Source organism: Malania oleifera, chromosome 7, assembly GCF_029873635.1.
Source record: "Malania oleifera isolate guangnan ecotype guangnan chromosome 7, ASM2987363v1, whole genome shotgun sequence".
In the NCBI taxonomy this organism is placed as follows: domain Eukaryota; kingdom Viridiplantae; phylum Streptophyta; class Magnoliopsida; order Santalales; family Ximeniaceae; genus Malania; species Malania oleifera.
The window spans coordinates 63,560,092-63,632,180 of record NC_080423.1 but is presented as its reverse complement, the minus strand read 5'-3'; the positions used below and the strand labels follow the sequence as shown (position 1 = coordinate 63,632,180).

General features: G+C 34.6%; 2 protein-coding genes across 9 annotated transcripts; one reads left to right on the top strand and one right to left on the bottom strand.

Annotated features, from left to right (window-relative positions):
• The first annotated feature begins 16,796 nt into the window (after window positions 1-16,796).
• LOC131160058 (zinc finger BED domain-containing protein DAYSLEEPER-like) lies at window positions 16,797-20,131 on the top strand. 7 transcript variants are annotated; one of them, XR_009137915.1, is made up of 5 exons: window positions 16,811-17,272; window positions 18,612-18,983; window positions 19,075-19,205; window positions 19,475-19,534; window positions 19,834-20,131. XR_009137915.1 is itself a non-coding variant. In XM_058115371.1 (4 exons), exons 2-4 carry the CDS (start codon window positions 18,642-18,644, stop codon window positions 19,476-19,478), a joined length of 477 nt encoding a protein of 158 aa, XP_057971354.1. In that variant the 5' UTR covers window positions 16,811-17,272; window positions 18,612-18,641; the 3' UTR covers window positions 19,479-19,794. The 7 variants fall into 7 exon arrangements, 3 of the variants coding, with proteins under 3 accessions (XP_057971354.1, XP_057971353.1, XP_057971352.1); XR_009137917.1 differs by lacking the exon at window positions 19,834-20,131 and having other exon boundaries at window positions 16,797-17,272; window positions 18,929-18,983; window positions 19,475-19,794; XR_009137916.1 differs by lacking the exon at window positions 19,834-20,131 and having other exon boundaries at window positions 18,919-18,983; window positions 19,475-19,794.
• A 1,822-nt stretch (window positions 20,132-21,953) lies between these two features.
• Window positions 21,954-59,644, bottom strand: LOC131160056 (protein ALTERED PHOSPHATE STARVATION RESPONSE 1). Of its 2 annotated transcripts, XM_058115368.1 has the most exons (6): window positions 59,162-59,523; window positions 57,551-58,289; window positions 55,501-55,685; window positions 46,185-46,408; window positions 44,900-45,230; window positions 21,954-22,722 (listed from the first exon to the last, which is right to left on the bottom strand). In XM_058115368.1, exons 2-6 carry the CDS (start codon window positions 58,263-58,265, stop codon window positions 22,267-22,269), a joined length of 1,911 nt encoding a protein of 636 aa, XP_057971351.1. In that variant the 5' UTR covers window positions 58,266-58,289; window positions 59,162-59,523; the 3' UTR covers window positions 21,954-22,266. The 2 variants fall into 2 exon arrangements, with proteins under 2 accessions (XP_057971351.1, XP_057971350.1); XM_058115367.1 differs by having other exon boundaries at window positions 57,551-59,644.
• Between the last annotated feature and the right edge of the window lie 12,445 nt (window positions 59,645-72,089).

Genomic DNA, 72,089 nt, shown 5'->3' with positions numbered 1-72,089 from the left:
CAAGCTTACGAAACACAACTCAGAATTCCTAATAGTATCTTAATCTACCTATCCCTATCTTTATCCTAACTCAATCCTATACTCTGGTATAAATCATCTCTAACCTAATATTCTAATATTTCCATATCCAAGCGATGTAAAATTAATCACACTTCCGACTGGACATTGCTCTGATACTATCTGTAACACCCTGACCCTCTACGTGGGCCCGGAGCGCTACTAATCTATTCATTTACCTGATAATCTACATACCAATATCATGTACGCAACGGAAAACATAACTATGATTCTCACAAATATATAATACCAGAGTTTACTATTCCTATCCATAATTCAAATTAACTATTCACCACCTGTACTCACATATATACATGTCTCCAAAATATTATCCACAAATACTAGCATTCACAACTATTCATCTATTTGAAGATTTCAATACATAAAACATAAAATATACATCTCAAAATTAACATTAAAATATACCTTTTTCTCTTTCTATTTCCCAAAAATGTTATAAAACCTTGAGCTCTCTAAGCTCGATCTCGAGAAAATCCTAAAAAAGATAAATTCATATTCGGGTGAGACACATCTTAGTAAGGGAAGAAACAATATATTAAAACAGTGTGTGACTAACATGAGTTTATATAACAACATAATATTTAACATTTTAAAATCGTTAACATAATTTCTAAAATCATTCTCTGAGCCTAACCAAACATATGCAAAAGATTTAACCCACGAGATTACCCAAGGATAGGGGTGATTACTAGCTCATATAAGTAGCACCCCTCTGCTCTGATACTTAGGCAACCATAGGGTCGTTGCTGAAGCATACCAGGGCACTCACCTTACTCAGTAAGCCCTCAAGTATTAGATTGATCTCGTACTCACACAGTTCAAACAAAGGTTTACCAACGAAGGCCCCTAGGATAGGGAAATCTACCCGTTCATACAAGTAGGTTCCCTTTGCCCTAATACGTTATGCAACTACTACCACATCTGAAGTTACTAGCTTGCCTTTCTCAGCAAGCCCTTGGGCAAAGAATTTGCCTCACCCAAACGTAACATGTTCTACTAGCATAAATACCGACAATACCATAATATATTATTTTGTTTGCTATTATTCTGCATTTCTCAGCTGTTCATGTTTCCATCTTTTACTTTTCATTTCATTTCACTTTACGTGGTTCTTTCCCATTTTACATTGTTCAAATTTCACATTTTATTTCCATTTTCATTTCATTTAATTTCATACCCAGCATTTTTCAGCTGTTTTACCCAGCATTTTTCAGCTATTTTACCCAACATCTTTCAGCTGTTTTACCCAACATTTTTAGACTATTTTACCCTGCATCTTTCAGTTGTTTTACCCAACATCTTTTAGCTATTTTACATGGTTGCATTAATACTCACATGCAGCATGATTAATATCATATTTCATTTTTAACGCTTTACTTACTTAGTCTGCCTCTCATACATTTAACATATATTTGCATTGAACTTACATTTATTCATGCCACACAATTTAACAATAAAATTCATATATTGCCTGTAAAATAAGCTAACCAACATTTAACATTTATATACTGAAAATATCTTTCATTTCTTACATAATTATCCTGAAAATATTTTCTACTTCCATCAGTTCATTTTCGCATATACGTATCTAATAAACAACCCTAAACTCGAAAAAACATAATTTAAATGGTTGGCATTTTGAACCCATATCGAGACATACACACGTATATGTAACACAATTCATTTTGCATTAAATTCATAAAATTTCTAGTTTAATATATATTTTTCTCCTTACCTGATTTCTTAAACTACGCCAACAGGGACCTCAAAAAAAATACCTGCGGCGCTCACCCAAGCCCTTAAATAAAAATCCTAAATCCATTAAATTAACCCTAAATAAAATATTATTTTAATATTTTTTTAGGGCCATAAATTCCAAATAAATGGTTATACCCTCAAATATAATTTGGAGTGGGGTTTAGAAAATCTCAATTGGAAATTTACTCACGTCAAAATGACGACGATTATGAGTAGGACCTCGTGGTGGTGCTTGATCATTGATTTAACGACAAATTTAAGGAGAAATTAGGGATTTAGAGGAAATATATCTTTCCCCAGGAGTTATGCCTACGCCGCTCTCATGATAAATCCGCTCCAGTAGAAATGTCGGTGGCGGAGTTAGGATCCTAACAGTACCTTCTGTTTCCCAATCGGCCGAACATCCGTCGAGAAATTGAGAAGAGAGAGAGACAGAGACGGAGGAATGGACGGAGGTAGATGAGAGAGCACAGAGAGACTGAAGAGAGCACAGATCTTCTTGAGGAAGATTTCTTCCTTAGGAAGTTTTTACTTCCTATATAAATAATATATATTATTATATTATTAAATCTTATATATATACTCTAACTTATGTAAACAGATTATAATAAACTTATATATATATATATATATATATATTCCAATTTTTTTTACTATTCTTTTATTTATTTATTTAATTCAATAATATTTAATTAACTAATTAATTAATTAATTAATAATTACTCTTAACTTTTTTTCTTTCATACTATTTTTTTTACTTGTTTACTTAATACATTAATTTAATCATGTTTAACTAATTAATTGATTAATAATTTTAATTATTTAATTTTAAAAAAAAATTCTGATTTATTACAAATAACTCATATTCTAACTAATTTATTGCTCTACTAGTGTTAGGATATAATTTCAAATTTGCATCGAAAGGTGTGCTAACAGATTTGCAGTTATAGTAATTAAACTTTTTCAATATCTTTTCAATATAATGTGATTGGGTGAGCATCAATTTATCATTGTTTCTAATTATTATAATATCCAGAATCACATTTGCATTACCCATATCTTTTATATCAAACTTAGATGACAATAGTTTCTTAAAACTTTCAACACTTTCAATATCAGTACCAAAATTAACATTTCATCAACATATAAGAAATAATTACACCTTTATTTCTATTGAACTTACTATATACACATTTATCAGATTCATGCATTCTAAAGCCATTAGAAAGTATAACTTGGTCAAATTTTTCACGCCACTATTTTGGGGCTTGTTCAAGTCCATAAAGAGATTTAACCTACTTACATACTTTAGATTCATTTCCAAGCATAATAAAGCCTTCACGTTGTTACATGTAAATTTCTTCAACCAATTCCCCATTCAAGAATGCAGTTTTTACATCCATTTGATGGATTTCAAAGTTGTAGATGGAAGCTAAGGCAATCAAGACTCTTATAGTTGCAATCCTAGCAACTGGAGCATAAGTATCAAAGTAGTCTATGCCTTCCTTTTATGTAAAGCCTTTAGCTACTAATCTTGCTTTGAATTTGTCAATTGCTCCATCTACCTTCATTTTCTTTTTGAAGATCCATTTACAACATATTGGTTTTGAATCAGGAGGTAAATCAGTCAATTTCCAGGTTTTATTACCCATGATAGAATCCATTTCATCATTTATAGCTTCTTTCCAAAATGCATAATCTTGATACTTCATTGACTCTCCATAAATAAGAGGATCTGAATCCACACTTGGTGAAATTATAGTTTGTCTAGAGTGTGATTCTCTAGTACCTTCTACTAGGTAGATTATGAAGTCTGGTCCAAAAGATTTTATTGTTCTCCTCCTCTTACTCCTCCTAGGTTCACTGGGTTCATAAGGTTCACCACTAGTACGAAGTGGTTTCAAAGTCTCCACTGATTTATTTTGATCACTAACCTTTTGTATGGAAGTGAAGTTATTTTCCTAGAATTCTGCATCTCTGGATTCTATCACTAAATTAACTCCTAAAGAATCATTTGCTTCATTACCAAGAATCTGTAAGTTTTTCTATGTTCAGCATAGCCAAGGAATACACATTCTATACCTCGCTCACTTAATTTCCTTATCATAGGTTCAGGAAGCCTTATTGCTCTACAGCCCCAAATTTTAAGATATTTTAAATTAGGCTTTCTTTTCTTCCATAACTCATATGGAGAAGTCTCAGTCCTCTTAAAAGGAACTCTGTTTAATATAAGACAAGTAGTTAGTAAGACTTCACCCCAATAACCACTACTCTAATCCTGAATTTGACATTTTGGCATTTACCATTTGAACCAATGTTCGGTTTTTCCTTTCTGCCACTCCATTTTGTTGTGGAGTATATGCTACAAAAATTTCATATATCACACCTATTGATTCACAATAGGCGGGGAAGTGATATTCACCTCCTCTATCAGATCTAAGACACTTTATCTTAGTGTGACATTGGTTTTCAACTTCTGCCTTATAAACTTTAAATTTATCAATTACTTCATCTTTAGTATGCATAAGATAAACATAACATAATCTAGAAAAATTATCTATAAATGTTACAAAATATTTTTTGCCTCCTATGGTAGGTGTATCATGCAAGTCACATACATTACTATGCACTAATTGAAGTAAAGAAGAAATTCTAGCAATTTTGTTAGGAAAAGGTTTTTTGGTTATTTTGGTTTTAATACATACACTACACTTATCATCCATGTCATTTACATATCTAGGAATTAATTCCATATTAGTCATATCATGCAATTATGTAGCATTAATATGTCATAAACGATTATGCCATAAAGAAAGTGAATCAACAATATAAATAAAAATATTCACTTTATTGATATTAAGTTTAAACATATCCTCATACATATAGTCTTTTCCCACAAAGATTAGACCCTTGGAGAGTACAAATTTGTCAGATTCAAACGCTAACTTAAAGCCAAACTTATTAAGTAGGCTTTCAGAAACTAAATTCTTCCTAAGTTCTGGTACATGGTATACATCAGTGAGAGTTAAACTTTTTCCAGATGTAAATTCTAAAGTAATATCTCCTTTGCCTTTGACTATAGTAGTGGACGAATTTCCTATGTAGACAACATTGCCATTTTCCACCGGTTCATACTTTGAGAATGTACTCTTGTCTTTGCTAACATGCCTTATTGTACCTGATTCAATCCACCATGCACAGTCATCTTCAATAGTATTGATTTCAGAAATCATAGTCACAAACTTATTAGAGTTTGTTCCATCTTACTTTTTCTTGAAAAGACGACACTCATTTTTGTAGTGTCCATGTTTTCCACAATGGAAGCATGAACCTTTTTTTTTCTTATTTTGATTCTTGAAAGAATTGAACTTCCTCTTCAAATTCCCTTTTTTGGGGATGTTGGGGCTATTAAGAACTGCCTCCTTCTTCCATCATATGCACTTTGGAAGTATACACTTCTGCACCTTTCTAGCTCTGCCTAAACACTTCCTCAATTTGGAAATGTTGGCCTAATTTTTCAAGAGACATATCATCCTTCCTATGTGTGAGGATTGGTGTAATCCCAAGAGGGGGGGGGGGTGAATTAGATTTTTTAAAAAACTTTTGTTAATTAGTTTGCTGATTCACCAATAATATCCCAAACAAAATTTAAAGCATGTATGTAAATCAATCACAACAGTAAATAAATAAACATACACGTGCGAAAATATAAGTAGTGTAGGGAGAGAGAAACCAAACACGGCAATTTTAACAAGGTTCGGCTATCTCCACCTACGTCCTTGCCTTGAGCAAACCACTCAAGGATTTCCACTATACCACTCCATTAACCGGGCGGAGCTACCACGTTACACGCTCCTTATAGGCGGAACCACCTCTCCGAGCAATATCCTCTCACTCGGTCCACTCCTTATAGGCAAAGCCACAGCTCCAAACAATAACCCCTCGCTTGGCTACTCCTTATAGGCGGAGCCACCTCTCCAAGTGATATCCCCTCACTTGGTACGGTTCACAACCTGAACCGCAAAAATACAAATGATAGAAAATAGTTTTTGCATACAAGAAAATGCTTCTTCACAAGCTAATTTGTTCAATGAAAAATATTCTAATGCACTATCAAGTGATTTGTAAAATGAAGCTCGATAGAGTATAGGGATTTCTCTCAAAAATATTTTGCAAGTAAGAGTAAGAGTATATGGAAATGATTTTTCTCAAATGACCTTTGAAATATAAAATGTAAGAAGGCTTCCAAGCAAAATATATAAGTGTTAATATTTGCTCTAGCCTTTCTCAAGAAGTTTGTCAAGCAAGTATATATAAATGAATATATGCTCAAAACTTTCTTGTATAACTCACCAGATTTTCTTCAAAAAGAATTTTCGAAAGAAGAGTAGGAGAAATATTTTCTTCAAGATTGACCTTTGTAAAATCAAAAGCAAGAAGGCTTTCAAGAAATATATATGAGTGTGAATATATGCTCAAGCCTTTCTTGAAAAACCCAAAAAGACTTCCCCCAACAAGATTTTCAAAAAGAAAGAGTAGGAGAAAATATGAACTTGATCTTTAAAATGGGTTTTAAATATGAGTAAGAATCAAAGAATATGCAAGTAGGCTTTCCAAATGATTTTCTTAACTTGTTCAAGTGTTTGGACAAGGTATTTATAGGAAAATTGGAGATATAGCCATTTTATGGCCGTTGGAGTGTTAAAATATAATTTATTTTGAAAACTAGCCATTTTCTGGCCATTTCTATGCCTTTCCCAAGAGGTTGCAAACACCCTTCAGTATTTCAGGCATAACTTTTCCTACAAAACTCCAAATTGGACGTTCTTAGTATCAAAAAAAGCTAAGCTAAAATCCCACAACTTTCATGTTAAACACGTTTTAAGATAAGAAGTGATTGATTAAGAAAATCACTCATTACTGAGGTGGCCGAAACATGAAGAGAATTTTCTACTACAGATACCTTTCAGTATTTTGGACATTAATTTTTCTAAAAAAACTTCAAATGGAATGTTCTTGGTATCAAAAGAAAGTTAAGAGGGTATACCACAACTTTTGTGTTGAACAATTTTTAAGATGAGAACGGATTGATCGAGAATGATGGAAGAAACATGAAGGGGTTTTTGAAAAACTTGTTTTGGAGTTTTTCATTCCAAAAATGATTTTTACACTTGAAATAATTTTTGCACATTTGTAAAATGATTTTCCATAAAATATAGAGTGCCTAAGGTTAGTCTAAAGTCATATGAGAGCTTCAATTCAAATGAGATGATATGCATGCTCAATTGAAACCTAAAAACATTACAACTGAAAAATATAAGGTCTTCAAGCTTTGCTCTTCGGATATCCATGGAATGCACCAAGATATGTGCTTGTTTAGGTACTTCATCACTTTCATTTTGTATTGGTCATTTGTGCCTTCTGAAACTTAAATCTGTTCAAATACTTAACACACAAATGAGATATTGTGATTTGTCATTATCAAAATGGGATAGGATTCAAAAAGTCAACAATCTTCCTCTTTTTTATGATAAAAAACACAAGAGCGAAATGAGGTCTGCCTGACGAGGCTCCCCCTTACAGTATGCATAATTTTAAAATGATATTCAATATAATTCAAGCATATTTGAAATGAAGACTTTAGAGTTTTTCAAGTTCAGAATTTAAGTTCAGTTCAGTGTGCATTTTGAATTGAAGCTAATTTTGAAAAATATTCAGTTAAAAACAAAGTCACAGTAAGTTCTTAATCATTTCCACTTTTGAATAACTAAAGGCAAGAAGATACTAATTGTAAAAGGATTATGAAAAATTTGCTCAAAAACTTCTTCCCCTTTGTCATCAGAAAAAGGGCTAAAAAAATTTCTCCTTTGTTAAGAAGATCATTTAAACAACAGAGGCTTAAATTTTTTAACTTCATGACAAAAATTAAAATTTTAGGAAAGTACAAATAGCATGTGTCATGAATGCCTTCAAGTTTGTAAGCTTGAAGCAAGAGAATATGTGTTGACTTTATTAGTCCTATCCCAGTTTGATAATGACAAATCCCAAGTTTCTCATTTATGCATTGAGTGTTTGAACATATGTATATCTCATAAAGCACAAATACTGATTGCATTACGAAGGCCATGAGAAACTTAAAGCGTATATGGCTTGGCCCTTTCCATGAAGATCGAAGAGCAAAAGGATGAAGTCATATAAATTTTCAATTGTATTATAGAGACCCGAATAATTTTCATAATTTAATAATAGGAGAAGGAGAGAAAAGGAATTAAAGTTGCAAAGTTAAGCAGGGTCTCGTCGACAAACATAGGGGATTCGTCGATGAGAACACATGAGGGTCTCGTCGACAAGGGCATGTCTCGTCGATGAGGAGATACCAAGAGGCTATATTTTCAACTCCAAATTTTGTCGAGGAGGAGTAGGCGTTCGTCGACGAACTTTCTTCTTGACCTCGTCGACAAAGGCCAGTGTATAAATAGCCTAAACTCGAAATTTTAACTGAAATTCACGCGAAAACTCTCCTCTCTCTCTCTCTCTCTCTCTTTCTCTCTCTCTCTCCTGTTTGTCTCTCCCACCTTCTCTCTAGGTTTTCGAGCCGAATTCTCACTGGTTCGACGATCCGAGGCCACCACGACGCTCCTGAGAAAGTTCTTTTCAAGTCTGCAGGAGCGGATCGTTGGTGGGGCTTGTTTGAATTTCATCCCAATCTCAAGGTAAGACATTTTATTTAGTATTTGCCTTTTTCACAGTTTTAAGAAATGTAGTATACGAAGAAATACTGATTTTTTGTTCTGGGAGATGTTATTTTCAGGGTGTTGAGCAGGGAACTCTACGGGTGTAGGGCCAGAATATAGTAGGGGCTTCTTAGAAATTAGGTAAGGGAAATATGTTATGTTAGGGTTTTTTAGAATGCATAACAGAAGATTATGAATGTATATTTATAAGCATGTTGATCATATTATTTTCCCAGAATATCATGATTATTATTTTTTACAGTGAAATTATAGAAATGGATTATGAGATTTTAATTACACAGTTGTGTGGCTTGAGTTTATTATAATTTAGTATGATTGATTATGCAACTTTACAGATATTCAGTTATACAGATTGTTAGCAGAAAGTAAGATTTATAGTATTTTTTAAAATAACATGATTTCTAAACCATAACACTCAAACAGATATTACAGATATTTCAAATTGATATTACAGATATTACAGACATATATTACAGAGAGATATTACAGATATTTTAGACAAAATTATAGATATTTCAGTTAGATATTCCAGATATTACAGTTTAGATTTATAGTGTTATGGTTGTTTTGAAATCATGTTAAAACAGTAAGGTATATATATATATATATATATAGTATTACAAAGTATCAAATCCCTGAGGAAATTACAGACAGAGATGTACAACAAAGCATGGTATCGTTGCTATTACAGATAGAGTACAACCACATTACTCAGATAGTATATGGATTCCATCTAATCACGTCAGGAGAGATTGCAGACTCCCCAACAAGCTGGGTTGAGGTGGCCGGTTAGACGAGTTAGTATTGGAGTTTTCTCGGAGAGATTGCAGTGGGCTAGATTGGTGGATGTTAGAGATTTAGATTGACTTGCCTGGTAGGCCAACCAGAGTAAGTCCAGCCTACGGGCTGCACAACCCTGTCATGAGGGGTTAAATCATGACATACAGATCTCAGGGTATAGCAAAAGTTCCTATGTATATACAGATATATCATACAACAGCAGTTTATATTATCATATTAGAAGTATGTACAGATAGCAAACTTAGAAACACAGTTGTATTTTAAACTACATTTTATATGTTTTGTACAGTATATCAGCTTACTCATTTTACAGTTTTAGTATTATATCAGTATGTCAAATGTGTAACTCAACCGCCACACACTAGTGATAGCATATTTTCTCTTACTGAGTGTTGTCTCATCCCAGTGACTTACTATTTTTCAGGAGATCCGGTTAGGCAAGCAAATCAGGCTCGCGAGTAGAGGTTGTCTTGTGGTGTCCTTGCTGGAAGGGCAGGTGTATTTTTGGTGCCAGTGATTTGGGGTAGATCCTAGGTTTTTGATGTTGTCACTGAGTATTTTGTGTTGTAAATATATTTCAAAATATTATAGCTTTCTGGTATTGTGTATATGACAGTTTACAGTTTCTTGTATACCGCTACTTAGGTGTGTATGACATACAAAGTTTCCTCAGTGCTCCTTTGAGCCTGGGATATTATTAGTAGTATTTCATACAGATGATATTTATGATATATATATAGATAGATAGAAAAAAAATGATATATAAGTAGCAGGTCGTTACATGTATTGTTTTAGATTTGATTGTAATATGCTTGTCTTGCATGATATGATGAAAGCTCAAAAATGACCATAGTCTAACCCTAGGGACTCAAAATTTTTATAAGAATTCATATACACTTGTCCTAGGTTGGGTTAGCTCACTAGAAGGCTTGCTAAGTATGAAAAATAGGGCTAAACTTAATATTTTTATTGAGCCCAGTCGATCAGCTAGAGCTTAAGGCCAGAATTAATACTTATATAAAGCCTTAGTTGACCATCTCTTACAGCCCAGATGACCGGACCATACACTTGGCTAGAATTCAAAAGCCCAATTGACCGGCCCCCTGAAAACACTTGAAAAGCCTAGTCGACCTGCATGATGATCCGGCTGACCAGATCTTGTGCCCCAGTCGACCGAACATCGGGGATTTGAAAATCGCCCAAGGCCAGTCGACCGGAGCAAGTCCTAGTCTGTGACGCCTCAAACCTAGTGGGGTTCAGGGTGTGACTTTCCATAAATAAAATCAATACAAGCAATGAAAAATAATGTAAAACCTCAAATATTATAATACCAGAGTACTAAACCACCAAATTTGCATGGGTATCTACAAATAACAATATTTACATCACGTGAAACATAAAAACATATTTAATTGATATTACACAAACACTTACTCTAAACTATATTTTGTAACCCCGCCCAAAAGCTCGCTAGGCTTGATCTTCGATACGTCCTAAAATATGAATTAATTATTGGAGTGAGACATCTCTCAGTAGGTAAGGACTAGATTATTATCAGTGTATGACTATAATGAGCTTTGGTGAAAAAATAATTTAATCATCATTTTACTTTAATAAAATCACATATCTAAATAAATATTCGTACTTTATTCCAAAACATCATTTAGCATAATCACATAAATACCCAAATATGTATAAAAGACTCATTTTTTGCCAATGCATATCATGTTTAACCCCCATGACCGGTTGTGTGGTTCAAATACTGGACTTAGCTTGGTTGGCCGACCAACGGTAAATCAAAATATTACGCCATTGCACACACTCATTGTGTATTTTGAATTGTATCATCTTTATATTAAACTCCTATTGCATATCTTTTGAATATAGCCTTGATTGGTTATCATACGCTGGCTAAAATGCAATATATCATGCTTATATGCTAAATGTCTTATATTTGCTACATGCTAAAATCCTTTGAAGGATGAATATATGATGATGGGTACTAAATGAACATCATCCTTGAACTAAATGCAAGTATGCGTGCATTCAAATATATAGGGGAACTTAAGTCCTATCCTTAATAAAATGATTGTGATCACCTGCCCCATGGAATCCTATGCACTATTATTCTATTGGTTTTATTTTTGAGTCCTAATGATATTTTGGAATACCTCGCGTGTGAAATGTCTATAATCTCTTGCATGCTAAGTCTTATCATGAAGGATGAACATATGATGAGTGTTCTTAAATGAAATTCATCCTTAACTGTAAACGCAATTATGTGTGCTTGAGAGTATACCGAGGAGTTGAGCCCCATCATTTTAAGAAAAAGAGCTTTAATGTAACATTCTTGTAGAATCATGGGCATCAGATCATCATTGTTTTTTATTTTGAGTGCTCTGGCTCTTAAGAAAACCATGAACATCATATCTTGTTTTTATAGAACTATAAGATGATATGGATTGTTCTTGGAGTTTATGAACATAAAATGATCTGATATTGTCTTCTGATGCATATGTGCTCTATAGGAATGATTTCACTGGCTGAATGAAAATAGTTTAATCAATATCCAATAGAAATATTTAAATCAACTGCTTACATTGATTAGTACTCTTCTCGAAATTCAACTTTTGAAAAGTGTAAGTAATTTATTGCATCTAAGCACGTACTCAAACTGAAAGGGGGAGCTCTTAATATTAAATTTTTATCTTGTTATGCTCACCAACATTATAGTTTAGATTAGAAATCTTTTGTGGCATGTGCATTAAAGTATGATGATTTTATTGAAAATCTTAAATTGAAATTTGTTGTTTTGCCACAACCTTCTTTCAGCCATATGATCTAAGATTAAATTGTTTGAATTATTTTTTTGGAGCTATATGGTTGAGTTTTCTGGTTAATTTATGAAATGTTTGTGCTTAAACGACTATCAAAAAAATTATGTTTGCTTGAACTTTAGTGATTAAAATTATTATATTGCAAACATTGTCCCCAGCACTTATTGTCATTATTAAAGGGGAATTTTTTTTAAAAAAAAATTTTGTATGGCAAGAACCTGTTTTATAAAAGATATATCTTATCTCTTGTCTTGCGCTTAAAAGCATTCATGACATATGTTTTGTAATTTCCTTCAATTAATTTTGTCATGATATTTCTAAAAATTCAAGGGCAAAGGGGTAGAAAGTTTACATGTTCTCTTTTTCAAAGGAATTTTTTTTGTTTACCCTTTTGCCGAGGACTAAAGGGGGAGAAGATCTATAAGCAAAATTAAAATTCATTTATTCTCCTTTTTTTTTTTTTTTTACAAAAATGGAAAATGATAAATGTGCTCAATTGAATATTTTTTACGTAAGCTTTAAACATATACTGCACATTGAACCACTGAACTTAAATGTATAACTTGTCTTCATGTGTGAAAATAAACTTTATTGAATATCTTTTAAATTATGCATATTTTGAGGGGGGAGCCTCATCAGGCATACCCAATTTCGCTCCTAGTTTTTGTCATCATCAAAATAGGGATCGGACTTAAAAAGTCAACAATGTGCTAACATATTTGCAATTATAGAGATTAAACTTTTTCAGTATCTTTTCAATAAAGTCTGATTGGGTGAGAATCAATCTATCATTGTTTCTAATTATTCTAATACCCGGAATCACATCTGCATTACCCATATCTTTCATATCAAAATTAGATGACAATAGTTTCTTAACACTTTCAACACTTTCAATATCAGTACAAAAAATTAACATATCATCAACATATAAGTAAATAATTACACCTTTATTTCTATTGAACTTACTATATACACATTTATCAGATTCATGTATTCTAAAGCCATTAGAAAGTATAACTTGGTCAAATTTTTCACACCACTGTTTTGGAACCAACTTACATACTTTAGATTCATTTCCAGACATAATAAAGCCTTAAGGTTGTTCCATGTAAATTTCTTCATCCAATTCTCCATTCAAGAATGTAGTTTTTACATCCATTTGATGGATTTCGAAGTTGTAGATGGAAGCTAAGGCAAGCAAGACTCTTATAGTTGCAATCCTAGCAATTGGAGCATAAGTATCAAAGTAGTCTATGCCTTCCTTTTGTGTAAAGCCTTTAGCTACTAACCTTTCTTTGAATTTGTCAATTGTTCCATCTACCTTCATTTTCTTTTTGAAGATCCATTTACAACATATTGGTTTTGAACCAACAGGTAAATCAGCCAATTTCTAGGTTTAATTACAATCCATTTCATTGTTTATAGCTTCTTTCCAAAATGCAAAATCTTGAGACTTCATTGCTTCTCCATAAGTAAGAGGATCTGATTCCACACTTGGTGAAATTATAGTTTGTCTAGAGTGTGATTCTCTAGTACCTTCTACTAGGTAGATTATAAAGTTAGGTCCAAAAGACTTTGTTGTTCTCCTCCTCTTACTCCTCCTAGGTTCACTAGGTTCAGAAGGTTCACCACTAGTACGAAGTGGTTTCAAAGTCTCCACTAATTTATTTTGATCGCTAACCTTTTGTATGGAAGTGAACTTATTTTCATAGAATACTGCATCTTTGGATTCTATTACTGAATTAAATCTTATAGAATCATTTACTTCAATTACCAAGAATCTTTATGTTTTTCTATGTTCGACATAGCCAAGGAATACACATTGTATTCCTCGCTCACCTAATCTCCTTATTTTGGGTTCAAGAAACCCTACAATTGTTGTACAACCCCAAATTTTAATATATTTTAAATTAGGATTTCCTTTTTTCCATAACTCATATGGAGAAGTCTTAGTCCTCTTAAAAGGAACTCTATTTAATATACAACATGTAGTTAGTAACGCTTCACCCCAATAACCACTACTTAGTCCTGAATTTGACATCATGACATTGACCATTTCAACCAATACTCAGTTTTTCCTTTTTGCCACTCCATTTTGTTGTGGAGTATATGCTGCAGAAATTTCATGTATCACACCTATTGATTCACAATAGTCAAGGAAGTGATATTCACCTCCTCTATCTGATCTAAGAAATTTTATCTTAGTGTCACATTGGTTTTCAACTTCTGCCTTATAAACCTTAAATCTATCAATTACTTCATCTTTAGTATGCATAAGATAAACATAACAAATCTAGAAAAATTATCTATAAATGTTAGAAAATATTTTTTCCCTCCTATGGTAGGTGTACCATGCAAGTCACAAACATCATTATGCACTAATTGAAGTAAAGAAGAAATTCTAATAGTTTTTTTAGGAAAAGGTTTTCTAGTTATTTTGGTTTTAATACATACACTACACTTATCATCCATGTCATTTACATATCTAGGAATTAATTCCATATTAGCCATACCATGCAATTTGCAGTATTAATATGTCATAAATGATTATGCCATAAAGAAAATGAATCAACAATATAAATAGAAACATTCACTTTATTGATATTAAGCTTAAACATACCCTCATACATATATCCTTTTTCCATAGAGATTCCACCCTTGGAGAGTACAAATTTGTCAAATTCAAACGCTAGCTTAAAGCTAAACTTATTAAGTAGGCTTCCAGAAACTAAATTCTTCCTAATTTTTGGTACTTGGTATACATCAGTGAGAGTTAAACTTTTTCCAAATGTAAATTCTAAAGTAACATCTCCTTTGCCTTTGACTACAACAATGGACAAATTTCCCATGTAGAGAACAGTAGAGAACATTGCCATTTTCCAACTGTTCATACTTTGAGAATGAACTTTTGTCTTTGCAAACATACCTTATTGCACCTGAGTCAATCCACCATGCACAGTCATCTTCAATAGTATTGATTTCAGAAATCATAACCACAACTTGTTAGAGTTTGTTCCATCTTGATTTTTGTTGAAAAGACGCCACTCATTTTTATAGTGTCCAGGTTCTCCACAATGGAAGCATGAACCTTTCTTTTTCTTAATTTGATTCTTGACAAAATTGAACTTCCTCTTCAAATTCCATTTTTTGGGATGTTGGGGTTGTTTAGAACTGCCTCCTTCTTCCATCATATGCACTTTGGAAGTATGCTCTTATGCTCCTTTCTAGTTTCGCCTAAACACTTCTTCAATTTGGGAATGTTGGCCTAATTGTTCAAGAGACATATCATCCTTCCTGTGTTTCAAAGATTTTCTAACTTCTTTCCAGGATAGATGAAACATAAATGCATTCATCCATTGTCTTATTATGTTGATTAAACTGGTTAAAGATATGCATAATATCATGAAACTACTCTACAATAGACCTACTGTCAAGCATGGTATAATTGAAAAATTTTCCAATTAGAAATTTCTTACTAGTCACATCATCTATGAAATACTTAGCCTCAAGTGCATCCCACAATTCTTTTGCAATAGTCATATTCTGATGCAGATCGAACAGATTGTTTGACATTGAATTGCAAATGTGGCCTTCGCATATATAATCATCTTGTTTCCATTTTAGCCTTGCACGTCCTTGAGCCAAAGTCTCATTCCCATTCACAACAAGTTTGGGGGTGGTCAAAACATTTACCACTTTGAGACCCTAAAAAAGAAAGTGTATTTTTTTCTACCAGCACTTGAAATTGCTTCCATCAAATCGTTCAAGTTTGAAAAAATCCGTAGGGAATTCCCTCAAGGTTGAAGAACCAGCCATTTTAAAATAACGTTTTAAGATTGTTAAATAATAAATAGAGAAAATGTTGTAGAACAGAAAACGTTTTGAGGCACGTTACAATGTAGTTTTCCTTAAAACATTATTTGCCCCCACCAAATCGGTGTGTATTGAGTCAGCAAATATGTTTCTAAGATATAATGAAGTTCATAATATAATCTGATATTAATTTGTGTTATACAAAAATGAAAAACTAATTGCAAAACACCCTTAAAAGAATCTGAACAAATTACTAGAATTCTATTTTTGTAGAAAACAGAACCTAGGATTGAAAAAGATATAATTTGTGAAAGCTTTTTGAGAAAAAAAGAAGGGAGAATGATTGAATATTTCTATATATTCTTGGAGTTAATTCTGTCTTTAAATAGGTAGAACAACAATATAAGCGTGCAAAGTGCTTGTGCACCAACTAAATGCTCCACTAGAGCTCTACAGCCCACTCCAAGCGCACGTGCCCGAATGTGATGGGTGCACTAGGGTACTAGACTTGGCAAAATGGATAAAAATTCGTTAATCCGAACCACATCCGACCCATTTTAAACGACTTATAATTATCCGTTTGCTAAACGAGTTGAACATGGTTTTTCATTTTCATATCCGCCCCCTTAACGGGTTGGGTCGGGTTTATCCAGCGGATATCCGCTAACCCGCTTACAATATTAACTGAGGAAAGCCCAACCCAACAAGCTACAACCCAAACCCTTTAACCCAGCTAGCTGCCAGGCGCCAACCTAGTGAGCCCACCGCCCAAGTGCTCACACGACCCACATGCCCCGCTCAGCACCTCACTGCCTCAGGCCCTCAGCCTCTCCCACAGTCCCACTCCCAAGTCCCTGGCTCCCAGACCAACCCGATAGGCGATAGCCCCAACCCCAATTCAATTCGAGCCCTAGAATCACAGATTCACAAGCCTCTGAATCTGATCAGCCAGACAACCAGTAGCTGGAGCCTGGAGTTTATTGCCAGAGAGTGCCACAGCCGCTGCCCTATTCGATTCTTCACCGTGACAATTGACGAGCCGCGGCCCGTGAGCATCTCTGTTCAAACTTCAAAGAGCCAGCACGACGAGACGAGAGAGTGAGATATGGAGACCCTTCGGCCTTCTATTCTTCTTCTGGCCTTCATGAGTTCATCGTGAACCCCTTGGGCTTCGAACCAGCAGGGCTGCAGGAGCTTTTGCTACACAAACACAGCTATAGAATACCCTTCGTAAGTATTATTCTTCTTCTTCTTCAGTTCTTCTACAGATCTAATAAATCTGTCATTCAGTTCTGGCATTCAGTTCTAATAAATTTGGCATTCGTTTGATTAGCACTTGCAGATTTATTCATAAAAGCTTTGGGGTTTCTCAGCTTGAGGGGGAGTCTTGCTGGTTATTTTTGGTCATTTAGCATGTGATACTGCTACGTTAGTAGGATATTGTGGTCATTGTTATGTACTTGATATATATCATAAATAGAGCCTAGCGGGTAAGACCTAACATTATGATTAGATCATCTGAGGAAAGGAAGGGAGGAAAGTGAAAAATGAATTCAGATTATAGAATTTTTTTTTCATAAATTATTTGCTACCCAGGAAAGAAAAATCATCCACTCTAGGCTATTGTAGGTCTAGTTATCTTTGGGTGTATTTGTTTGACAAGATTGGACTAGTGTATAGATTGGATTAGCCAAGCTACATGTTTTGCCTTTATTTTAAGAGAAGCTGTGGTTGATTTTTATTTTTATGAAGAACTAGATGATTGTAAATTTTTTTCTCTCTTAAAATATATTTCAGGATTCTTAAAGTTGAAAATATGAAAGAAAAAAGTTGATAATGTGAAGATTAAAATGAAAATATTTAATCCTATTTCTTAATTTTTGCAATGCATTACAAGGATTCAGGAAAAAAAATGTCTCAATCGATAGCGAATCCAATTGATCAAAATGATGAAATGGGTGAAGAAGAAGTTCAACTGCCAGATTCATCAAACATAGAACTCACAAATGAAACAACTCCACAGGTAAAAAGAGCTAGGGAAAAAACATCTAGTATTTGGACAGATTTTGAGTTGATTGAAAGTGGAGATAAACAATATGTCCAATGTAAGTATTGTCCTAAGAAATATCTCTACCATAGTAAGAACTCTGAGACATCAAACTTACATTGTCATAAAAAAAAATTCATGGGAAAGAAAAATAATGATCTGAAACAAATGCTATTGAGTCAAGGTGATGGAAAGTTGTCTTTGCATACACGAAAACTTGATCAAGCTGTATGACGTAGGAAGTTGGCAATGGCAATTGTGAGACACAATTAGCCCTCTTCTTTTGTTGAGTATGAAGGAATTCATGAATGGGCTTTAGAATTAAATCCATAGACAAAATTTGTGACAAGAAATACTGCAAAAGCTGATGTTATGAGGGTTTTTTTCAAGGAAAAAGAGCATATTCGTGAACTTTTGTTGAATAATTCGAGTAGAATTTCTCTTACTTCGGACTTATAGACTTCATTAAATACTGATGGCTATTTATGTCTAACTGCACATTTTGTGGATAAAAATTGGAAGCTTCAGAAGAAAGTGTTGAGTTTTTCAAGCATGCCTCCTCCACACACTGGTCTAGCACTTAGTAACAAAGTCATCGACTTATTGGTGAATTGGGGTATAGACAAGAAGCTATTTTCCATAACATTAGACAATGCAACATTGGGTGATGATGTTTTTTTAAGGAATGTAGCTAGTCAAATGCAAGGCAAATTTGACAAATATTGGTCAGATTATAGTAAAATTTTGGCAATGGCTGTTATTTTGGATCCTTGTTTTAAGATACAATTTGTATTCCCTTCGGCTTCTAAGAAAATGCCTTCCTTTGAAGCAACTACTAGTCATGATCGTGGTCATATGACACTTATTGCAACATCAGTTGATGTGACACTAAAAGTAAGATGTTTTTTTAAGTACACATTTTATTTTACTTTTATTATACATCTATAAAATTTTTATATTTCTATTGTTATATACTTGTTTTTAGGGTTTTAAAGCTTTTGCTAAGGAAGATGAAGAAGCTCCAATGTCAGAACTAGAAATGTTTTTTAAAAAGCGGATGGTAGATTGTGATAAAGAATTGGATATTTTGGACTTTTGGAGGAGTCATGAATATAGGTATCCGATTCTTTCTCGAATGGCAAGAGATATCTTACCAATTCCAATATCAACTGTTGCATCGGAATCAGCATTTAGTATTGGAGGAAAAGTGATAAATATGTCACGTAGTTCTATTACGCCTAATAATGTTGAAACTATCATTTTAACTCGTGATTGACTGTATAGTCGAGGAGGTGTGCTTATTTAATTATATTTCTATGTTATTATAATTACTATGTATTCTGCAATATTTATTTATTCTTCTATCTTTTGAATTTTGAATGCAGTTGAAGATTTTGTAGATAAGGAAGAACTTGCTGAAGATATTGCTCAAGTTGAAATAGCAAGTCGTACCTCATCTAGTGTATCATCTTGCTCTGTTTGACTTTATTTGAATATTACTACACTAGCGCAGGCTGCATTACTACACTAGCACAGGCTGCGCAGCTAGTGCTTCTATTTATCTTTAAAAATTATGTAGTCAATAAATTATTGTTTATTTGTTGTTTTAACTTGTAGTGTTGAATAAATTATTTGTAAATTTTTTTTTTTCAGTTTGATAACTTGTAACTTTTGAGATGTTAATTAATAAGTTCAATTTATGTTATTCGATTCATTACTTCAATTATATTTTGAATTCTTTCAGGATAGGCACATGAGGAGAAGAAGATGAAAGCTTTGATGTCACAAATGAAAGCATTTCAATTAATTCAAGGCATTCAAATGATTTTGAAGTTATTTGAAGGATGGGTTGAGATTTTTTTAGTTTATTGATAGTTTTATTTTGAGAGATTCACACGATTTGAAAATAGTTGTATTTAAAGAAACTCACATACTTTAAGAATAGTTATAATGTTTAGATTTTAGAGTCACACGAGTCACACGGTTTGAATTTCTATTTTGAGTTGGATTGGGATTAATATATTATGTTTTATTGCTTGCAATTTTACTTACATGAACGAGAAGTTATTAATTAGTATAAATGATTGAATGATTGATATAGTTACTAAAAAAGTTAATACACAAACTAATCGCAAGTTATCGTATACAATTTAAATTATTATGACAAAAAATAAATTATTAATAAAATTATATTTGAGAATGGCGGATTATCCCCCCATCCGCCATGAATTATCTGACCCGAAACCGCCTAATCCGCCACTTAAACGAGTCGAATATGGATTATGATTTTTTCACCCGATAATCCGCCTTATCCGCCACGGATAAACTGACCCGATCCGCTTTGCCAGGTCTATAGGGTACACACTAGCACTATCTCTTAACCAACTTTAAGAAATTATTTCATCTTATTATTTATTAATGACTTTTCCTTTTTCACTCTTTCTTAATGTGGGACAAACCCACATAACTTTAAATGCTTAATGGAAGATTTTGAAAACTCATAAAATCGATTATTTTAGAAAATATTTCAACAGGGTGGGAGCATGATTTTTTTTTTTTTTCAAATGTCTTATAATTCTTAAGAATATGGATTCTCTGTATTTAACACCCTGTGCGGTCTGCTTTAGGGTTTTACTAAGTACTTCCTGCATGGTTAAATGATAATTGGCTTTACCTTATTAGGCGAGAACTGCTTTAGGTTGAATTCCCCATTCCTCATGGGTTAGTACGCCATGCCTTCATTTCTACCGCAAACTCATCACTAATTCCAAATAAAAACGATTTAGCTTTAGGTGAATGGAACAACCAACAAATTCTCTTTAACTTCTTTTGGTAAGCATGATGTGCATGTGGCATGTACTTTGGAAAATGGCAAGCAAGATCCTTCTGCTTTTTTTTTAAATGAAATGTGGTAAGAAAGAATATATTAGAACAGAGGGAAAAAAGTAGAAGAGCAAGCCTCACAGCTTAGCAAGAACAGATTACAAAAACAAAATGCCCGAACCAGCTAGATTCATGTCAAACAGTACACGATGGAACAGTAGACAGAATTTTCTAAGAAAACTGCTGATTTTCTAGTTTTCCAAATGTAATAAATAGTGTAGCTGCTGATTTTCTAGTTTTCCATATGTAATAAATAGTGGTCTCCCAACTTTCCTTTTTTAGCAACAGTAGCAGCAAGGCATTTTCCAAGAGCGTCCGCCCATATTTAATTTCATCATGCCAAGTTGAGGGCCTTCTTTCAAAGCCAACAGATGAGATAACCCTGCTGCAGAGATTGTTAATGAGAGACCAAATGAAAAGCAGATGGTCTCTGGTCTCTTCTGAATTGTTGCTAAAAACAGTGACATGTATTCTCAAAGCTTCTGCAGGAATTCACTCATGGATTAGAGCCTGTCAAGAGCAGCAAGCTAGCGTATAAAGCAAATATGGGGACAAAAAACAGATGGAGCAGTAGAAATGATGAGGTTCGAGGCAGAAGAAAGAGAGAAATTCCTTTAGCAAATTCAAATTTTGTTTTCAATTTACAAAACAAAAATCTAAATAAAATATTTTTCAAATTTTTTTCTTAAAAGAGATGAAAAATAAAAATTAAGTACTTTAAAGAGTCCTGAGATTCATATACAGCAACAGAAATGTGCTCACCAGTTATTCTTTCAATTTCTAAATGCTACAAAGCATTTATATGCAAAACAATTCAATGACAATAACATACCATCAAATGCCTCAATTACAAGCCAGAAAGCATTACATAACATTCTGATGATTTAGATAAAATTTCACTTGATTTTTTAGCCTGTTAAAACACTGACTGAAAGTACCAGGACCCCGTGATTTCATATAATAGCTACATAACAAAATGTATGATCTCACAAATTTTCCAACCTCACCATTGAAAAGTGCTGCAAAATGATACATTCAATTTCTAAATGCTACAAAGCATTTATATGCAAAACAATTCAATGACATATACATACCATCAAATGCCTCAATTACAAGCCAGAAAGCATTACATAACTTTCTGATGATTTAGATAAAATTTCACTTGATTTTTTAACCTGTTAAAATACTCACTGAAAGTACCAGGACCCCGCGATTTCCTATAATAGCTACATAACAAAATGTATGATCTCACAAATTTTCCAACCTCACCTCTCCTCGTATGATCTGAACAAATTTATGCCACTGGTATATGCAATCCATCATCATCGTGGCAAGCTTCTGGATTGGTCTGCCAGTGCACAGCCTCAAGGGCCTGCGTACAAGCACTAGAGAATCCCTTCAATGCCTGGAATACATTAGGGAGGCTCGTTTGAAGGTTATTCAGTGTCATGGTGCGGCTAAGCTGGATTGAGTTCAGATACTTTGATTTCTCACCATTCAACAGCTTCTTCAAGGCCTCGGTTTTGGTCCGTTTAACTGACAATGGATGCCTGGGGCTTAAGCTTGGTCCTGTATCGCCAGCAGTAGAGTTCCCTTCTAGCTTTATCTCCATCTCAGCTAGTGAGTCCAACTCCTTCTGTAATTTCTTCTCAAGCTTATCACATTTCTTCTCCAGGTTATATTCATCCAACTGCTGCAACACTATGGACTGGACAGCAGATAAAAGGCTCTTAATGGCTTCTGAGGTGACCTGTGAAAGAGCCAACCAACTCATTAAAGGGGGAACATCCCAACATGTAATTTAATCTATGTGAATTACTGAAGTGAAAAAAGAGAAAAAAACACTCAAATCAAAAATCATTTCAAGGTTCAAAAATAAAAAATGTCACCAAATATTGATAATATTGACCTTGTCTATTTCTTCCCAAAAAGTCAACCCACTTATCTGACAAGGACAGACATGTTGTACAAAAAAAAAAAAAAAATAACAATGCCATCAACCCTATACATGGAGAACTATCCTGTAGACACCTTCCTGTTTCATTTCTTCATGAATGCAAACTCACAGAAGCATGAGACAACAAAGAATCAAAATTCCATTACTTCCTTGCCGTCCCCCTCCTGTGCCCAAATTTCCAGCTTTGCAACAAACACCAGTAGTAGATAGGAAACAGCAAGATCCAAGAGTTCATAAATGCATACATGGCAAGTATGCACCCAAATTTCCAGCATTTTGCAACAAACCCACCATTACTAACGAGCTGAATTCACCCCAACCGAGCAGTTTACAAATGAGCTGAATAGAAAATTGTATTGAGGATACACTAGAGACCAACCTACAATGTTGACTGTTCGCAGATAGCACCCATAAAAGCAATCCAAATATCCTTGCTTCAATAATAAGCCTTTTAGGACATACGAAATTTGCATTTAGTAATGGTGGGCTTGTTGCAAAATGCTGAATAGAGACAAACCCACCATTACTAACGAGCTGAATTCACCCCCACCGAGCAGTTTACAAATGAGCTGAATAGAAAATTGTATCGAGGATACAATAGAGACCAACCTACATAGTTGACTGTTCGCAGATAGCACCCATAAAAGCAATCCAAATATCCTTGCTTCAATAATAAGCCTTTTAGGACATAAGAAATTTGCATTTACGTAATTCCTGAAGGGTATTTGGAGAAAGAATGTATGCAAAGAGTACAAAAAAGAAAAGAAAGAAGATTATGGGTTTTCCCATTTGCCAACAGGTGTTTAAAAAGGGAACACACACTCACACCCACACACACACACACACACACACACTCACACCCACTCACTCACACCCACACACATTTGTTGAATATTTCTGTCGCAATGAATCCAAAAATAGCAATCAATTTTGGTAGGGTTATGCCTACAAATTTAAATTTATAGTTTCTGTTGACACGCAGTGATTTTAATCTTCCGATCAAAAAAATAAATAGTACAAAGAACATTCATAGAAAAAATGTAGACGAGAGATTTTACGTGGTTCAGAAAGATTGCCTACGTCCACAGAGCGTGCACTTAGAGAAAAATCCACTATGAAACGATGGCAGTATAAGATCTAATCAGACTCTCCCCGATCCCAGATCCCTTGTACACCCCTTCACTTGTCAAACCAATGAAGAAAAAATCTTCCTAGAGAGAAAGCCCCTCTAGCTCTCCTTACACAAAATGACAAGCAATACTCTCTTTTTCCCATGACTTACAAACATATATATGACACCACACAACCGTTGGATTTAGAGACGATCCAATAGTTGTGATAAAAGCCACAATAAATAAAAGAAAAAAAAAAACATATTTTTTAACAATCTCCACCTTGGCTTTTAATTAAAGCCAAGCACAACATTCCATCCCCACGCTCTTGGATGCTCTGTCAACAATCAACAAGAGACTACAATAACTAAGTCCAGATAGAGCTTGAACTTAGCTAATGTAACAGGCTTCGTGAGCATATCTGCAGCATTTCCATCTGTGTGGATCTTCAATAACGGGAACTTACCACTTTCAACCCAACCTCAAACTGCATGGTACCGCACGTCAATATGCTTCGTGCGAGAGTGGTAGACCTAATTCCTTGCCAAGTGGATCGCACTCTGACTATCACAGAATACGTGTAACCTATCTTGCATAACACCAAGTTCCTAAATCAGTCCAGTTAACCACAAAGCCTCCTTACCTGCCTCTACCAAAGCTATGTATTCAGCTTCTGTAGTAGACAAAGTTGTAGTAGGTTGCAACATAGCCTTCCAACTAATGGAACCACCAACCAATGTAAAAATAAAGCCAAAAGTAGACCTCCTGTTACCCAAATCACCTGCATAATCGGAGTCCACATAACCCTGAACATTACAATCATCATTACTTTCAAACAAGATACCATAATCAGAAGTGTCACGCAAATATCTGAAAATCCATTTCACCACATTCCAATGGATTCTACCTAGATTAGCCATATATTTGCTTACCAAACTAACTGCAAATGACAAGTCTGGTCTACTACATACCACAGCATACATCAGACTCCCTATTGCACTGGCATAAGGCACACTAGCCATATCCACCTTATCCTCATCAGTAGAGAGACACAGTTTAGCAAACAACTAAAAATGAGCAGCTAGAGATGTACTTACCGGTTTCGCCTTATCCATATTAAACCTTTCTAACACCTTCTCAATATACTTACCCTGTGACAACCACAACTTTTTTTGTTGTCTGCCCCTCCTGATTTCCATGTCAAGGATCCTTTTAGCTACACCAAGATCCTTCCTCTCAAACTCATCCTATAACCTGGCTTTCAACACATTCAACTCATTAGTACTATTAGAGGCAATCAACATGTCATCCACATATAGCATAAGGATCACATATACACCACTGTTAAGCAATCTAAAGTAAACACAACTGTCATAACTGCTTCTAACATACCCAATCCTCAACATATAAGAATCAAACCTCTTATACTATTGCCTAGGGGATTACTTTAAACCATAAAGAGACCTATTCAACTTACATACCAGGCGTTCTTTACCTTGTTCCACAAACCCCTCCGGTTGCTCCATAAAGATATCTTCCTCCAACTCACCATGAAGGAAAGTTGTCTTTACATCCACCTATTCCAGATCTAAATCATGCATGGCAACCAATGCTAAAAAGGATCTAATAGAAGCATGCTTAACAACAGGAGAAAATTTTCATTATAATCTATACCTTCTTCCTGTTTGTATCCTTTTGCTACTAAACTAGTCTTATATTTTATCCCTTCTGATTCTGAAGTAGGTTCTTTCTTTCTAAAAACCCACTTACAACCAAGCAGCTTCCTGTCCTTGGGCTTCTGAACCAACACCCAAGTGTTATTCTTATGAAGAGACTCCATCTCCTCAATCATGGCTCCAAGCCAACTATCTCGTTCAGAACTCTGAACTGCTTCCTGAAAATCAGAAGGATCTCCACAAATAGTAATTAGAGCAAATGCAACTAAGTCCTCAAACTCATACCTAATTGGAGGCTTAACATTCCTCCTTTCTCTGCCAGTGGTTAACCCTGTAGGCTTATGTCTATCAACTGTCTGAGGAATTTCCTGAGGAATTGTAGCCTGTCTCGCTGTATCCTATGCAACAGAATCAACAAAAGTAGTCTGAGTATTACCCATACCTGAATTCTGAATACTACCCAGCTCCACTTAAATAGGTACTCCCGCTGAATTAGACTATATCTTCTTATCAGCATTCTCCTTCAACATGACTTCCTCATCGAAGACCACATCCCTGCTAATGACCACCTTTCGTGTCATAGGGTCCCATAACCGGTATCCCTTCACTCCTTGGAAACCAAGAAAGACGCACAGTTTGGACTTAAGAGTCCAACTTTGATCTTTCTTATTCCTGCACATGCACATACAATGGACAACCAAATATTCTCAACACAGAGTAATCTACTGGCTTACCTGTCCATACCTCCTCGAGAATCTTTGTGTCAATAGTTGCAGAAGGAGACCCGTTTACCATGTAGCATGTCATACTCAATGCTTCTGCCCAGAATGACTTAGGAAGATTAGCCTGAATCCTCATACATCTTGCCCTCTCTAGTAATTTTCTGTTCATCCTTTCAGCCACCCCATTCTGCCATGGCCCATGTGGAATTGTATAGTGCCTACTGATTCCCTCTTCCTTACATAAGTCAATTAACTGGTCGTTTTTGTACTCCAGTCCATTATCATATCTCAGAAACTTCACTTGTTTTCCTGTTTGTTTCTCTACCTGAGTTTTCCATTCCCTAAACTTATTGAATACCTCACTCATGTGCTTCAAAAAATACACCCAGACTTTCCTGGAAAAGTCATCAATAAATGAGACAAAATAAATAGCACCACTGTGAGATTGTACCTGTACTGGACCTCATACATCTGAATTAATGTACTCCAGCACCTCCTTGCTCATATGTTTTCCTGTTCTGAAACTCAACCTGCATTGTTTACCAAACAAATAGTATTTACAGAACTTAAGCTTACAACAAGAATTACCTCCCAGTAAGTTCTGCCTGTGCAGCTTTGCAAACCACGCTCACTCATGTGACCCAGCCTCATATGCCACAGAGTAGTATCATTGGTATTTGTATCTGAAGAGGTATTAGCTACAGCTCCACCTATCACTGTGCTACCCACCAGAGTGTCCAAATTGCTACTCAGATGACCCTTCATTACTACCAGTGAACCTCTAGCCACTTTTAGCACACCATCCCTAACTGAAAAAGAGAAACCATTATTGTCCAAAGAACCCAAGGAACAGATTCTTTTTCAGATCTGGAACATGCCTCACATCCCTGATGTTTCTAACCACACCATCAAACATCCTGATTCTGACCGTTCCAATACCAAGAATACCACAGGAAGCATCATTACCCATCAACACCGTCCCTCCAGAGATTGGTTCATAGGAATCAAACCAGTCCCTGTATGGACACATATGATATGAGCACGCCGAATCCAAAGTCCAGGTATCGGTTAAGTAACTAGAACCTATAGTAACAGTCAAAAGATCCCCATCAAAAACTGATGAACTGCTCTCCACTACAATAGCCTGCTCAGTCTTCTTCCTGTTCTCTTCCTTTAAATCTCTTTTCTTCCTTAGACAGTCCTTCTTCATATGCCCTTCTTTCCCACAATAAAAACAACCACTCCTCCAGTTCCCATTCTTACCCCTGGACTTGGATCGAGAATACCCTCGATTCCAATTACCCCTGCTAGAACTCCTACCCCGCTGTTGGCTAGACTCAACCTTAGCCACCAACCCTTCTCCATGTCCTGGATAATCTGGTTTGTGAAAATTCTCACTCCGGAATGGCAGTAGTCACCTCATCAACTGTAAGAGTCTCCTTACCTAGCAGTAGTGTGGTTTTCAAAGTATCAAGTGAACTGGGAAGCGAATACAACATAATCAGTGCTTTATCTTCCTCCTTAATTTTTACCTCAATACTCAACAACTACGTGATTATTTTGTTGAAATAATTGAGGTGGTCTCTGACTTCTGTGCCCTCAGTCATCCTCAACTGATACAACTATTTCTTCAAATACATCAATTAACTAAGGATTTGGACATATAAATATTCTTTAATTTTTTTCAAAGCTCAGCTGGTGATGTTTCATTCAACACACTATATTTAATTTCTGGAGCTAAACTTAAGCAAATGGCACTTATGCTTTCATTTCCAGCTCCTCCCACTGATCATCTAACATGGTCTCTGGCTTCTTGTCTTTCTCATACAATGCTTTAATCAGTCCCTATTGGACCAACACATCCTTCACAATGCTCTGCCACAAACTGAAATTATTTTTTCCATTAAAAGGCTCCACCTCGAACTTAGCAGTCAAAGTACTTGCCATTTAAAACAAAAAAATTCCTCTGACGTCAGTGCTCCACGAGGAGGATCCGCGCCTCGACCCGGTTGCTGACTCGCGCCTTGACCCGGTGGGTTCCGCTTGGATCCGACCCGCAACCTAGCCTCTTGACCTGCATGTCAACCCGTTGCGTTCCGTACCCGACCCAATTCTGAATCCGGGTCTGTCACCCAATTTTGGCACTGTTCATCATGTTCTTCATTTATGAAAATTTTTTTTTTCCTTTCAAAATTTTTTTTTCACACCTTCAATTAAAAAATGATCCTCCTTCAATTGAAAAAATTCCAAAACAATTTTACAGCACTTGATCTAAATCCGCGTACCTCAATCCGATTTTTCAATTGAAAAATTCCAGAATAATTTTCCGGCACCTGATCTGAATCTACATACTTCAATCTGATCTGAACAAATCACTCTGATCTTGAGCACTCCCACGGAAAAACTATCCAAAAATTTTCTTTTGATCTAATCTAATCTATCAGATCTGCACCCAATCGAAACCGTGCTCTGATAACACTTGTTGACGCGCAACGATTTTAATCTTCCGATCAACAAAATATATAGTACAAAGAACATTCACAGAAAAAGGATAGACGAGAGATTTTACGTGGTTCGGCAAGATTGTCTACGTCCATGGAGCGTGCACCTGGAGAAAAATCCACTATGAAACAATGGCAGTACAAGATCTGATCAGATTCTCCCCGATCCCAAATCCCCTGTACACCCCTTCACCTATCAAACCAGTGAAGAAAAAAACTTCCTAGAGAGAAAGCCCCCTCTAGCTCTCCTTGCACAAAATGACAAGCAATCCTCTCTTTTTCCCACGACTTACAAACATATATATGACACCACACAACCGTTGGATTTAGAAACGATCCAATGGTTGTGATAAAAGCCACAATAAATAAAATAAAATAAAAACATATTTTTTAATAGTTTCCTTGTAACAACAATTATCATATTTAAACTACAGATAACACCTAATAAAATGGCCAATCTAGATTAATAATAGAAGTGACGTCCAAAATAAGATGAGCTAAAGCCCACCTTGGCCTTTGCACTTGCACAATGCAAACATGCTGAGTGCTCATTGCTCAACTTAAGTGACACAATGAACGATTAGTAGGTCAATATTCATGCCACACGTGTGCATATTTGTATGCAACAATGCAAGCGCTAACTTATGGAGTGTAAGTGGACTATCCATGAATAGGCAATAGGACCGAAAGCTACAAGGTGCAGGAAGCACACTTATTAGAACATATTTCTTTCTAAAACTTTCCAACATGGGTCAACCTTAATATTCACATCTTCTAAATTGCTGTCTATTGCATCGGAATACCCCAAAGAAAGGTCTATTAATTTTGAAATGTCTTAACATTACTCCACCAATTTTCAAAAAACATGAAATTTTTTGTAAAAGCTTAGGAATTTGGCGCATAAGCAATGGTGTATAATGACTTGAACCACTGCTTAATGAAATCAAATCAAGGTTCATCAAGTACTTGGTAAATGTATCTTTGAACCAATTACTTGAATGATTATCAGAAAAATAACTTGACGTAGAAATTTCCAATAATTTGGGATATGTTTTAAAATCCAACACATGGATTGATTTTGATGTATCCTATTTCACGAGTGCTCTAGAGTTGAGCCATTAATTCATAAAGGTGGCACCAACCTTCGACACTCATATAGGTAGATTTAACTTAATGCCCCTGTAATTCAAGCACTGTTAAGTCTAATGCGAGCATACAACTCAACATTATCCTTATCATTATAGGTACAAAATTAACCTTAGGATATGTACAATCCAGAAATTCAACCACTTCAAATGATGTACTTTGCTCATTAAATTCAAGAATTTTACATCATAAGTTTGAGTTAAGTTTCAATCATTGATGGTGAATAGAAACGGGCTTAAGACCCTTCCCTTTAGGAATCTTAAAGACTAAGTCCTCTGTAAATACTTCTGCAAAAGGATCCTAAAAAGTCTATTTTTATTAATCCATGAGTAAGTAATTAACTGACATAACTACGTCTTAATCCAATATGTCAAGCTTCTTCATTATAGACGTCACTATGAGATTTAGACAACATAATGGTTATAAAATCATAGGTTTTGGTTGCATTAGAATTCCGATTGATATATTTCTAAGCCATTTTGCTTATTTATTACAAGAAACTAATACCACTAGCCTAGAAACCATAACTGAGTCTACCATATAAGTTTGTTTCTTAGAGCGCCAACATATGGATTCCCAACAAAGGGGTGGAAATCCTTTCACTTGTAGATATACAATCATTATGATCTGTCACCCAACTAGCATAGCGTGAACTGTTGTAAAACTTAAGGGTCACAACAAGCTTAAATGTTTTAATATTTGTTACACGAGATTGTTGTGATCCTTAAGTTTAGAAGGGTTTACACTTCACAAAGAACTCAAAAATGATCTAGCGTGACTTGGATTTGCCAATTGCTCGCCGAAAAGATCCTCAAACATGTACTTAATAGTCCTTAGTTGCTTAACCTATTGCTTATTATATTTCATTTCTTCACCTTCCTAGTCCCACACATTCTTTGCCTTGTCCATCTCCTATGTTTCCATCCCATCCTCACATGTTGAAGTGCTCGCTAACATTGGCTGGAAGCATACAATGGATGCAGAAATGGATGCCTTGACCACTCAAGGGGGCATGGGACATGGTGGGTCTTCCTCCTGGTAAGGAGTTGGTTTGGTGTCGTTGGTCCTACACCATCAAATATATTTGCTCTACGGAACGAATTAAGGCTTAGTTGGTTCCCAAGGGGTACTCCTAAACATAGGATGTTGATTATTTGAAGACCTCTCTTATTGTTCAAGTAAATTCTATTCGTGTATTGATCTCATTGGCAACTAATTTCGATTGGCCCTTATACCATATGAATGCAAAGAATGCCTTTTGTATGGAGATTTACATGAAAGGTATATATGCAACCTCCTAGGTGTGTTGCTCAAAGGGAGGAGCGTCTTAAGTAGTTTGCTCGAGCTTGGTTTGACAAATTCAGCATGGTGGTCTCTACACTCAATTTTATCCGGTCTAATATAATCATTTAGTCTTATTCCGCAAAAAGGAGATAGGTGTGGTACTTTTAGTAGTTTAATTGATGATGTCATCATCATGAGAGTGGGATTACACATGTCAAGAAGTGGCTTCAAGCAACATTTAAATCAAAGACTAGGGTGTTCTATATTACTTTATTGGTAGTGATATTGTATTTTCTTTTAGATAACAAAGGAAGGTATATTAGATTAAGAAAGAGAAGTTACAACCTAAGGGGACAAGAGGTCCACCTGTAAAAATAAAAAAAATAGAAAATAATAATAATAATAATAATAATAATAATAATAATTATTATTATTATTATTATTATAAGATGAAAATTAAAAAATAACAAATAAAAAATAGTAGTAAAAAATAACCGAAAAGTACTCCTAACCAAGAAGACCCATTTCCAATCCTTTTCCATCATAATTCACCAAGCACTTTAAATTTGCAAGCTCCCTCTAACCTTTATTCGCTTTGCACTTACCCCCATCAAAGCACACTTCAATTCCACTAGCATCACACATTTTTAAATCCAATTTATCCATTATATCTTGGGCTTCTAAGTACTTCCTAGCAATCACCTCTATTGATGTCAGTAAAATTCCATCATTGCACTACAGCTTATTATCCAACTCATCGTTCTCAAAAATAAGAACTCCCTCCAATCCTTCCACCAGGGCAAGATGTACATATGATAGATCTTACAGAACATCACATGAATCAAAAACATATCCATATTGTTCCCGAATCTCATCCAACAGCAAAACCACCACCATCACAATCCAAACTTGCACATCATCACTATCATTATCTAAAAAATCTCCCCAGCCTCCTTTCCTTTGCCAACTCCATCTCTTGCTATTTCCTTTATACTAGCAAGCGTATCTTCGACTTTTGGATTTCTAGGGAATAAATTAGGAAATTCTATTTTTTGAATAAAATCTAAAATTACTATTTTAGAATCTGGTAGTTTCAGTTTCCTGTTTTCTAGCCTAGAGATCTGTTGATTTGATTTGCTGATTTTGTGGCCTTCCTTTACTATTTATCTTGTAATCGTGTATCTTGAAATTCAATAAGAATGGCTATTCTTCTTCTAAAAAATCCTTCATGGTATTAGAGCCTCGTGCTCTTTTTCTATTTTGTTCTTCCTTCTGATGATGTCGTATAAGTCGGCGATGACCGGCACCCAAAGAAATCCTACCAGCTCTTCCAATACTTCCGAAACCATTCCGCCCAATCCCACTATTCCTCCCAAGTCTATATCTGTTGATTACTATTCCAAGAATTCAGCCCTTTATCCCATGGTTACAAAACTAAATGAGCACTACTATCTTGAGTGGGCTAAGTCCGTAAAATTGGCGATCAATGGTAGAGGCAAAATAAGGCATTTGGCTAGCAAAATATCGAAACCTACTACTGGTGACCCTAATCTAAAAAATGGCAGTCTGAAAATTCTCTTATTATTGCTTGGCTCATCAATTCCATGGAACCTGCCATTGGAAAATCTCACCTATTTCTTCCCACTGCTAACTACATCTCGAAGGCTGTTCGAGATCTCTATTCGGACCTCGAGAATTCTTCTCAAATATTTGAGTTGAAAACTCGACTCTAGAGATCCAAGCAGAATGATCGCGATGTTACTACTTATTACAACGAATTGGTAACGTTATGGTAGGAACTTGATTAGTTTAATGATGATGTTTGGGAGAATTCGAACGACCATGCTCGCCACAAGAAGAGAGAGGAAAACGACAAGGTTTACATGTTTTTAGCCGACCTTAATCGGAGTTTGGACGAGGTCCGAGGCCGCATTCTTGGCAGGAAGCCATTGCTCTCTATTCGGGAAGTTTTTTCTTAAGTTAGACGTGAGAAGTCAAGGAGAAAAATCATGTTGCGCAACACCCTAGTTTCAACTCGGAACCTGAGAGCTCTGCTCTTGTGTCAAGAGGTGTTGATTATGACAACGACGGGCGTAAGAAATTGTGGTGCGAGCATTGCAAAAAACAGTGGCATACGAAGGAGATAGGTTGGAAGCTTCATGGTACACCAGCTAAATGGAAGCCAAAATCCAAACATGACAGTCACACCTACCAAGCCACTGCTAAAGAGACTCAGAAGCCTTCTACGAACTCAGATGCAGTCCCTTTTGCCAAAGAGCAATTAGAGCACCTATACAAATTGTTTCAATCTCCAAAACTGTCCTTAACCCAGTCATGTTCTTTGGTACAGAAGAGTAAATCTCTTGTTACTGGGTTTTTAGGTGTTATTCCTAATTCTATTCATTCTTGGATAATTGATTCTGGCACAACTGATCATATGACTAGCTGCTCCAAATTGTTCTCATCCTATAGTCCGTGTGCAGGCAATAAAAAGGTCAAAATTGCATATGGTTCACTCTCAGTAATTGTCAGGATAGGAACTATCAAACTCACTTCGTTGTTAACTCTTCATGATGTGCTCCACGTTCCAAATTTATCTTGCAATTTGCTGTCCATCAATAAAATTACCTCTGATCATCAATGTCAAGCTAATTTCTACTCTTCTTATTGTGAGTTTCAGGAATTGACCACGGGGAGGATGATTGGCAGTGCTAAGGAAAAAGATGGACTCTATTATTTTGACGATGGACCTAACTCGAGTAGACAATGTCAAAGTACTTGCTTAAATTCTATTTCTGTTTTCAAAGATAATGATATCATGTTATGGGATTATAGGTTAGGCCATCCTAGTTTTCAATATTTAAAATACTTGTTTCCCAATTTATTTCAGAATAAAAGTCCATCTTCTTTTCAATGTGAAGTTCGTCAATTTGCTATCCATCATCGTGCATCCTTTTCCACCCAACCCTACAAACCAACTACATCATTTACTATGATTTATAGTGATATCTAGAGCCCATGTAGAATGTCTATGTATTCTGGCAAAAAAATGGTTTGTGACCTTTATTGATGATCACACGAGATTAAGTTGGGTTTATTTGATAAAGGAAAAATGTGAAGTGGAAACATTTTTTTAAAATTTTTACACCATGGTACAAACACAATTTCAAAAAAATATTCAGATATTGCGGAGTGATAATGGTCGAGAATATTTCAAAAACATTTTGGGCCAATTTTTTCTTGAAAAAGGAATTGTTCATCAAAGCTCTTGTGTCAACACTCCGCAACAAAATGGTTTGGCTAAAAGAAAAAACAAACACTTATTGGAAGTAGCTCGGACATTGCTTATTACCAATCAAGTACCTAAATATCTTTGGGGTGAAGCCATTCCTACTGTTGCATATCTCATAAATAGAACGCCTAATAAGGTTTTAAGCTTTGAAACACGTTTTGATGTTTTTCATAAGTTTTATCCAACAAATCGGTTGTCTTCTTTTTTACCACTAAAGATATTTGACTGTACTGCTTTTGTTCATATTCATAGTCATAATCGAGGAAAACTTGAACCCCGAGCCACAAAATGTGTGTTTGTTGGTTATGCTCCCACTCAAAAGGGGTATAAATGTTTTGAACCCATTTCCAAAAATATGTTTGTTACCATGGATGTTACATTGTTTGAATTAAATCCCTATTTTACGCCTCATCTGCAGGGAGGGAACCAAAACAAAGATTCAGCTGTGTTTCATGATTTTTTTCCAAACTGAAGACTTGCAAAATGATCCTTCTCCAACTTTGATTATTCGACCTGAAAACCCAAGCTTTATTATACCGGGAGAAAGTGAGTCGAGTTTTCTAGATACTGAGAATGCAAGTCCTCCTACAGCGCCATCTCATGATGTTCATGATCCTATAATGACTAACAAAGGAGAAATAGAAAAAAAAAATACCACAGCATTGGTACCATTTGACATTGTCTACTCGAGATAGGGGACAACTCGAAAGAAAGGGTCTTCCAATCCTTTACACTATCCAGAATCAGTAAACCCTCCAGGTAATGTCCTCACCGAGCCTTTACCTCATGTTCAGTCCATTTCATCTTCGAGTTCTGAGTCCTCTAGTTCTGAACCTGAGTTTGGTTCCAATCTTGAGTTCGATGATTTTGAACTTCCCATTGCTGTTCAGAAGAGTGTGAGGTCTTGCACCCAACATCCTTTGTCCAATTATGTGTCATATGAAAATCACTCACCTGTTTTTCGTGCTTTTATCTCACAATTGTCGTGTATGGAGATTCCTAATACTGTGCAGGATGCTCTAAAAATTCCTGAGTGGAAGGAGGCTGTCTTCGAGGAGATGAAAGATCTTTGTTAGCTTTGGTGCAATCCCAAGAGGGGGGTTCAATGGGTATTTAAAAAATTTATCCCCTAGGTTCAATGAAATCCTTGGGTGGTTTACCTAAGGTGAGGAGGACGTAGGCGGGTATAGCCGAACCTCGTAAAATCTTGGTGTCTTTCTCTTCCCTAAATATCTTTAATTTTCTGCATATATAAATTGCGTGGATGTTTACTAAATTGCTAGAAATTAATTTGTTATGGGGAATTGCGGAAACCTTAAAGGGAGTACGTTGATTGATAAATATCAAAGTTTGCAAAAACCTTAAAGGGAGTACGTTGATTGATAAATATCAAAGTTTGCGGAAACCTTAAAGGAATACATTGATTGATAAATATCAAAGCTTATTAACTTATTGATTAAATTAAAAGTAACTTATTTGATATCAAAATCTGAATTTTGGAAGCTTGCTGAAATTTCTATTTTGTTTCATATTGTGAAATCAAGCTTACCTTGTTGATTGGATTGACATATTCAAAAGGATTGTTGGTTGGACTTGTGAGGTTGCAAATCAATATCATTGTAATTGTGTGATTGCTGAATATTAATTTGTTGGGTTAACTCTTAACTAAAGGAACACATAAAACAAAGGGGTTTCAAAGAAAATTTTAAAAACCCAGTTCACCACCCCCCCCCCCCCCTTTTCTTGGGAATACACCTTACTTCTCACCATCATCCTTATTAAAATTTTATTCATAGGCACCCTGGTTAAGTCCTTTTTCTTCCAAAACCTTGCAAATCTCAATACCAATCTCCATTGACTTTAGAGATTTACAAACCTTACTAAACCTGGGCAAAGAACATTGTTTTCCACAACTTGCTGGTTTACTACTGCTACTGTTTCTACCTTAAAGGTCCAATCATCACTAAGGATCACCCCAACATCTGGATCACTCCCTTTACAATTTGTTTGCCTCACAGTTTATCTTCTAACCACTTCATACCAACCTCCCTCTTCGCAACCTGAGAACTCCCCTCCAAGTACCTCAACCAGCCCCCTGTTGTTTTGATAACTTGCAGTCTTCTAAGCTGCAGCTCTTTCTGTTTGAATGGCCAATTTTGAGTTCCAAACTTAACAGACCTAACCACCCACTTTTTATGAGCCTCTAAAATCCAATCCCTTTTTGTAACATTACAGAGCTTGACAGAAAAAAATAAAGCTCATACATCACTCCTGGTATTGGGTTTCTTGGCTTGACCATCATATTGACCAACCCTTTGGACTTGATTATTAGAGATGCCATTCCCATTAAAACCTTCTTGTTGAGCCAGTCTGCAGCACAAATTGTCTTATAGAACACCCAAAGCGCAATATATATTCATATATACATATACATATACACATACACAGCTCGCGCTTGTTCCTCCAGCCCTACACTATGTTTGATTTGCAGAATCAGGGAGAATCAAATTCAGACTCTGATCCCCATTCCAATGTCTGGTTTACAAAAATGAAGCCGAAGCACATTCGAGCTGCAATACTAATTCCCCAATCATGGAATGGTGAATCCACCTCTTATTACTGGTAGAAATTACAATCCATTCTTGACTCTCTTTTTTCAAAGATAACTATAATTCTCATTAAATAGTAAATTCCAAAAAAAACATTGTTAACAAAAACAACAATACAATAAATAGTAGTAGTAATAATAATTATACTTGTAATTACAGCAATAAAAACATTAAATTAATAATAAAAAGTAACAATTGTAACAATAAGAATATCAATAACAACAATGACGACAAAAACAATAATAACGACAATAATAACAATAATAGCAATAATAAAAACTCTAATAACAACAACAATAACAATAATTTAGAATAACAACAACAATAATAATAGAAAGAATAATATCAACAACACTGCCATTAAATTAATAATAATAATAATAATAATTTTTATGATATTTTTTCTTTTTTCTTGTATCTTTTAAGGACGATTTCTTATGCTCCTTGAACTTCTTCCTCTTTGAATAACTCTTCTCTTTCTATCAAAATAATAACGTTTCATAAATGTAAAAAAGTGTATTAAAATTCAAAAGTATTATGATCTAGAACCTTGATTCCCTAAACAAGTCACAGGGATGCTCATTCTTTTCTTGCAATGCCTCAAAAGTGCACTTACGAGAGGTTTCTAGTATCAAAATCAAGACTCATGTTCAGGGATGCACACTACGCAAACACATGCGAATTGGTGAGGGTCATCCTCAGACACAAGATCAATAACCAGTAGGAGTGTTCATGGTTCAGGCAACCAAACTGAACTGCTGAGTACCAAACTCAACCCAGGGTATCAGTTCAGTGATTTCTTGAACTGAACTGAGCCAAACCAAACCAAACTCATTGATTAGCCTCTAACAGACAATGCAGTTCAGTTGTCTGATCCAAACTGATTCTCAAGATGTCAAAAAAAAGGTCTTTGCATGGGTTTTGATATAGTGTGCGTGATGTAGGACAAGAAGAAAGACATTAGGTAGATCCTTGCTGGAGAATAATTAAGAAGAGTAGGGTTAAGGAATTGTTAAGTTAGTTATTTAATAAGTGTTTTCAGTATTAATTAGAATAGGATTATGTGTATTTGAGAGTTGTTTGTAATATTTGTGCAAGTATGGGTTTGTTTGTAATGTGATGTAGTTTTAGGGGTTTATGTGTAATTTCATGTCAAGAGGCTTTCTTATAAATAGTGTGAAAGTCATGTTGTGGTCAGTTGTTGATGAGTTTGAATTGGAATTCAATCTGAGTTTTCCCCTGGTGTCTCGCTCCTCCCTTTCCCTTTCTTCCTCTCCTAATTTCTCCATGGTTGCAGAACCTTGATGCTGCCCCTGCATCAGCGTCCAGTCACACTTTATTTCTGCAGACCAATCACTTAAAAACAGTCATGTGTACTATTTTGCAATTTTAGGATATTATATATATATATATATATATATATATTGTTATATGATTATATATATCATATATATTATAAATAAATACTCATACAGATTCGGTTCGGCCTGTTCGGGTAACCATTGGTTCATGACAATTAAAAACTAGAACCAAACCGATAACTAAAAAATCAGAGGATGAACCAAACCCAAACTGGAAACACAGTTAATCAAAATTCAGTTTGGTTCGGGAGGTTCAGGTCGGATTATCAGCTCAGTTCAGATTGGTTTAAAAATATTTTTTAAATCCTTAATGAGTAGGTAATCTGTTTGTCGGCAGTAACCTGATACCCTAGAAAAGTAAGAAACAAATTGTGGTTGCACAGTCAAGTGCTGATTCTGCGTATGTAAGAAACAAATTGTGATACTCTGCTGCCAGCCTAATTTGTGAGCCAACTATTAAGTTATTAAAATTACACATTATCATTGTCAATGACACACAATCTGTAAACACATTTTATCATCTGTAGTTTCTTGTTCTACTCTATAAAGTTACTAATTTTTATATCCCTAAACCATAGTACATTACTCAATCCCTGTAGCTAGCCCTGCGGAATGTCTTCAGATGTGCTTAAACTACCACGCACAGGACTTGGATCAAGAGTGTTAATTCCAGACTTCATCATAAGGCATCCAATTATCCTCAGCCAATGCCCCAAGATTAGAAAGCTTACTGCATATTTCCACTAAAAATTGTCTAAACAAAGATTCTAAGGTGAATATTCCAAAAGCAGCCTCTCATACCCAAGGACTTAAATTTCGGTCAAAATGTTGAAATTTCAGTCATTTCGACCGAAATTTCGAATTTCGAGGGGTCCCAAAAGGAAATTGAGAGATAGATTTGGTTTTGAAAAAATTTGACCGAAATTTTGAGCTTTTGGCAAATTTCGTCTGTTCTTCCGAAATTTTCTGAAAATCATGTGGAAAAAAAAAATTTGGAGGGAGGAATTTCAGCGCTGTTCTGAGTATTCTCAGATTTTATTTTGCTTTTCCCACGTGATTGTGCACGTTGTGCAACCCGTGAGTGTATACAGAGAAAAGCAAAAATCTCGCAGAGATACTCTGCAGATCCATCATTCAACCCAATAATTCCACCGCTACCACTACACAAATTATTGGTATAAATTAACATCATGCAGCATTCGGATACATACCTCAGACTCTCAAAGCCTTCTTCTTCTTTCATCTTCAAACTTAAAAAAAAAAAAACCCTAGATTCGAAATTTTCTGCTGCCTCCTGCCTCCACCTTCGAAGTTCGAACTCCGAAAAGCCCTAGCCTTCAGATCCCCTCTTGCTCTGAGCCTTCGAGCCCCTGCCTCTAGCCTTCGGCTTCACCCTCCACCTCCATCATTGTCGCACACTCACAGTCGCAGCTAGCAGCAAGAACTCCAGCCTGCAATCATCCTTTTTGCTGAGGCTCTTGCAGAGCTGCAAGCAAGAAACCGAGAGAAGAGAGACAAGAGACGAGAGTCGAGAGTCCACTGTCGCCCCTCCCTCCACGAGCAGTAGCCAGCACCACAAAATAAAAGGGCTGAAAACTAAAGGCAATTTGTGGTTTATGTTTTAAATAACATGTTTTAAGTTTTTTTATTTACTCAAAATCTCCCTTGCCCCCAATATATTTACGACAATGCCCTCCTCTCCCATTTACGGTATTTACCCCTTAATCAGTTAATGTTACTACTTTGCTAGTATAGTAAATAATAAGTTAGTATAGTAAATAATAAGTTAATAACTAGTAAATTTAGTAACTAAATAAAATTAGAATAATTTACTATTGTTGTCTTATTATAGTATAAATTAATAAATTATTTCATTTATTTAAATATATTTATTTTAAAATTTTATTACTTAATAATAATTTTGTAAAAATTATCATTAATTTTGTAATTTTAATTTAACAATTTAATATATCTCTTAGTTATTAATTTATCTTTATTTAGCATCTAAATATTTTTATTTTAAAATTGTAGAGTAACATCCAAATAATTTTTTTTTTTTTACAAATTTAGAGTAATTTAACACCTAATCATTATAGCCTAGTAATTAAATAAATTAAAGTACTTATTAGCTTAATATAGTTTAAATTATTTCATTTATTTGACGAATTTAATTTCCATAATTTATTAGTAATTTTGTACATTATCATTAAATTTTGTAATTTTAATTTAATATTTTAATGTTTATCTTATTTATTAATATTATATTGATAATAAAACATCTCAAATAATTTTATTTTAAAATTGTTGACTAATTTAACACCTAATTTTTGATTCATTGTTACCTTGTAGGAAAGTAAAATTATCTACAAAAATGTCTGAAGGAAGAAAACAAGATCCAGCATAGAAACATGGGTACCCGATGCCCAATGTAAAGAATGGATTTATTTGCAAATATTGCGAAATACAAATGAAGAGTGGTGGTGCGACAAGATTAAAAATGCACTTAGCAAATTACGACCTACAGCATAATATAAAATTTTGCGACAAAGTACCTCCAAAAGTTAAGCAGGAAATGAGAATTGTTTTAGAAAGAAAAACAACAGCTAAGGCCCAAAAAAATAGAAAGAATGGATCAAATAAAAAATGAATTGCGTGGGAACTTGATGCAACCACAACAAATTGATGAAGTTGATGATGTTGACGATATTGCGTATCTGCCTGACATTTCTTCCTATGAAAGGTCTGCATATCGTCAAGCATTCTATGCTTCAAAACAGACGGAATGGGAAAGAGACCAATCTTGTAGGTTTGCAGGTAGCCAACAAGGCAGTTCAGGGGCTAGTAGTAGTGGAGGGCAACCTCCGATGAGGCGATGTCAAAGTGTGAGAGAGCCAAAAATAGAGCCATATATTTCAAAGCCTTCTCGATATTACAAGTTAGGCGCAACAAAACAAAAAAACTTGAAAAAATTATTCAAATGAGGTAAATAAAAGAAGAAATGAATAGGTTGATTTCAAAGTTTTTTATATATGATAATATTCCACCTGAGTAGGCAAAATCACCTCATTTTAAAAACATGGTATGGGGTTGCCAATCAGCTGGAACAGAAGTCGATCCACCAACACCCTATGAAATCAGAACAAAATACCTTCATTTAGAGGAAAAAGAAATGGAAGGCCACGTAGAAGAAGTGAAGAAAAAGTGGACCACACATGGCTGCACTGTAATGTGTGATGGATGGACAAGCCTTACAAAATTATCCATCATAAATTTCATGGTTTACTCGAAAGGAAGCACAATTTTTCTAAAGTCGGTAGATGCTTCTAACAAAATAAAAGACCATGAATACATATATTCCCTATTAAAACATGTTGTGCAAGAGGTAGGAAAGCAACATGTTGTCCAAGTGGTGACCGATAATGGTAGTGACTAAAAGAAAGCGGGTCTACAATTAATGAAAAAATTCAACTTGTATTGGACTCCTTGCGCCGCCCATTGTATTGATCTCATTTTTGAAAAGATCGGAAAAAGAGAGGCAATAAGCATGGTGATCTTGCAGGGGAGACAGATCACTAATTTTATATATAATCATGGATGGTTGTTTGCTAAAATGAGGGAGCACTGTCAAGGGGATATTGTGCGTCCAAGGGCCACACAATTTGCTACAAATTACATTGCACTTGATAGCATACAAAAAAAAAAAGTAAGTTTAAAATCTCTATTTACATTTGATGAATGGGCTGAGCATGCTCTTAATCGAACAAAAATGGGTAGAGAAATTGAAAATACAACCATCAATTTTGGGATAGAGTAGCAAAAGTTTGTAACATTTATGAGCCTATATATCGAGTATTGCTTATAGTTGATAGTGAAGTGTGGCCAACATTAGGACTTGTGTTTGAAGCAATAAGGGCGATGAAAGAGGCCATTGAAGTAGGTACAAGAAGTGCATGATGGGTTCTCAAAGTAATCAATGACCGATGGGAAAGAACCCTTGAACATCCTCTTCATGCAGCAAGTATAAAATATTTATAAATTTCAAGAAATTCATATATCAAAATACTTATTACATATTTATATTTTACTTTATTTGATTGACAGCTTACTTCTTAAATCCAAAATTTCAATACAAAGAAGGTGTTGGGGAAGATCCTTATTTTCTTGATGCAGTTCACAAAGTTTTTAACACCCTTGAGCCACATTCCTTGGGCCTGGATCAAATTGGAAATGAGGTATATTTTTAAAATAAAATTTAAATAAAATAAGTCTTAATCCATGTTTAATTATACAATAACAATTTTTTTTTTAGATTATTCTATTTAGAGATGCTAAAAGAAGCTTTGGAGAAGCAGCTGCTGGCAACCATGGCACCTGGTAAGTATTTATATATAAATGTACAATACAAAGTTACAAACTTCAAGTACAATCTACTAAGTACTAACTTGTGTTCTTAAAACATCTTGCACAGCTGATTGGTGGATGATATATGGATCAAGTGCTCCAATCCTAAGAAAGCTAGCATTGCGCATTTTGTCACAAACCGCATCTTCATCAGCTTGTGAACGAAATTGGAGCACATTTGCACTCATTCACACAAAGCAAAGAAATAAACTAGCCTACACCAGACTTCAGCAACTTGTTTTTTGTTATTACAACATGAAACTTCAAATAAGAGATATGGAGGCCGAAATGGACAAAGTCGCTGAACAAGATCCCCTGGACCTTCTTGACATATCAGTTGAATTGGGTGATGAGGATGAGTATCCACTTTTTCAATGGATTAGGTCATCCCATCTTGATGAACGAGACGGAAGTCCCCATCCACAAATGGCCAAGCATGCACGAGATGACTTTGACATTGATGTTAATCAGGTAATGGTAGAAGAAGTAATATCTAGTAGTGATGATTCACAAATGAATTTTGGGTCTAGATATGAAACTTCATCCACTATGCCCTCTGGTGGTGATGATGATAACGACGATGATGATGCTGGTGATGACGGATCTAACCTCGGTGGTAGCAGTGGGCAAGGTGGTGATGGTGGGGACTATGGAGGAAATGAAGGATGGCAAGATTAAAGACCAGAAGTGGAATATACGCGTCCTCCCCAACTAGAAGATGAGGGTCCACAAAGAGAAACACGTCTAGTTGATAGGCAGTACAGTCGTGGAAAGGGAAAAGGGAAGATGCAGCAAATAGAAGAGGATAACTTTTCCCTTAGTATGGAATCTATGAGTATAGGAACAGAGCATGACTCTAATAGTTATGGTGGTTATGAATCTACACAGAACAGCTCCTCACAATCTACATATGGCCAACCGTTTTCATATACAAATGAGCAAACACAACAATATGGAAATTGGCAACCACATGCCTATGGGTATGGACAAACAGGCCAAGAATATGGGTATGAGTATGACCAGTATGCAAATGCATAACTATCCTATGGACATACACAACAAGTAGAACCTACAAGAAGAAATCCTAGTACATGAAGATCTTCTGGCCAAGTAGAAACTGCCATGAACCAGATGACTACGGATGAGTATGAACAACACATGTACACCTATACTCAATATTTTGGAAATTATATGACATTGAGTGATTATTGTAAACAATATATGTCATCTTGAAATCCTAATGATAGGGATAAGAGAGATGACTTTGAGCTACCAAGAAAGTCTATGTAGTATTAGATCATTAAATGTATAATTTCTATTGAAAATGTAGTTGTTTAAATGATAATTTGTTGCCTTAAATCTTAAAGGAATAACTTCAAAACTTTATAATCATTTGAATGTTCTTCAATTCATAGTTTCTTTCGCGATATGCAGCTACACACAAAAAACTCGTCATATATGCATTTTTTTAATGTATTTTGATATCATATTAAGCATAATCATCTATTCTAATATTTCCTAAAGTTTTATATTGTAAATTTTCATCATTTACTATAAATTTCCGTAATTTCTTTAAATCGAAATTGAAATTTCAATTTCCGTAAATTGAGACCATCGAAATTTCCATCGAAATCAAAATTTAAGTCTTGCTCATACCTAACATTCAAGTTGCATTTTGACCATAGGCATAACATCTGAGCCCCAAGTTTAAGTCCTAACAATGGTTGAAACGTACTGAAAAAAGCAACCACTATACAAGGTAAACCATGTGCATAGGTATGAAATTGATTCATCATATTCATCACAACTCAGACTTCAACCTTGGTAAATTTAAGCAATATATGACTGGATGGTAGAAGCACGTACCTTATGAGGTAATCTGTCAAGGGCAACCTGCCACTCCTCACAGAGGGTACAAACTGCAGATGAACAACAATTCCGTTGATGATCATCCGCAAGGCATTTAGTTAGTTGCGCCCACCTGCAGAGGGCATTGATATACTGTTGCTGAGATTTTATGAGCTTGCAAAAGCTGTTGTGCCAGAAGGAGACCTCAGTTTCAAGCTGAGCAGTAGCCTGCCGATGGTATTCAGTAGTTGGGTCCATATTCTGATGATTGCTGAGATTATTCAATTGCAGGGAAATATGATTTTGAACGTGATGACACTCATACATTCTTCTCCACATGTGCATCATCCTGTAAAAAAAATATCAGAAAACTATACATAAAAAAAACAAAAACAAAAACAAACAAACAAGAAATTGCCCCTATTAATGATCTAAATAAAAACTTAGATTCAGAAATCACCACGTGCCAACTATAAAATAAACACTTCAGGTGGCCATCAACCTGCTTTCTCCATATTCACTGCATCCAGATTTCCAACTCTTTCTTGAAAATTGAAATCAAGTCACTTTTACCATTTCCAAAACCGCATTAACACTCCGATTATTTTAGCATTATTGAGGAAACAATAGAATGATACAGTTGAACAAAAAAAGTGTGACATTTATGATAGTCAAAGTATGTTAGCATTGCCAACCATGTGCATGTGCTTTGCAAGAGCTCTTGGCCCTGCTTTTGATTGACTATCGCCTGCTCATATATTGTAGGTGGGGTTGTACTCGGTTGGTTGTCGTGACGTGTAGGATTGCATATAAGGACCCCCAACATGTGCTATATCACATGCAAAGATAACAAGATGTTTCAATTTTTTCTATTTTGTGGAATGTGAAGTGTGAAAATATTTTTTTTTTTTTTGGGTGCCCCCGCCCCACCGCCGGGGGGGAGGGGGGGTGGCGCAGGAATTGGTAGGCAAAAGTAACTACACAGATTAATCACTTGACTTAATAGTGATCATTACATAAAGAGGAAAGTTTCACAATCTTTGCAAAATGTGGAAAAGTATGCACATGGAAACACCATTACTGCTTTCTCTTTGTTAATAGTAGAGATTGAAACAGTGCATAATATTATTATAATTGTATAATATGATTAACAACTAACCTGTTTTCTATGTGGTCTCCCACAAAAAAGAAATAAACAAAGTGCTTGTCTTACATAAACATCTGCAAAGTCTACCTTATTGTAGAAAGAAACCAAGAGTTAAAAAAAAATATCAGTATAGATATCAAAGTCCACAACTTTTACCCAGATGTTATTGCAATCAGCTGAGGATACAGCTCGTCATCCATGAGCTTTAATATAGATGAAGAGGTCTGACTGATTGATTGTTGCAGGGAAATTATGTCAGACTGCAAACTCTCAACACTGGATCGAGTTTTCTCAGTCTTTGTCCAGTCATAATTTTCATCTTCTTGTTTTTGCAGTAAGAATGATTTCTTGTCATACTCTGACTTGGCATTCTCTTCCTCCTACACAACATAATAACAACATCCAATAGGAAACAAGGATAAATTCACCAACAAGGACATATGAAGAAAGAAGCATATTTGAGCAATTCATTATTAAACAGTGTCCCCACTCCACGCAACATGCAGGAATGTTGCCTCTGGGCCAGCATTTTTCTGAGACATCTTGGGCAGGGAAAAAAAAAGAAATACACAAATCCTCAAAGATAGCCAGGTTTTAGACTGTCAGGTAATTGAGGATATTCTATATTATGAATGTACCATGATTTTATCACAGTGGTAAAAACAAACCGTATGGCATTTGTAAGCAAGAGTCATCCCATGGAACTGCTGAAATTCATCATTTTTTCATTTACTTTTGTTTTACTCAACAGTTCAATAAATATCAAAAAATGCAGTAGAGAACATCAGGGATTACTCATGATTGAGGATTTGGACTGGAGTCCATGTCTTGGTTAAATAGGCCCTTTTGAGGAGGTTAGGTCAATAGTGTTTAGTCTTGAGAGGGATAAAACTCCAGGGCCTGATAGGTTTGATACAGCTTTTTTTTTTTTCAGGATTATTGGGATGTACAAGGGGGATTTAATGATGATTTTGTTAAGAGTTTCATGGTAATGGTAAATTGGGGAAAGACTGAATTCTGCCTTCATTTCACAAGTGCCTAAGAAGAATAAGTCACTTAAGGTTACGGACTTTTGAACTAAGAAGAATAAGTCAATTAAGGTTACAGACTTTTGGCCTATTGGTTTAGCATCTAGCATGTATAAGATCATAGCTAAGGTACTTGCTAATAGGTTTTGTTATGTCCTTAGTGATACTATTTCTCCTGCTGACCTGCTCAAAGTGGTTTTGTGGGAGGGAGGGCATATTGTGGATAGTGGATACTATCTTAGTAGCAACTGAGGTAGTGGAGGATGTTATAGAAAGAAGAGTGGCATTGTGTGTTAATTAGACTTTGAGACAGTGTATGATAGAGTGAGTTGAAAATTCTTGGATAGGGTGCTTAGGAGGAAAGGCTTTAGAGTTGGTGGACGAGCTGGATTAGGGGGTGTCTGTCTAATGCTTATTTTTCAGCAATTATTAACTGGCAGCCTAAAGATCGGTTTACTTCTTCTAGGGGAGTTGGGCAAGGGGATCCATTATCTTGTGTTGGATGTGTTCAGTAAAATGATAGATAGGGTGGTAGATAGAGGGGTTGTGAGAGGTATTGAAGTGGATCAAAAGGAGGTTGTAGTGTCATATTTGCAGTTTGCAGATGGCACCATTATCTTCCTCTGCTCAATTGTAGTCTTTCTTCTAGTCATAACAATGTGATTTCCTCTCTCTTAATTTTGAAAGGGATTCCTTTTCTTGGGATCTTCACTTCAAAAGGATTTGAATGATAGAGAAGTGGAGATGGAGCTCTCTTCTTTACTCAGTTTACTAGAAGGTGTTGCCATATCTACAATAGGAGAGATGGAAGATTTTGTCTTTGGATTTTTGGGAAGAATTAATCTTGTAATCGTTCTTTTCTCATCTTACTTAGATTGATGTGATTTTCCTCTCTATCAAGGTATTTGGGAGGCTAAAGTTCTTTCTAGGATAAAGGCCTTTGTTTGGCTGGTGGCCTTTAATAGACTTAACACCAGCCATATTTAGAATTGGAGGCCTTCAAAGATGTGTTACCTGATATGTATCTCATGTGTGGATGTAGTTCAGAGGATGTGTCTCACTTGTTTATTCATTGTTCTTTTTCTTCGAACAGGTGGAATACACTTTTTGGGTTGCAAGGTGAAATGTGGGTCTGTCCAAAATCAGCAGAAAATCTGTTGACTATTTCTTTTATTGGTTATGGGAAAGGTACAGATGTTATAAGGTTGTGGAGGTGTGCTCTTTATGCTTGTTGTGGGGAATTTAGCTGGAAAGAAATGCTAGAATTTTTCCTGGTAAGAGATTATCAGTGGGATCCCTTTGGGACAGGATTCAGTACTTGGCTTGTCTTTGGGCTTATAGTGCAGTCTGTTTCAAGGGTTGTAGTTTTCAAGAAGTCATCAGAGACTGGAGTCCTTTACTAAAATGATGCAGTTTTATTTACTTTATCTTTTGAATGAGGATTCCTATTCTCCTTTTTCATAACCATTTATTCTTCTGTTTTTGATAAAGTTTTTCTATCAAAAATAAAATAAGGGATTAGACAACAAAAATTGAGATATCCATTAAAGTTTTTAATGCAGGAGCTGCTGCAGTATAACCCGGTTAACATGAGAGTAGTTCACATCAACAGAACATCAATTTTTACAGTTTTCCAGAGATTATGAAATCCCTAAGGTGGAATGGCAAAATAAACATCAAATTCTAGGAGTCTATGCCAGGTGCAAGCATGCAAGCAGAATCAACAAAACATGTGGATACACCAGAATCCCACATCGCAGCCTAGTGGTGAGACCAGATCCATGACATGGGGAGAAGGGGACATCGCATATTTGAGGGGGGTGGGGTTTGTGGTACCCCCAATTCCCAATCTCACATGTTGTAGAGGGAAGATTAAGGGGCTTCTTAGCTTAGGTAAGCCTACTATCAAGTACTTGGCTTAATCATTATGAGCCAGTTAACCAAACCAAAAGTTTTTAGGCACTTGGTTAAACCCTTTGTGTTACAACATATCTATAAGTTTTAAAATGCAGGTAAAAGCTCAAAAAGATATTAGGGACACACAAAATGATAAAAAGAAATGTGAGCATGAATAAGAATATATTAGATTTGGAGAATTTATGCCCTTTTTTTTTTTTTTTTTTTTTTTACAAAATGATAACAAGAAATGTAAGCGTGAAAATAAGAATATATTAGAGTTGGAGAATTTATGCCAAATACATTATCAGCTTGGACATTCAAAGTGCAACAGTAAAGTGACTGGGGTTGTTGGGAACCACTTAAAGAAAAGTACTTTTCTAGAAAAAGTACTTACTTGAAAAAGCATTTATCTAAAAGTAGTCTGGGATTACTTATTATAAGTACTTTTTTTTTAAACAAAAACAATTTTTAGAAAATATTTATTTTCCAAAAAAAAAGTAGTTCAAAAAAGTACTTTTTGAAATAAGTGCTCATTTAGGTATAAACCAAACACTACTTATTGAAACAAGTACTTATAAAAAGTACTCTTCTGAAAAGTACTTATAAAAAGTGCTCTTTAAGACATTCCAAACAGGGGCTGACGTGTGCCTCAGTTTCAAACTATGATGGGTATGATACTGTGTCTCAACTCTTGAATCTGGTCAGTACCCTATAAAAGAGGGACATATCAATATTACCTCACAACAAAAAGGTGCATCAGCCAACAATAGACAAGAAGAAAAAGTGGTAAGGGTAACAAGGTTCCAACCAAGACCCGTAGAGGACTAGAACTCTAATACCTTGTTAAAGTACCACTTGACTTCAAAAGCTTAAGCTGTTACTCCCCTGTTTGGTTTGTGGAATTAAGGCTGGAATGGGATCGAAATTCCCCCAATCAATGGAATGGTGACTCCTCCTCTTATAGGCAGAAATTGCAATTCTGTTCCTAACTCCTTGTTTTAGAGACAATTATAGAAAGGTGTCCATAGGCAACAAGACTACCACGCTTTGCAAGGGTAAGGGAAGAGTCATCAAAGTGTATGCTTGCCCCTGTTTTATGCAAAGAGGTTGTTTCCTTGGACTCAAACCCAAGATCAACTGGTCACAAAGGAGCAACCTTACCATTAATCTAATGCCCACCCTCAAAAAGGCAGCTTGATACACAAAAGCTCCCGCGTATGCAGTTCGGGAAAGGGGCGAACCACGATGGGTCTATAGTATGCAATCTTACCCTGCATTTTCGCAAGAGGCTATTTCCACAACCTGAACTTGTGATCTCCAAGTCACATGATAACAACTCTACTGTAGCACCAAGGCTCCCCTTCTTCAAAGACAATTATAATGAATATTAAATAATAAACTCTCAAAATACAAGTTGACTGTCTCTTAATCGTACAACTGCTGATAATAATAATAATAATCATCATCGCCATCATTATTATAATTCTAATTTTCTAATTCTAATTATTATAAATATTACAAGAAGAAAAATTAATTATTATTATAATAAGAATAATAAAAACATTATAAAAACAGTAATAGCGACAAAAGAAATAAGAATAATAACATTTATTAAAATACTAATTATCATAAAAACAATAAAAAATAATAATCAAACAAAAACAACAAATAGTAATATACTAATTATTACTAACATAATAAAAAAGTAATAAAAACTAATAACAACAAAGTAATAAAAATAATAATTTCAATGACAATAATATTTATTATTATAAAAATAATAATAACAAAAAGAATGGCAATAATAATTTAACAAATATTAAAAAAATAAAAATAAATAATAATAACATCAATAAGAAAAATGATAAAAACAATAACAATAAAAACAATTATAAAAGTAATAATAAAAATAATAGCAACAGGAACAACAACAAAAATAATTAATAATAGTTTATTATTGTTATTGTTGTTGTCATTGTTGTTGTTACATTTAAGGAAATAAAAAGAAAATCCAAACCATAACACTATTTTTTATTATTATTTTTAAAAATATAGAAAATAATATTATGATCTAAAAAATGTAAAAAGAAAAAAGAAAAATTCAATGAAAATAATGTTGAATGAAGCCATATATTTGAAAAATTACAAAATTAAGGGGCTATATGGAATCACTATGAAAAATTATGAAAAAGAAAACTAAAAACTAGAAACAAAAACTAAAAACTGAAAAATCAGCAACTTGTTTGGTTAATATTTCTAGAGCTAAAACAAATTAAAATTTTAAATAAACAAATGCTCATTTTTGTCCTTGAATCAAATAACAATTACAAAACATGATTAAAATAATAAAAGTACATAGTAATATAAATTTAAAATACTATAACAAAAATAAAAACTATAAGAATTATTTTACTTAATTATTATATTTCAAAGTTCACTTCAAAAGAAAAATCTTCTGTATATGATAATTGAAATACTATTAAAAAAAATGTGCAAATGGTTATTATTATTTTTAACTTTTTAAAAATTTTATGGGCAGTTAGTAGTATTTTGATTATATATTAACTTCAAATGATCATTTTATTTTTATTTTAATTAAAAAGTATAGATATAATGAATGATTTAATCCAAAAAATTTAATTTTGGATACTAAAATACTCTAACAACAAATTGCAAAAACAATTGAAAAACATAAATCTGGCTTTCAATTTTTTTGCAAATAGCTAAAAACTGTCAAATAGAAACAGAAAACCCACAAACAAATTTTCATAACAAGTTTTTTCACTGTACAGAAACAAAAACAGAAAATCGAAAACAAAAACGATACGGAACAGACCCTAAATAATTGTGTATTAGGGGTATCTACAAACTAATGTCACATTTTTCATTCCATTATAGCCATCATTTGAAGAATACCAAACGTTAGAAAGAAATCAAAATCTTGATTCCCGCAGTCATTCCATGTTACTAACCAAACGCAGTAATTGCAATTCAAAAACAATTTCATTCCTGCCTTAATTCCACCCCTCCCTCAGTTCCTTTCCTGCTTTAATTCCATTCTGCAAACCAAATGGAAGCTTAGGGAATGGGTTAACAATGTATGTTGTTCTAACACACCACTCATGGAAGGCAAACAAAAATATAACTAAAAATAGACATGGGCAGTTAGTTCTGAACCATGAAATTCCAAAAAATCAAAGCTCTAAAACTGTGTTAGGCTACTGCCTGGCCCCAAAAACCCGGCTGTTAGGGAATAAGAAGCTGAAAAAATATGTCGGGCTAGCATATTTGAGGGAAAAGATGAGCAAAGGCTGGTACACTAGATTCACATGGCTGAGCCCAAAGATTGTGTAACTCAATATACTGAATGAGTATACTGGATGCTTGGACACTTCGGAAACATCACCAAAGAGGCAGCCCATTTAATGATGCCCACAATTTAATAGGTGGAACTCAAAACTAAAAGGACAGTCGTTAGATTTGTGTTACTGTATTCCAATAATATAATTGATAATCTTTCTATTTCAAGACCATTATAACACGTAAGTTTATACCTAATATTCTTATTATATACTCAAAACAGAAAATACACTCCTCACACTTAAAAACAAAATGAATTGTCAAGATAAAAGTAAAAAAAGTTACCAGGAAACTACAAATACTTCCCTGACTGTTTTCCTTATATCCAAAATATTCGCATTTAACATTTCTAAAATAAACACTCACCAATTCTAAGTTAGATGATTCTGTTCTCACCTATCCTCTACTTTGTTGACCAATGGTATTGAAATTTGAAAATACATTTCATCAGAATTTGTTCTTTAAAGGTGTAGCCCAACTTTTAAAAGCAACTCAAAAGGACAGTTTAGCTCCAAGTTTTAAGAAAAAATCAGTTTGTTTTGAAAATTCAGAAGCTGCTTCTCACCTGTTCCTTTGTTGCTCCTTTTCTTGGAGGGTGTGGAGTAATCCTTTTGGCTTATTTGGGGAGCGGTGGGGGTGTCCAGAGTCAGTGGAGGATTTGTTGTCAATCTCCTTTTCAGGTTTTGGAAGGGGTAAAGATGGTTTGGCACCATGGAGGTGTGCAACTTCTGCAGCTTTGTGGGGGATTTAGTTGGAGCAGAATGCTTGAATTTTCACAGGGAACAGGATGTCTTACATTATGCCTTGGGATGGGACTCAGTCTATGGCCTCCTTCTGGGCTTTTGCAGCAGAATGTTTAAAAAGTTTTTCTTTTTTCTGATTTACAGTGTGATTAACTAGCTGAGCTGTTTTCATTTTTTATTTTTTTTATTTTTTTTTTGTTATTGTATCTTTTAAAGAGGATTTTTTATGCTCCTTGTTGTACTTCTTCTTATTAATAAAATCTCTTCATTTTATCCCCAAAAAAAAAAGGTTTAGTAGCAACGAAGAATAATGATTTAGTGCAAATTATCCCTTCCAACAGCCACATTGTTGAGATCTCACTATCTGTCAGAGCATTTGACTACCAATCAAAAGGAGGGACGAAGCAAGCAATTGAATCATCCAAGTTCAAGAAAAGATGTCATTCAAAAACAACTACGAGGTATTCTAAATTATTTTTAAAAACTGAAAAAGGTAAGTTAAATTTCAAAACTTTATTTGGAAAAAGAAAATATATTCCTAATAAAATTTATATTTATCAACTGTTTTGATGACACCAATTGTTTTCGTTTTCTTTCAATTGTTTTAACTCTTGCATTTTCAGGCATCAGGCTAAAGATTATAGCAATCAATGTACACGGCCAAAGCAGTGTCTTGAAGGCACATTTCTCATGGAAAGGCGTATTTCCTATATGAACCCATCTTCCCACTTTGATTCGCAAAATTTCTTCTAAATAAATTTTTGTTTATACAGGGGATTATTTCACACAGTTTCCTCTGCCACAAGCCAGGGGTTTCTTTTCCTTGAAACCTTTTAAGTGGTATGTATCTGCTCGGTTTAATTACATTACATATAAAAGCACTGATAGTGCTTCAAGTACAAGATAGGTATTCCCAATGAAGTGTGTTAGGTTCATGCAAGTGCTTTTCATTCTAAACATGTCCACACATTCAGTACACGTTAGTCATATAAGCTATAAATGCTTGTCATTTGAACCATTCACATTCAGCAGCATCAACTATCTTCAAGAGGTGGCAAATTCATGCATTTTCCTAGTAAGAACCAAAACCAAACAGCGATGTCTTTCTAAGAGAAGCAGGGTGATTGAATACTCCAAATCCATGATTGATTAGTTCAAGATCCAACTCTAGTCCCCATTATTTTCTAAACTTTGCATTAACAAAATAAGTGTCCATTTATATCAATGTTTTAAAAGGTGAAGACATAAGACGAGGCATTTTACCCTCCGCAAGGTGAGGCATAATCCTTTAAGACGTTGAGGCGTAACCATTTTGGGACTGTATTTTTTAAAATAATTAATAAATAAAATATATAGTAAAAAAATGAGAACAATTTTAGAATAATGGAGAAAAAAAAATAAAAAACATAATTTTTAAATATCATATAGACCAATTTTAGCTAACAAACACAAACAATAGATGTTAGAAAGTAAGCTTGAGCCATAACATTACAAAAAGAAGAGAAAATTGAAAACTGAAACAAACCAAAAGCCAACTGCAGCTACCTTCAGTTTTAGAGACAGTGGCAGAGAGTCTCTTGGGAATCTGCTGCGAACAACACTGGAGACAGTGAGTGTTGAATACTCGAATTAGTTCAAGCAAAGACCTCAGATTGAGAAGAAATCTCAAAGCAGAGAGGTTTAGGGGGTTGCGAAGAGAGACGAGAGGCTGTAGAGGGTCGCTGGAGAGAGACGAGAGGTTCAAATGGGTCGTTTGAGAGAGATGAGACATCAAAAAGGGTCGTCGGAGGCAAAGCAAAAATTGGAAGGGATCGTTGACTCATCGGAGAGAGACGAGAGCTGGAGGAATCTTCGAAGCCAGACGCAAGCTTCGAAAGAGACAAGAGCTCCGAAGGGGTCATTGAACAGAGACGATGTGTCAGGAGTCGTCGGAGGTAGATCAGAGGTTGGAAGGGATCCTCGACTCGTCGGAGAGAGACGAGAAACTTGGAGGAGTCGTTGGAAGCAATCAGAGAGAGAGAGAGAGAGAGAGGGAGCTGGAGGAATCATCGAAGAGATATAGAAGCTTGGAGGAAAGAAGCTTCGTCGAGAGAGGGGGGTTTTGACACTCCTATCAGGCTGCGCTTGTTCTTTTTTCTTTTTTTTTTTAAATCAGGTGCTCCCAAAAGGCGTACACCTTCCCAAATGAGGCATAGAAGGCACAATTTTTTGCCTGAGGCGTACGCATTTGAGGCTTTACACCTCTCCAGCTACGCCTAAAGGCATTTTATGCTCAAAATGCCTCAAGGCGCACCTTACGAACACCTTTTAAAACATTGACTTATATGATGGCATCATACACATGATGTTTGTATCATCCAATTATAAAATGTTCCGAAAAGAGAGATATTGTTAGTTTTCAAGCACTAAACCGGTAACTGCTAGTCAAAATGCTAAAATTACCTTCACTTCTTTGTAGAGCTTCTGTTCCTCAGCGTAGAGTTTTTCAAGCGTGACACAATGAGCTCCAGGCCTGCATGGTTCACTAGGGTCACCATGGTCTATGGCGTCTCTAGTGAATTGAAGTGACTTGGAAGACCAAGTCCATGACAATGCACTGAAGACTTTTGCCGAATTGCACCTCTTCCCTGTAAAAGACACAGTTACCAACACAGTTACCATGCATTCCTAGAGGAACATAATAACTAAGCAATCAAGCACACATGTGCACACACACGCATATGCAATGAGAGAGAGAGAGAGAGAGAGAGGACTTCAGACAAACAGAAAGAGAGAGAGGACTTTACAAAGCACAGTTCAGCTATCAAAAATGGCCTAGCAAAGCAAACTGGTACAAACTTGCACATGATGCAAATATTAGGAAAAATAAATAAAATTTAGACTACAAAACCAAGAAATCAAATACAGACATTGCAACAGTCCTTCAAATCACATTTTCCAGGTCATATGAAAAAAATTAACTGTAAATAAAATAAAAAGGGGACATATACTAATACTTCAGTAGTCAAGGACATGCCATCAGCTCTATTCATTTGTATATGGAAATCAAGATCAAGACAGACGGAGAAAACTGGAAAAGAAATTTCAGTCAAAACCTGCCACCCACGTCCCATTAATCAGGTTAAAGTAGAAACTCTGACAATGCAGGCAATGTGAGCTGCAGTTTATGGCTAAGGCTCATAGCCTCATAGTTATTAAACTTGTGATTCAACACACAGTCTCTCTGCATTGTTAAGTTGCTTCACTGCAACCTGGGAATTATGGGTTCCACTTCCACCATTCCCAATCCCGCCACATAAATAGCCTTAGGAAATGCTGGAGTAAGGCTGTTCATGCAGGGTAAGGCTGTATGCATCACACCAACCCCCCAAAAAGCCCAGACTGACAGGAGGTTTGTGCACTGGGCTGCCACTTCTATAAGCGAAATAATACATGAATACTACATTTAAGTTTAGTCAATTATTCATGCAGCTAATTCTCTAATCAAAACCAAATATAATAAGCCAGAAAATATAGGCTAAGGATGAAATTCAAGCTATCAATGTTCAGTATAGGGGAGAAGAACTTTAATGTTAGATGAAAGATTGACATCCATGGGTAAAATTCATTTGGTCATGCATTAAGCTTGAATATCCATATGTACAAGTTTGACACTGATAGTAAAATACACTTGACTAAGAACAGCCCTTTAAAAATGCTGATGAAGACCCTTTGAATAAAAAGGCTCAATTTTTCCACAATAATGGTGTTACAGGACAAGGTAACAAAGATGAAAGCAGTAGATCTTTAAGAATCCATAGAACACTAGACTTCAGCTCAATGTTCAAACCATTATCCCTTGAACAGATGACGATGACAACCATTGGAGACAATAAGAAATATGTGATTGATATGATAGCAGACTTTTGGGATTGTTTTGTAATTTTGATTTGCTTGGGAATCAAGGATAAGTACTAGGGTCTTGATTTAGGTTGATTTCCCTTTTTTGTTTTTTTTTGGTGGTTTTCAATTTAAATCTGTAAAAGCACTCCTATTATAGTTTTGAATAGTGTCAAAGTATCAGTCCTCTCCAGGTCATGCAACAGATAATTTCCCAATGCTTACAAAGATTCTACTGTACCTCACATCATATTCACAAAAAAAATCATATGACAACTTGAATCCTGAATAACCTGATTCAGCAATAGTCCACATCAATTAAACACTAAATTCATTTCCAAATTCAGAATCTAAAGTAAGCCAGCAAAACTGCGAGGGGCGCAAGAACAGAAGGTACCAAGGCTTCTTCCAAGAAAGCATTGTCCACATATGACATACCTACAAGTAAACATCAAGATAGGTAGACAAAAGCAATTCAATGTTGTAGTTGATGAGGCAAAGCTTCACATTTCCAGATTTACACCACCAAACCTATGTATGTACTGAAAAATGCAAGCAACAAAACACTGTATCAAGCATGATAAATGGCTTTATATAGATAATAGGGCATTACTCTTGTTTTCTTTGAGACTTCGATGAAGAAATGCATCACCTCCGGTGATGTCCATAAGAACCGCAATTTCCTTTCCCCCATCTGAAGCTTTCAGGAAATAATCATCTAACTCCTTAATAATACCTGCCAGTGTTTTCCTGGTCCCCCAAACTACCATAGTCATATCAGCAGTGTCTTTAGTATGCCAACTAACCATGGATGAATTATCATCAACCAATTCTACAGCCGATGCCTTCTCAGGATGCGAATTTACAACATAATCAGCACAAACTTCCTCTTCTTGATCTTCTTCCTCAAATTCTGTTTTAGTTTCTGCCCAATTCTCCTCCTCAACCTGCACAACTTCACTCTTCTTTTGCTGAGGTGGTGAACCAAATGGATCCCAGAAATCCCAAGATGTGTTTGGAGCTGGTGGTGGTGGTGGAGTGCAACTCTTGTCGTCATCAATCTCGATGATCTCTTCTTGGGCAGCTTCTGCCTTTTTATTATGCTCGAAATTTCTTAAATCAGGACTAAAAGGGGGTGGAGGAGGGGGGGAAGGAGGTAAGGAAGGTGGAGGCGAGGGAGGCAATGCGAGGTTGACGGGGGAATTTTCGAGCTCCAGGAACTCTGATTCAGTGAATTGTCGTAGGGTTACTCCAGTATTCTTCAGCGCTCTCAAATATGCCAACTGAGCATCCGCAAATTCTCCTCTAAACCTTACCAGTTGTTTCATTAGCCTCTTTCTCTCTCTGCAAATCTGCACCCTCTCTTCCTTATCAATCCGTGACATAACACAACCCATTTCTTCAATAGGGTGGCACCAAATGAAAAATAAGACTATCTACTTTATATTGCGCACAGAAAGCAGAGAACAATCCAAATGCAGGTCGAATTATATTATTAAAGATTGGTAGTAACCAAAAGCAAAATTTAATTCGCACAATCTCAAACACAAATGAACATTCCTGCATGTGTTCCGCTCAAATAATCGTCATACCCACTAAAAAAATCTACTGTTCCTACTCTTTCACAGACCTAGACCAAACTGAGTTTCAAATCTCAAAGCTCCCAAACCTACAAAGTAACTAAAGTTTCAATTGGGGTTTGCTGTTTCACTGATTGACATCTAAAATGGCAGTGATAACCAAAGGATCAAGCTCTCCAAACCCTAAATCCATTTCTCTCAAACCACATGCATCACCATTTCTTGTGATTCAAGGTATCAGCACAGCCCAAAAAAGCTTTTACAAAATGAGTCTCCTGTCCACGATTGTCCTGAATTTATTAAGCTACAATGACCATCATGACCAAAGAACAAAACCCCAAATCCCCAAACCCTAAATCTACCTTTTCAGAGGAAGTGCGCTGCCACTTCCTCTGAACAAAACAGTTACAATTTAGCCCAAAAAGAAAACACCAAATGGGTCTAGGAGGAGAGCAGTTTCAGTTATTTGTTGAAATTTTTAGTTCTTCAAAAACAGAAGAAAGACAGAAAAACAATGGTTCTGACATGGAAACTGTGGAGTACAGAGATCACTGGATAAGCTGCAAACGCCATATTGTTCCCCTACAACGACAAGAGACATTTGAAAACGTCAAGACAAACAATGCAGAGAGAGAGAGAGAGACCCTTCACAGAAGTTCCAAGAGAAAAAGCACACTCGAGTGTGTTCTCTGCCCATGCTCTACGGAGGGGGACATCGGCCACAGAGAGAGTGAGAGGGGGGAAGGGATGAGCTCGAGACCCAAGGATACATGAAGCATCCAAAGCAAAAGAGGAAGCGCATGTTAGCGAAAACCGAATTTTATATAGCAGTAAGCAAGAGGGTTCAGATGATCATCATCATCATCAGCCTCATCGACCCATGCTCTGCCATTCCACCATTAAAAAGCTTTCAACAGTGTACAGTTCTTGGCATGGCAGGACCCGTCATGGATGCAGCTGCTTAAATGCGCGTGTCAGAGTAAATAATGGTACACTGATGCGCATGTTAGCATCGCCATAGGGATTGATTAAAACTGGTTCTTCCAAGTTTTCAAAATTTTGCATTTTTTAAATCCTTTCCGACCATTCTGTCACCACAGCCTTCTCTTTTTGTCAAACACATGTTTGGAATTGGGTGCGCTTGCATTCAAAGTTATATAGGATTATATTTAAATTTATTTTTAATTTACTTAAATTTAAATTTAAAATTTGTGTAACCTTATTGCAACATGAACTCCACATTTTATAATTTATATTTAAATGAATTTTAATAAAATATTATATAAAAAGGACGTCTAAGATTATATTTAAATTTATTTTTAATTTTCTTAAATTTAAATTTAAAATTTATACTTTTAAATATAGTGTAACCTTATTGCAACATGAACTCCACATTTTATAATTTAAATTTAAATAAATTTTAATAAAATATTATATAAAAAGGACATTCCGGATCATAAGGCTCTTTGCTTCACGAGAGTAAAGGGAGGATCATCACAATGTACGCAGTCTTACCCCTATCTTTATGTAGAGAGATTGTTTTCTTGGACTCAAACTCATGATCAATCGGTCATAAAGAAGTAATCTTATCATTAATCTAAGATCTGCCTTATTAATAATATATCATACAAAATTACCAATATTATTTGATAGCTTGAATTTTAGGTTTTACATTTGTATTTATGTGAAATTAAAGAAACTCAATATAATATTATACTAATATTGATGTCCAGCTTTATGGGTTCAACGGTTCAATACCGAACTTAAGAAAAATAGTAAAGAAAAGAGGTAAGTCGACCACCTTTAGGAGGTCCAATTGACTATACCAACATTCTACCTATTTTATTTTTATTAACTAACTAGCATTCTATTGGCACCAGTTCAAATAAAAATTATCATAATTATATGTGTGTATGACTCCTAAAAATATATTTTTTTTTAAATGAAAATAAAAAAGTGAGAAATAAGGTGTTAGTTTTGGTGTATTCCCAAAAGGGGATGAATTAGGTATTTAAAATTTCTCCCCTAAGTTCAACTAATCTAGCAACAGTATTACTTAACCTAGGGTCTGTTTATGCAATTATAAACTAAATCATTCACAATAGTAAAATACAAACATTCATGTGCTAGAATTTAAAATACAGAAATTAAAAGCACGCACAAGAAATGTTATCGAGGTTTGGCCAAAGTGTCTATGTCCCCACCTCAGCTCGTAAGCCCGAAGATTATCACTATTGCTCACTTAACGGGTGGACCGGCACCGATTACAACCAGGTCAATTAGTGAAGCCAACCTCAACCTACACCTTATTAGGATGGTGCACCTAACTTTCCTAACCGGGTCTAAGTCTATCAGGGATTATGCCAAAAGACTAATCTCCCTCTTCAAGCCCACGCCTGGAATACAACAAATGTATATAGATTTGTGTACACAAAAATATGTTTCTCAAACAAGCAGATATGTACCACAGTATAGCTTAAATAATAATGCAAGCACGAATGATAGTAAATATGCTCAGTGCTTAATAATGTGTGCTAAACACTCAATTTAGTGTAAATAAGCAATCGAGATCAAGAGTGTATTTCTAAGCAGACTTTGAAACACAATATGAAATATCACAATATCAGTTTAGGGTTTCAAAAGATGCTAGCAAGATGATTCAAAACAAACTCAACAATATGTTCTCAATATACTAAACACAAGAGATGTTTGAATGCAGACTTGAAAAATATTTTTGCACACAAAAATACGGGCTAAGGTATCTTGCAATATCAATGCAAGCACCCACAAGCCACTAAATTTTCCCACACAAGATTTATTAGATAAAATCAATGGGAGAACTTATGCTTAACTCTCAATATTAAAATCAATCAACAAGCACAATAAATGAGAGTATTAAGCAAAGTGGAATGAAGCACAAGCACTCTTAGCATGCTCACAACACTTGAATAATCAAAGAAATTAAAGTTTTTTAGTGTATGGGAGTAGTATAATCAAAAATAAGATTTGGAATTTTGAGAGAATTTTTCTTTAATGCTCTAGCTAATCCCTTGGTACTTTTTGCAAATGAACTTGTATATATAGGCAAGGGCAATTTTATGACCGTTAAGGACATATGAGGCATTATTAAAAAGATTTTAAACAAGTTTAATATTTTAACCCAGTTTAACCATTTTTTTCTTGGTTAAAAATAAAACCAACCTGAAAGTTTCGGGTGCCTGAGCTCAAGTTCAGCCGACCGAATAGACACAACAAGAAAAGTTATTTTCATGGTTCGGGTGTCTGAATATTAGTTTGGCTTGCTGAATGAGGCGATTCCTCAAAAAGACCGCATTCCGGGTGCTTGGTCTGAAGTTCGGTTTGCTGAACTCAGAAGTTCGGTCACCCAAGGCTATTTTGAATGTGATGTTCGGGTTGCTGAGTTGGTGGGAAAGTTCCTGAAACAGGTTCGATCGACCGTGGACGATACGTGTATCTTAGTTCGGTTTGCCGAACTCAAGTCAACATGCTGACCGGTCCACGATTCGAGCACTCGAGGTGTTTTGAACACCAAGGATTCGGTCGCCCGACCACTCACAAAATTTGGCCCTTTCACTTCAATTATACTCCAGTTAATTCCCCTAATAAATTATTTGATATTGGGGACTTAGTGCACTATGTGTAAGAATTTAAAGTCCAACTAAGGTCATGTTTGAACATATCTACCTACTATGCATGATGCAGATTATTACAACTCATATTGAGGTACAGTCCATAATTAAATTACAACCCAGAATAAAGAATATAAAAATAATTACAAATACAACACAATTTTCTTCATTCTTTTGCGCGATCACCATACATCATCATGATGTAGGTTTCTGTTCAAATACACCTGTCCGGTGAACCTGCATGCAAGCCTGAGTGCAAACATCAGTACCAAGTGTATTTATCATTATCAAAACCTGGATATGACTAATTAGGTCAACAATCTCCCTATTTTTTATGATGACAAATATTTTATACAAAAGAGGGTACAGCCAAGAAAGGCTCCCCCTAACTATATGCATAAAAAATATTAAAACTCAATTTAAATTTATCAATGTACCCAATTTTGCCTCTTCTCTCCCTTTTGGCAACAACAAAAAGGGTTAAGAAATATAGCATGAAGGCAAAAATCATTTAGATATAAAAGATAAGTTGGGAAGATTTCTGAAAATTTCGGCATCAAATCGTTTGAAAATAGAGCAATTCCCAAAATAAATTTGTACCTAAGTCACCTGATTTGAGTTCAACAATGAATGACAAAGTATGAAATATAACACTTAAGCAAACAATATAACTGGTTATTAAAATATTTAAATGACATGAAAAACATAGTTAAACTAGAAATATCCTCAAACCATTGCAATTTAAATCATATCATAAGACCCGTAAAAGATTTGATTTTAAAACAGACGACATATGATAACCGGTAGAAGGTTTGGGCATAAAACAGTCTAATTAGTTCGTATGCATTTTTCATGTGTAGTTATTGAACTAGTTATGCCATTTAAAACAATATATGTATATAGTAATAATAAGGCAAGAAAAAAATTTTAGTTTTAAAATTAGTTCTTGTCATAAAGGATTAAAATGAATATATATGTCTATATATCCCCCTTTGATATTTGCAAATAATACTGGGGGTGCCTGCTGAAAAAAAAATTTAATTTAAAAACAAACAAGCACAAATTTTATGATTTGTCAATTGAGCATGTACTAACATATAACTAGAAAACTACAACCATAATGATCCTAAAAAAATTTATCAGTTACATGTAAGATCATATGACAAACACAAACAACATGTGGTAAAACATTATATATCAACTTAAGATTTTCACAAAGATCATCTCATTTAAGCACATGCCACACTTGATTCAAAACAGATCTAAGCTAAACATATTGAAGAGCATAACAGAATAGGATTTTATGTTTAGATGCTCTCCCTTTCAATTTGAATTATAGCTTAGATGAAATAAGCTACTTATACTCATAATGTAAGGACCCAAACCTGAGTGGGTTCCTACATATAAATTTTTCAGCAGATGCAAATAAATTTAAATTATTTTTATTACCAGAATACTAATTAGCTTTATTACAAATATATGTCTCAACTATTAAAATGCAAATTTCTAAAATTCTAAAATATACAAATATATTCTAAATTATACTATGCTAATTTTTTTATTCTACTCAGCTCTTTCTATTCCCGCCCATGCACTTGCTATGCCAGATTTTTGGTATACTTTTCAAAAGGATCTTAAATGTAAAATAATGATTGGGGTGAGATGACGCTCAGCAAGTAAATAAGATTATTATTAGTGTGTGGCCAAAATGAGCTTTTAAAATATTTTAATTTCGTAAAATAATATTTAATACTATAACTTTAAAAATGCTTTTAAAATAAATGTAAATTTAAAATTTTTTGTATAAAAACTCTTGCCATCAACTACAACAGTAAAATTTTATAATCATATACTATAAATGTTAAATTAAACTTTTAACTTTAAAAACTGTAATTATAATTTTTAATTATATACATATATATACTTTTCCTTATACGTTTCCTTTAGATCATCATTTAGACACAATAATGTTCATATAAACTTATACTTTACCTTCAAATCATCAATAACTCTGTACACGTAATTAAATATGTATATACATATACTGTAAAAATCACCCTTAGGCCTGTTAATCGTAAGTTATGTTTACCCCTATGACTAAGTTGTACGGCTCGAAAATTGGACTTAGCTGGCTGACCGACCAAACTAAATCAACGTATGTAAACATTAAGTGAGATTTTCCCTATTAAACCCTGGTCCGACTAAGGTGTGCACTCAGGAGAAATCCACTACCATATAAAACCACTTTGTAAACAGTATAGGTGCACTCTGATCCGTTTAAACTTTAAGCTGCGATACCAAGTATCTGTAACTTTGAACTTTCTTTGTCATAAGGGGTTTTAAAAATATTTTTATTATATAATTTGTACAATTAAAATAATATCATGAAAATATTATTTTTACTTATATTTTCGTGAAATACGCAACGTAAAAAAAAATCAACTCATATATTATTTACTTATATTTTCGTGAAATATACAACGTATAAATAAACTCATACCACACAATTTTCGTATTAAAAATATTTTCTTGAATAAAAATTAATGATGTAAAATACCCGAGGGGTTTAGAACATTTCTTAATTCAAAAATAAATGTAAGTGTATTAAAAATAAAACTAGTATAATTAAATATGCATAAAAATAAACTCAACAGAATTTTATGAAACTAACTAACATAATTGAAATTTACTTACATATAAACTCGGGTATGAATTTTAAATAAAAATACTAACATAATCAAATTTACTCACCTCTTCCTTTACTTTGTGCTACGAATACAGCGAATATCTCATAAAATGAGATCGGAAAGAGTGGGTGAGTGAGAATTTTAATTATAGCAAAAATTCTTTCTCCACCACTAATTCTTTTACTCACTAATATTTATTTTCCTTCGAAAATTTTTTGTTGAAAAATGAAGGTTATGAACTTCCTATTTATAGGAAAATTTTGGAGAGGAAAATTGAATTTGTAAAAGTGTAAGAAGAGAAGTGAAATTATAATTTTTTTAAATTAAAGAATGGACAAGGGATGAGCTAGGTATGTAATAGGGATGGAGGTCATGTGGGAGTGTTTGCCACCACTCCCAATTAATAAATTTTTAATTAATTACTTAATTAATTAATTATTTATTTATTTTATTTATTTTTTTTTAAATTATTATTATTATTATTAAGTCATGTTTTAGTATTATTTTTTTTAATAATTAAATTTGAATTTCAAAAACTCATGTGGGCCCCACATGGTCTTGTCGGCTCCACACAACTTCTAGACCCAAGTGGGTCATACGTAACTTCAATAGTCCTCACACGGTTTTATGAGTCCTACATAGCTTCGGGACTCATATAGATCCCACACGACTTCGGAACTCATGTGGGCCCCACACAATTTCGAGACCCAAGTGAGTCTTACGTGATTCCAATAGTCCACACACGATTTTATGAGTCCCACACAGCTTGGGACTCATGTGAGCCCCACACAATCTTGTGGGCCCATCATAGGATACCTATATTATTATTATTATTATTATTATTATTATTATTATTATTATGTATTTCTACAAATTATGTCTATCAAAACATTATTTTATGCATATGTACTTATTTACGTGTACAAACAGTGTTTATCCTGTTTATCCTATGAAATTCCATTTTGACTAGGCCAACCTCCAAGGAGCGACTGCGCCGCAATGGTCTCTGAGCACCTGCTAAGATAAGGTCTTTCTTAGGCATCAAACATGAAATCAAGGATCTTATAGAAAAACACTTCTGTATTGGTATTAACTTAATGACAATTTTTATTATTTTATTATTATTATGTTTTAATCGTATATATATATATATATATATATATATATATATATATATATATTTAGGTCATCACACATAAAGATTGATTCCACAAGGTAAGTCAAAAGTATAAGCCATTCATTTTAAATCTTTTAACCCAACCATACTAATGATTTATCAACTATATTATGATTAGTATGGTCATCCCTATAGGCCACAGATGCATCTTAGAAAAACATATTAAGGAATGAACTAGTACTTATAACTTAGAACAATCCATATTAGAGCCTCAATATTTAAGAATGTGAATTGATGCATATGAATCCTTTAAGTTCTTTCTATAGGGATCGAGCTGGGCTCCTCTAATTATTCGATGATTATGCTAGGATGAAATTTAATATTCAATTATTTTCACTCATCCTTTCAAAAATATTTTAACATTAATTTTATCATAATCATCTATGTACAAGGTTTTACTTTTAAGGAAATTCCTATTGAAGTTTTAGCAGCATATCGTCTGTAAGTTGGACGTTTTGCCATAAAACCTGTACTTAATAGATTCAAGCAAGCAATATATAGTTCAATTGAAACATGAAAGAACCTATAATCCACTACCGGCATGCAATTCACATCAACTGCATCCGCCATGCAGGAGACATTCTATACTAAGCATGCAATCAGGTAACAAGCAACAATTCATAAAATATAATCTATCCATCAAGGAATATAAATAGTAAAGAGCAGTGGATAGATTTGCATTTAGTATAGTGTTGATATTTATTAAGGCATATAAAATATGATCATGAGAGCATTTTGATTTAATAGTCATGAAAGACGAGTGCTCCCTTGAGTTATGCACTTATTCATTTTTTGTCTTTTTCTTATTTTTCAAATTCTTTAGCCACAAGATTTGAGATTCTCAATGGTTAAAACTTGGCTCTAGATGCATAGGCTTTAAAAGAGTAAAAAGTCACAATCAATATTCCTTCAATGAATAAAACCTATGTCTGCCTCTTTTCTTATGAATCTCAATACGTGTGAGAGGCACGAGATGAAATGACTTTCGATTTAAAAATGCGCATGCATAGGTCTACTTGTATTTTATGCATTCATCTAGATTGAGACCTAGTGCAACCAACTCAGTCATTCAACTCCTCTAAGGATATGAAGTTCTAAAGGATATGACTTTACGATTTGAGAGCTTGTGGGAGAAGTAAAGAATAAATACTCTTAACAATTAAATTATCATTAGGTTTAGAAGAGTATCTCCAATGAGTGGACATTTTCCACAATATTTTTATGCTTAGTAATCATATCTGGGTTTGAACAAAGAGCATTTAGAAGTGTATGAATTTATGAATACAGCTCTTTGGAGAATGGAATATATCCCTCAGATATGATCATATAGAGGAGCAAGGATACAACCAAGGAATAGATGAATTCTTTACCGAATGTGATCGTGGTTGATAAAGAATCCATGTGAAGGAAATAGGTTAACCAAGATTAGAGGATTTATATTTAAGAAATCAAAGGGAATATTTTGACTTAACAATGAAACTTTAATCCTTTAGTGGATAACTCTAATTTGGTTACGAAGAGGATGTCTTTTAATTTGCACTTGTATAATAGGCATTTATGATCATTAGTGCTTAAACCTGAAGTGATGACTGAATTTTGATCAAAGGTTTTATGAAAAACAAGTGAGTTTAGGATTAAATGATATATAGTGTGAGATGGATTCCCTAAACTGCAAGCTTGTGAAATGGACAACAGTGGCTCAATTTAAAGTATTATATTTGAGCATGGGTTAAGCAGTAGGAAATATGTACCATGCACAATTGCCCTGTCCATTTGAAAGCAGATATGTATACTAAGCTTCTATATTTTAAACCAAAGCCACCTCCCACGCCTATTGACATTACTAACCCCTAAACCTAGGAACTAAGGGAAGATTCAAATATTTTTATAGTTTCTGTTGAAATCTGATCTTCCTTAGATCCTACGAAGTTTGCCTTCATGATTACCCACATCTTTTTCCTACCTAAGCCTCTAGCACTGGTGGATAAGAAAGTAACTCGACTGTGCCTTTTTCTTTTACAGTGTAAGTAGGTTTGGTGTATTCCCAATAGGGGAGTGAATTGGAGATTAAAAATTTCCTCCTTGGTTCAACTAATCCAGTAGGCAGTATTTCACAAACCTAGGGTCTTTCTATGTATTCACAATCCCAATCAGATATTTAAATGATAAACATAAACATATAGGTGCAAAAAGTAAATTGCAGAAAATAAAATGTACACCAGATATGTTATCAGGGTTCGACCAACCATGCATACGTCCCTGCCTTGGCTACACCAGTACAAGGATTCCACTACGGCTCACTTAACCGGGTGATGCAACACCTAATACAACACGCCTTACCAAGGTAGCGCACCTAACTTTCCTAACCAAGTCTAAGCCAATCTGAAACTATTCCACAGGGCTAGTCTCCCTTTTTAGGCCCATGCCTGGAATACAAACAATATGAAAATTTACGTTCAAATAGATGCTTCATGCACAAACAGATATGTACAAATTTAACACAAATTAATCAATGCACATCAATATGTATGAACTATAAACTCTGTGCAATGTGTTCAACTACACTCTAACACATGTCAATATGCAATAACGACAAAGAGTGTACAATTAATCTATCTTTAAAACCAAGTGTCAATATTGATCAATCATAGCAAGATTTTCAAAGATTTGCAACAAGAGTGTTCAAAATATCTCACAAATGATTTTCTCAAAAATATAGCTCAAGAGATATTTGAAAATTTTGCTTCAGAAAAATATATTTGCACAATAAAAAAACACAAGCCAAGTGAGTCTTGCAATGGTGGTGCAAAGACCCACTAGCTACAAGGTTTTCCCACACAAAGAATATTAGTTAAACTAGGGGGAAAACCTTAACTAAAACTCTCTAATAAAGTCAACAATCAATCTATATTCAATGAGAGTTTTGAGCAAGAGTAGCTAATCAAGATCACACCCTAACACTCTTTGGAAACAAGGTTTGTCAAGGGAATCACAAAGAAAGAGTGTATTTGGCTTGGTATATGAAATATGAGCACTCAAATTTTCAGAGGATTTTTAAGATAATCTTGGTGCTAATCCTGTGTTAATTTTTCAAATGAGCTTGTATATATAGGCATAGGAAAAATTATGACCATTGGGGACTTAATGGGTATTATTAGATTTTTTTTTTTAAATCAATTAAGAAAATTAACCCAGTTTACTTAATTTTAAGCCTGGTAAAAATTAATTTAACCTGAGAGATTCGAGTAGCTAAACTTTAGTTCGGTCGCTTGAATAGATTCAATTCAAAAATCCATTTTTAATGGTTCGGGTGCCCGAGTTCAAGCTCAGTTGGTTGAATAAAAGTTAGAATGTTTTTGTCCATGGTTCGGGTGCTCGACGTTAAGTTCGGTTAACCAAACTGACTAGTTTGGTTGCCCGAGGCCTTTTTGAACATGAAGGTTCAGGCGCCCAGGTTGGTGAAAAGTGCTCTGGCACTTGTTCGATCTCCCGTGGACGGTAGGTTCACTTTTGGTTCGATCGCCCGAAGTTAGGTCAAACTACTGATTTTCCAGCAGTTCGGGCGCCCGAGGAGTTTTGAACTCCTGGGGTTTGGTCGCCCGACCTCTCACAGTTTTGCCTATTAAGTCCAATTTTAACTTCAACTAATTTCCTTGATATTATAAGTGATTATGGGGACTATTTTGTGCATTTGTGTAGGGACCTAAGGTCTTTCTAAGGTCACTAAGGACACCGAAAAAATCTAGCGTCAGTCGACGATCCCTATGGCCAATCTATAGTCTTGAGCTTATAATCCTACATGTATGATATGCATTAATATTACAAACATTTTCCTATATTTACTATTACAGACTTGAATAGAGCAAACATTAATTACAATAAAAGAAGTCTTTGGGGTTTTTAGACTTTGACTCTTCATGTGCCATTAGTTGATCTGTTAATTATATATCTGTACACAAACTCGAAAGTCATCAAATACTAAGAGTATTTGTCATTTTCAAAACCGAGTATGACCTGTAAGGTCAACATTCTCTCCCTTTTTGATGATGACAAATACACCATGCAAAAATGGGTACAGGCAAGATAGGCTCCCCCTGACTTTATGCATATTGGGAAATATAAAAATTTTATTTTAAAATTTAAACACTACCCAATTTTGCCACTTCTCCCCCTTTTGGCAACAGAAAAAAGGGATTAGATAAAACATTTAAGTATAAAGAGAGGCAAATGGAAATACACATTCATATACAAAAGACAAAATGGAAAATTTTGAGAAATTTCGGTAGCATGCCGTTTGAATATAGAGCATTTTCCAAAAAAATCGATGTATACAAGTGACCTAATTGAGTAATATATTGACAATATATCCACAAACTACTTAACTCAAACAGTATAGTATGATCAAGACATAAAACATAAATATAATTATCAATTATGCAATAGATACGAAAGTCAAGCATTTCAAATCTCAACCAAATTCATAAAGTCTAAAGCAATGAAAGATTTAGCAATTAAGCACACAAACTATATAACTGGTTATTTAAAAAGTTCAAAGGACATAACAAACATAATTAGACCAGAATTATCTACAAACCATAGCAATTTAAATCATATCATAAGACCCATGAAAGATTTGAGTTAAAAGCACACAGCATATGATACCAAATAGAAGGTTTAAGCATAAATACAGTTTAACTAGTTCGCATGCATTTTTATGTGTGGTTACTGAACTAGTTGTGCGACTTTCAAACCATATATGTATATAATAATAATAATAATAATAATAATAATAATAATAATAATAATAATAAGGCAAGAGAAAAAAAAATTAGTTTTGAAATTAGTTCTTGCCATAAAGTATTACAATAAATATATATATGTATATACATATAAATATATATCCCCCTTATAATGTTTACTTAAGGTGCTAGGGGTTGCTTGCCAAAAAAAAATAAAAAATTTAAAGATCATGCAAGCAAACAAAATTTTTTTGGTTTTTTAATTAAGCACACAAACTGAAATATAACTAGAAAACCACAACCATAATGATCCTAAAAATTTAACAATCATATGCAAGATCATATGACAAGTACAAATAACTGTGGCAATATAAACAAAGATTTTCAATAATATCATTTCAGTTTAGCACATGCCACACTCGATTCAAAACGAATCTAAGCTAAAAGGTGTTGGTGAGCATAACATGATAGACATTTTAATTTAAGATGCTCCCCTTATCAATTTTAATTCTAGTTTAGATGCAATAAGCTGCTTATACCAGTTAAAGACCATTTTCAATATGCTTAGTAGTATAAGCCGTTCATTTTAAAACCTTTAAACCAACCATACTGATGATTTATCAACTATGTTCTGATTAGTATGGTCATCCCATAGGCAATAAATGCATCAGAAATAGATATTAATGCATGCAATGTAGTTCATGAACCAAGAACATTCCATATCATATCGTAAAGCGTTAAGCGCAGGATATAATGTTCAGGGTTTTCTGAAAAGCCTCAATATTTCAGTGGATGAAAGTGATGCATATGGGTCATTTATGCGCTTCCTATAGGGATGGAGTTGAGCTCCTCTAAATGTCCAATGATTATGCTACGATGAAGTTTAATTATTCAATTAGGTTTCACTCATCCTTTCAAAAATGTTTTAACATTAATTTTATCATAATCATCTTTAGCACAAGGTTTTATTTTGGGAAAGTTTTTGTTGAAATTTCGGCAGCATGTCGTCTATAAATCGAACTTTTTCCTATAAAACCTATACCTGATAGGTTCAAATAAGCAATTTATAGTTCAATTCAAGGCACATGAGAACCAATAATCCACTACCAGCATGCAATTCACATCAACTGTTTCCGCCATGTAGGAGGCATTCTAGACTAAGCATGCGTTCCAGTAGTATAATCAACAGTCCATATAAAATGTGAACCATCCAACTAGATACCATGAATAATAAAAAAAAAGATTTGTGCAATGAAATTTAGACTTTAGCTAAAAATTTAACACGCATAAAATAACTAAATAAACACCAGATTCAATAC

What these genes read in the sequence shown, in the direction of transcription:
- LOC131160058 (XM_058115369.1), top strand. Translation starts at nt 18,642, where the DNA reads ATGCCTCCTCCACACACTGGTCTAGCACTTAGTAACAAAGTCATCGAC. An exon ending in CAGTTGATGTGACACTAAAA is followed by an intron (nt 18,984 to 19,074) that starts GTAAGATGTTTT and finishes ACTTGTTTTTAG; the next exon opens with GGTTTTAAAGCTTTTGCTAA.
- LOC131160056 (XM_058115367.1), bottom strand. Translation starts at nt 58,334, where the DNA reads ATGGGTTGTGTTATGTCACGGATTGATAAGGAAGAGAGGGTGCAGATT. An exon ending in AGCTCTACAAAGAAGTGAAG is followed by an intron (nt 46,409 to 55,500) that starts GTAATTTTAGCA and finishes TATGTTGTGTAG; the next exon opens with GAGGAAGAGAATGCCAAGTC. An exon ending in TTGACAGATTACCTCATAAG is followed by an intron (nt 22,723 to 44,899) that starts GTACGTGCTTCT and finishes GCTCTTTCACAG; the next exon opens with GTCACCTCAGAAGCCATTAA.